This window comes from Danio rerio, chromosome 17 (assembly GCF_052040795.2).
Source record: "Danio rerio strain M-AB ecotype USA chromosome 17, GRCz13ab, whole genome shotgun sequence".
NCBI classification, from domain to species: Eukaryota; Metazoa; Chordata; class Actinopteri; order Cypriniformes; family Danionidae; genus Danio; species Danio rerio.
In genome coordinates, this window is record NC_141037.1 from 54,226,215 (window position 1) to 54,295,000 (window position 68,786).

At 37.9% G+C, this 68,786-nt stretch overlaps 1 protein-coding gene across 2 annotated transcripts; it reads left to right on the forward strand.

Annotated features, from left to right (window-relative positions):
* Positions 1-34,293: 34,293 nt before the first annotated feature.
* Positions 34,294-59,346, forward strand: slc2a1c (solute carrier family 2 member 1c). Of its 2 annotated transcripts, XR_015513889.1 has the most exons (12): positions 34,294-34,486; positions 37,828-37,864; positions 44,404-44,502; positions 45,099-45,259; positions 47,183-47,423; positions 48,678-48,840; positions 50,581-50,765; positions 52,567-52,671; positions 53,028-53,129; positions 53,219-53,422; positions 55,326-56,575; positions 56,907-59,346. XR_015513889.1 is itself a non-coding variant. In XM_087291158.1 (11 exons), the coding sequence occupies exons 2-11, from the start codon at positions 37,850-37,852 to the stop codon at positions 55,503-55,505; spliced, it is 1,455 nt and encodes a 484-aa protein (XP_087147284.1). In that variant the 5' UTR covers positions 34,294-34,486; positions 37,828-37,849; the 3' UTR covers positions 55,506-59,346. The 2 variants fall into 2 exon arrangements, 1 of the variants encoding a protein (XP_087147284.1); XM_087291158.1 differs by having other exon boundaries at positions 55,326-59,346.
* Positions 59,347-68,786: the final 9,440 nt, after the last annotated feature.

The window sequence follows — 68,786 nt, forward strand, 5'->3', positions numbered from 1 at the left end:
TCTGCTGAAGGCGCGCAGCTGTCGTGCAGTGAGGGGTTTGCGTCTTTAATAAACTACGGCAGTTTGCGTTTACTGAACAGTAAGAATTATTAATAAATCCATATGAAACAGTCCCTTAAAAGTCACGTCTCGCTTTCAGTTTCGGGCTTTGGCGCGTTTTGCACTCACACACAAGCGTACCGCGCCAAAGCCCAAGTGAACTGGGCTCAGGCACACCTCTTCCAACCGGGCCAGGGCCGGCCAAGTGAACCGTGCTTGAGCCCGATTAAGCGCACTCACACTTCTCAAACAATCCGGGAAACGGGCCTGGGCACGGTACGGATGGCATAGTGTGAGTAGGCCCTAAGTCTGGTGATTTTCAAGGCCATTTAATTGTGTTGAACTCTTTCTCATATTCAAGTGAAATGATCTGAGATGTGTGCATTATCCTGCTTTAAGGTTCCATCACACAACGGGCATACTGTAATGTGGTCATAGTGGGATGGACAAGGTCAGCAACAATACATAGGTAAGCCGTAGGCCAAGTGTGCCAAGTTCTTTCATGTTATTTATCCAAAACTTTGACACTACCATCTGAATCAGCTATCAACAAAAGCATTTTGGTCACCTCATTGCAACTTACGAGATGTTTCTTCTTTTTCTGACCATTCTCTGTAGGCCCAACAGATTATTGTGAATATAAATTACAGGCAGTGTACAAGCATGACACATTCAATATCACTTGAATCAGCTTTCTTAAGCCTGGTTTCAAGAGTTAACACTTAGCTGATGATTGATTATAAGAAAGTTTGGCATGCTGTCCCGGGAGAGAGCCCTGAGCCCGAAGGTTCTTGAGCCCTGGGCTCCCTCCCGTTTGGAGGAAGAGAGGGGAGCCTCGAGCTCAGGTAGATCTCGACAACTCCCCCTTGATAAGAGCTGATGACTAAAAATTAAATGCTGTTAAAAGATATGCTGCATTATGAGATTACCTGTATTGCAAATTTAGATTTATCAATTTAACTTGTTGTGCATGTTTTTGGAATGTGGGAGGAAACCGGATGTCCCGGGGAAAACCCACGCGAGCACGGGAAGAACATGCAAACTACACACAGAAACGACCGCCGGCCTGTTTAAGGGACTAGAACCGGTGACGTTCTTGCTGTGAGGCGACAGTGCTAGTCACTGGGCCACCGTGTTGCCCTATAAAGAGAAAGGTGAAAAGGTAGAGGTGGAAGGGGGGATTCTTCAAATCGAAGATGACTGTAGTGAAAAAACCCTGGCTCTTTATAGTGGGTTAGGACTGGTCTGATTGGTGGATCATGCATGCTAATGCAGAACCAGCCGTGTTCAATCATAATCACGTGCTCCTCTCGAAATTAGTTTATGAATAAACTTCACTTATGCTTCTGCGCCAAGTGATCAGCGTGACCCACGGGGCATGCAACGCACGTAGCTGTACATTTATACTTCTGCGCGCTTTTTCTGTTGGTCTGCATTAACACTTCCCAAATGCTAGTTGGCAGTGAAGTGTTAATGCTCCTCTGTGTCGAGGTTCTTTGTTGGTGTTTTGTTTTTTCTGAACGCTTCCTTAATGTACAAGTGACTCAAACTCGCTCATTTTGAGGCAGGAACCGGCGAAAGTGCAACAACTTTAATCATGAGGTAAACACAAAGCAAAACTTTCCATCCGGAGCTCCTTTATGGGACTCCACACTTGTAAACAATGGCTCCATCGGGCTCGTGCGACATTTTCACAGTACAGAGGATGGGTGGGAAGACTGTAACAAAAGTAGAGGGGAGGTGTTGAGTAACGCCTGTTTCACACCGCAAGCGTCAGCGGCGCGTGAGCAGAGCGTGCGCAGCGCGTATGTCGAGCAGTAGCAGCACGCAGGCGTTTGCCTTTCACACCAGCTGCGTCTGCAGCGCGCAGCTCTTCGGCAGCTGCTGCAGAGATCAACCTATCTCTGTCTATTCTATCTAGTTACCCATGTCTCTCTATATACAAATACACTTTTTAAACTTTTCATCTGCACCAAGGCCCCTCCTATGCTGTGTCTTTAACCTGCAAATGTTTATTTTACAAATTTTATAGATCAAATAGTACTGTATGCTTCTCAAGCTAACTTATATGAGAAGTGTCTACAGTCAGAAGACAATCGCCTGTGATATCGTGCCATTTGTTATTTGATTATCAGGTTGCTGTAGACCTAGTTATAATCATATTTATACAATATAGTTATAATGATATTTATACATGATCAAACTAGTGTTGCTTTCTCCGCTTCAGTGATGTCCAGCGGCAGAATAACAGCTCGTTAATTCATGCTCGTGCAGACTCAGAGGATGAGACGGACAAAAGTAACCAATGCATGCCATTCTTTTACTTATTTTCGTGTTGTCAGATTCACAGTGCAAACAGTTCACGGTAGGAATAACTCGAGTGAACAAAATCGATTAAAACTTTCTTAATCTGCTCAGCTGCACAGAACACAGCGAGCTCACATCATCCAGCATGCGTGTTGAACAACACTACCCACAATACACTTCGCTATGGACTACAAATCCCGTAAATATTCTATTTCCCCTTTCCTACAACACTAGTGTGCAACTAATGCAAAACTGTTACTAAAATTGTTTTACATTTGGTTTTGTAGTTCGGGCCTAAATAAATGTTTGTTGCCGGTTTTAATCGTTTTAAGTTAATTTGAATGACTATATATAAACCATTTGACATTATTAACGCATTTATTGGGTAAAATTGGTACTTTTTACTGACATTCAATGTGTTTTGGTCATTATCAATGCACTGTCGCTTTAATTGAGCGTGAACAGCGCGGCAAAAATAGACCCAGCGCCGAAACTATCGCTGCACTGCTGCTTCGGCGACGCTCACGCCTCGCTCTGACGCGCTGCTGTTGCGTGCGGTATGAAAGCTCTAATCTGTTAACATGGACGCCGAAAACACACGCGCTGCTCACGCTCTGCTCACGCGCCGCTGACGCTTGCGGTGTGAAACAGGCGTAAGATGGCGAGTCGACCAGGGGGTGGGGTGTGATATCTTACTAATTATGGGAGTTTTCCAGGAGAAATTAAAAAACAGGAGGGTGGTGGGCGATATGCGTAAAATATGGGCGACTCCCGGAAAAAAACAGTAGTGTAGGTAGGTTCTCCCCACACATCAGCAATGCTTCTCATCCACTCTCTCAGAAATAAAGGTACGCGAGCTGTCACTGGGGTGGTACATTTCAAAAAGTACACGTTTGTACGTAAGCTTTGCTGACTTTCGTTTTTTATTTCATGATTATATTGTAGGCAGCACTGTGACTCAGTGGCTAGCACTGTTGCCTCACTGCAAGAAGGTCACTGGTTCAAGTCCTGGCTGGGCCAGTTGGCATTTCTGCGTGGAGTTTGCATGTTCTCTCCGTGTGTAAAGGTTCACACATTTTACTACTAAAATTCCATGACTTCTCAATGACTTTTCTAAAACTTTAAGGTAAATATTCATGATATTGTTTAATGTAATGTCTATGTACACGTGGTAAATAAGAAAAAAATGCATGTTCAAATTTATAACAGCATATCAAACAATGTGAAAATCCATGTAGTTTATATTTATTTTCATATCTGTAAAATAGTTTTTAGAAAGTATCTTGCTGTCTGCATGACAATTTTATAAATGTTACAATCTTACGGCAAATAGTAACTTTTTGATTTAGTGGCTAATTCGTATGAATTCGTATGATCCATTTCGTACAATTTAGGCCCTGTTTACACTAATGCGTTTTAGTTTGAAAGCGCATAAGTTTTGCTACGGTTACGCCATCCGTCCACACTACACCGGAGTTTTCGAGCGCCAAAAACGGAGCGTTTCGGAAACGCTGAAGAGACCGTTTTCATTCTAAAATGCTACTGCTCCGTCTCAGTGTGGATGGGGGAAAATGGAGACATCTGAAAACGGAGGTGGGACTGCTGAGATTCGCTACCTGATTGGGGCTTTTGTGTCATTGCGTATCCTTCCCTTATTCGTCAAGCCCCAACACATGACTATAACACATGGCTTTAACGCTACAGGGAGACAGCAGACCAGCCTTCACTGTAAACAACAACATGGACACAGAAATGGGAGCGTTGTTTGCACTATTGACTGTTTTAGGCGCCAATGTGTAGTTATTTATTTTTTATGTTTAGTAACAACTCGACCTCGTCGTCTGTCCACAAAAATACCTCTCTTGCTTTCTTTCCCATCGCGTTCACTATTCAACCGGCGTTTGTTGACTAACAATAACCAAATGCCCAGCTAGACACATGCTTCCTGTTTATACTTGAACGCGCATGCCCAGAGTGCGCGAATAATCACGTGATATACGTTTTTGGTAGCGTAGTGTGGACAAAGATATGTTCAGAAACGCTAGGTGAAACGCTATTGTCGATTCGGATCGTTTTGATCTAAAACGCCGTTTTAAAACTAAAATGCACTAGTGTAAACGGGGCCTCAGTATGATTTGATTATCACCCAATGACGGTTGGGTTTAGGGGCAGGGTTGGGTGCCATGCCTCCTTTTTAAAATCCTACATTTTTGTAGGACTTAATTGTACAAATTTATACAAATTAGCCACTAAACTGGCAAAACATAAAATACTTGCGTTTCCTCGTGAGATTTCCAGAATACTTAAGATTAGTACAAATTAGCCTTTAGCACCCACAGTATCTTACCTCTGCAGTTAGACATTGTTTCTAGACACGACACTCAAAATGCATCTTGAATTAAGAGAGTGAAAGAGAAGCTAAAATTGCTTTTGAAGTTAATGCTTTTTTTTTACCCATTTTATTATTATTATTATTTTAAGTTTAACCTTCAAGTTCATCTCAAATATATTCAAGTACACAGATAATTGATAAACAAATTTGGAAACGCAAACGCCTGGAAAATGCCTTTTCGAAATGTCATGACTTTTCCAGGATTTCCAGGACTGTATGAACCCTGGTGTTTGCGTCCGTTTCCTCCGGGTGCTCCGATTTCCCCCACAGTTCAAAGACATGCGGTATAGGAGAACTGAACAAATGAAATTGGCCGTAGTGCATGAGTGCATGTGTGAATGTAAATGTGTATGAGTGTTTCCCAGCACTGGAAGGGTTCCGGCCGGAAGGGCATCTGCTGTGTAAAGCGGTTCATCCCGCTGATAAATCCGAGACTAAGCCGAAGAAAAATGAATGAATGAGGAATGATTATATTGTAGCCTATTTTGTTTCTAGCAAGAAAATAAACAACCTTATATTCTGACCTCAGACTTGGTTCACTTTGAGTAAAGATTCATGAGTCCTGAGACAACAGTATGTTTGAACACAACTTCAGAGAAGGAAACACACCCCTGTTGGCCAGCAGCTGTCGGCCATTTTCTCCTTAACGCCCACCTGAAACGCAGGTCTCCTAAAGTACTTCCAGACCTTGACTGAGGCCTCATCACGTTTTAAATGTTTCAGATTGTTCAAAAGCTGTAATCACAACCAATCAAACAAGAGAGCCAATCTGCAGGGAGACATGGATTACTGCACTGCAAAAAACTCCTTATCTGGTCAACAGTTACAATCTTACTTTGTGCCAAAGAATCTTGTTTTGAGAATACAGTGCTATGAAGATCAGATTGTGTGAGATTATTATGATTGTTTTAAGATTTTTTTTTCTTACTTGGTAAAGCTTGAAGTTGGGTGTTTGACCAGCAAATTTTTCTTAGTTACAATCAGCATAGGCAGTATAGGCAAATGCTAAGGGCGCTGTACATCCAGGGGGCGCCAGAAATGAGCGGGGGTAAGTTGGTTTTGTTTTCAATATTCCTGACACACATTCAGTAATAGATGACAATAACTTAAAAATCTCTTACCCTAAAAAGATCTAAAGTGTGTTTCCTACAAAAAGACAAAGCTGGTTATGTTTCACAGCTGTCTTTTTCTTTTTTTCGCTCGATATTACGAGCACTGCTCCGTTTAGCCTGGGATATGCGTTTAGCCGGGAGAACTGAGCTCGCGCTGAGTGGAGCTCTCCGTAAGGGACCGTCGGAAAAGTGCTTCTTTTTTTCTTTTTTCTTTTTTTTTTTTTTTTGCTCTATTTTGCTTGTTTTATTTTAAACACAACTAATTTTCTCTTAAATGAGCACAACAGTTACTAAAGTAGTCGAATGCTTCATTCATTCATTATAGATCTGTGCATTCTTACATTAACACCTCTGTTATCAAACAAAACACAATGAGAGATTCATTTACTGCTCTTCACTAAATAGCAAATACAATTTAAAATGTTAAATAATTTTATAGCTTTATTTAATTTCTGTATAAGCCATTGATTTTAATAGGTTAAACCTTTTACTTTATTGTCAATATTTTCTATTGTTTGCTATGTATTCTATCATTTAAAGCTATTTGTTGTCCCATATTTTAACATCCCAACGTTGATAGATATGACATAACATTGCTAATCATTAAATAGCTATAGTGCTATATGTTAGTTTTACGTCAGCTAATGTTATGGAAGGGCATAGATGTTTTGGAAAATAGTAATATTAATGTAACTACCCCATCATTCCTTCCTCAAGCAAATGTGTAAATGTTAGATCTATTCAGCAATAACGTTAATTGCATTGGCATCTTAATCTGACGTTTTCCCAGCTTGTAGTAGTCGATCAAAAAGCTGTTTAGTTTCTTATGACTTTACACTAGCAGTGGAATTTACTGCGATGTGACGGGGCGCCACCTGAAATCTTGCCTAGGGCGCCAAATTGGTTAGGGCCGGGCCTGACAATCAGAGACACAATCTATGACTTTGACTTGACTTTATTTTAGCTGTAACGTTACGTTTGCACATAAAAAAGCTCTATCACACTTAAATGTATGACAAAAAACATTCTGTTAGGTTTGGTTGCATGACACAGTGGCTCAGTTAGCTCAGTTAGTGGTTAGTAGTTAGCACTGTCACCTCGAAGCAAGAAGGTCGCTGGTTCGAGTCCCGGCTGGACCAGTTGGCATTTCAGTGTGAAGTTTGCATGATCTCCCTGTGTTCACCTGAGTTTCTTCTGGGTGCTCCGATTTCCCCAACAGTCCAAAGACATTCAGTTTAGGTGAATTGGATGAACTACAGTAGATTTGCTGTAGTGTATGCGTGAATACGAGAGCGTATGGGTGTTTCCCAGTATTGGGTTGCAGCTGAAAGGGCATCTGCTGTGTAAAACATATGACAGAATAGTTTGTGGTTCATTCCGCTGTAGTGACCCCTGATAAATAAGGGACTAAGCTGAAGGAAAATGAGTAAATGAATGTTGGGTTGTTGTTAGCTTCAGAATTTTAAGAGGCTACAAGCAATCATTGTGCACTGTAAGTCAGAATTTGAGTAACATTTGGAGCAATATGGATGCATGTGTGATTTAATTCAATAATCATTAAAAAAAAATAATAATCTTGTTTTAAGTTTAAATGCTTGGATTAGAAACTCTAGAACTTAAAACTTAAAGGGCACCAATGTATATACCTATAAATATCTACTTTTCAAGCTGTTTGGACAGACATGTGTGTCGGTCTAGTGTATAGACCGTCATATTGGCTTGATATAAACACACCCAGTCCTTTTTTTTAATTGAACAACATATAAACGGTGGACCAATTGGAGCGGTTTTAAGACCGACCACAACTTGACGTAGGAGTGTGGCCCCCCCACCTACCAATTTTGATTGACAGGCGTGCATTACCACACCCTCAGTTTGTTGTTTCACGTCCGTCATTTTCAGCGTGTGAGTCAAAGCGATGTCACCAAAGAAACACCCTTGCTCTAGTTTTGGATGTAGGGCTCATTGGGCTCAACACAAGAGCCTACATCGTCTTCCAACAGAGATTTTACATTTAGCAGCCACTAGCACAAAACACGCAGTGAATGCAACGGATCAAGATTCATGCCAGTAAAAACAGCTGATCCACCTCGTCTTTCAGCGCTCTCTCCGAAAACACTTGGTTGATCTCGGCTGGAGGACCAACATTCACCACATGATCGCTCTCATCGGCACCATTGTTTGTAACTTTAGGTGGGTTTGCAAACCTGTGTACTTTACATTGCGTCTTGCTTAAACTCCAGCCATTTGCATTTCCCGCGATCACAGAAGCTCCGTCATCTCAACTAGGTGCGGCTGTAAAGTGTGAGCGTGTTGCCTCGCATACGTGTCCCTCCATTGGAAATAAGGAACTTGCCTTAGTTATAGCCTCAGTCAAAGTTAATCCAGTGTTCTTAGTTATTAGTCTCCGTGTACAAGCCTGGAACTTTAAACAAGCACACAGTTGGCATAACTTTGTTTAGTTGCCGCAGTTTTGTTCCGTGCAGAAGCACGGTGTTGAGAAGCCTTTGTGATTAATTAACCGTGACGAATTAAAGCGCTGTTAATAGTGAAACCGGTTAATCGTTGCATCCCTATAAGGATGACACATGCATCATTACAAAGCGGCTGTAAAACCATACAAAGACACAAATGATTTTGTAACTACCACTCTGACATATTCTGGCACATTTGGAAGTATTGATTCCTCAACAGTAGTCTCTGCTTGATCTGTGTCAGAGTCCGAATCGTACATGTACAGCTGAATGCTGGTCCTCTCACTCATGTTGCTTCTCTCTGTCTGCCTGTCTGTTGCCCTACACAAACCGGGGGAGATCTTGGCTCCGCTCCCTTGTTAAGTTAAGAAGGGAAGTTGAAATGATTTTGCATTGCATGATTTTCAAAGTAGTGGTGTCACAGATGTTTTCACGCTGCATGACTATCTGGGCTAGCGTTTCGTCGCTGTTTACACTGCAAGATGGTTCGGCGACATGGACATTCACATTGCATGACTTTACTGTAGGGAGAATCGCCGACAACTTCGTCCAAACTACGTCTCACAGCCAAAAACATGTAGTTTATCTTTTGTTATTAACTACATAATGAGAAAGAAGCCTTAAATGGGGTAGAACATGTACATATTTGCTCACCTGGGTTTAAAGGGAATTAGCCATTTCTCCTCAACGTTAATAATAAACTAATTTCTTTCTGTATGAAACGTCAAACAGACACGGTTGCTCCCGAGTCCTGTCAAACCTCCACTAGTTTTTCCTCCATTTCGTGGGTCCAAATAAACCGAAAAAGAGCGCTTTTAACTTCTCCCCCAGCCTCCCGCTGGCCAGCAGCAGGTATACACACACACGCACACACAAGTGAAAGCTGCTCTTTCATTGGCTGTAGGCGATCGCTGATGTTATTTTCAGTCAAAACTCAATTCACACGGCATGATTTGAATCGCCGACAGCTCCAGTTATTTAGCACGCCAAATTTCTCACAGGCATTGGCGACTCATCGGCAATTCTCTCAGATCTCGTCTTTGATAGTTCATACTGTGTGATTGTCACTCACGTGCACGAGCAGCGATTTGCCTGTGATTTCAGGCATTTGTCGGCGATTTTGGGGCTAAAATCACGCAGTCTGAACTAGGCATAAAACAACGACCTGTGTACATGCCTCCAAAATGACACTTTTTAACACATTATAATAAAAAATCTGAACTGAACCTAATCTGGCACACTCAGAAGAACCATAATATTAATTTTAAATCTTAATAAAATTGTAAAATAGGTGTCTTTTAAACTTAAAAATTAGCGCTGTCAAAATTAACGCGTTAACGCATGCGATTCATTTTAAATAATTAACGCGTTAAAAAAATTAACGCAATTAACGCAGTTGCAGGTTTTTTTTACTTCCTGTTGTGGTGGACGTGTGTTCAACATGCAATAAATGTGGATAAGACCAAGGAAGCACTTTTTGAAGGCAAGTTTCAGTATAAAATAATTAGTTGCATCACAGGTTATCCAGAGTTTCATGCAATTTCAGGTGTTTCATTTTTAACTTTCGACATCTGTTGTAAGTTGATACCACATGGCGAACAGAAAGAAAATCCTCCGCATTTCGTGACTCAGTGTTCCTTTAAGGTAAGGTTATTTTTAAGGCTACACGGTAGAATTTTAATAAGCGTATGATCTTAATCATATTAAAATCGGAGTATTGGTGTCTTATGTGAATCTATTCAGAACGTCTGGTGAAGTCGCGAGCTGTCTAAGACAGGGCATTACTCTGCCTTTCTGCATGAGCCCTCCAAGTTTAGCGGGTTTCCTCATTAAGCGCAACGAAAGCGTATGCTTCGCGTTGTTGTGTCAGAATCAGTGGCGTAGCTCAAAATGCGGAGGCCCCTGATGATGGGGATGGGGGGGGGGCAACGTGGGGAAGGCAGGTGGGGTGGAGCGACAACACGGGGAAGCCTTCACAAACCGAGGAGTCATCACAAACCGAAAGTGGCGAGAGCGTCAAAGTAGCCAGAAGTCCTTCATTTTCAATGAGAACCGGCGGCGAGAAACAGCGCGGCGCGTCTTCTCCGGTGTGTGAGCGTCAAGGAGAGATCAAATCAAGTCAACTTTGAGCTTTGATATGACGCGGTTCGGCGGAAAGCAATCAGAATGAAGTAGTCCACCGCTTGAGAGGTGTTCAGAGAACACATACATGTGAACTTTGGTTCCGATCACAGTTGTTCCCAAGAGTTTGATTATTGCGGTTGCTGGATTTTCAATTATTGAAAATCGTGACGACGCGGGGCCCCCATAACGTGGGGCCCCCCCGCAGTGCGTGCCCTGCGGGCCCGTCCGCTACGCCACTGGTCAGAATCCTTGTGAAATACAGTAATACTTTAGGACGCTTAGTTTAAGCAAATTTGATGAACGTAATCATGCGTGTTGAATCTGAGGGGAGTCGCTCCAGTATGGAAGTGCGTTGGGGCCAAAACGTCTGCAGCACATTGTCTGTGTGTTTGTGTGTGTCTCTGTCAGTGGTGGAGTGAGCGACGTATCTGAGTAGGGGCGAGAGGGGTGTGCAATGTATTTAACGACCGGTTTGCAAGAAATTATCATTCCTTTGCGGGGATTTGGAAGTCTCTGTGCATTTGCGGCATACTCCTAGTCTTAGCAGCTGGATGAATGTAAAGGAGGATTAAGCAAAATTGTTTCTACTCTATAACTAATGTTCTCAACTCAAAGCAATAAAACTTTACAATGAGTGCAACAGTTTGTATTCTTTAGTTTATTATTATAATTTTTCATTTTCCATATCTGCAATTCCTGTATTTTGGCATTTTTTTGCAGTCCACTTAGGATCCAACATGGAAATCAATGTTTTCTTTATTGGCATTGATTGTTTTGAAATTTAAATGTCATTAACATGCCTGTGTTTTAATTTCTGTAATAAATATGCCAGGATCTTGATGATTTATTGTGGGTATGTTGTTTACATGAAGAAATCTGTGTTACAAGTTAAACAAAAATTCTATTAAACAATTATATTTTGAATTTAAATAGTTTTTGTCTTAAATTTTACATTTAAATAGCCAAAATTACAAGTTTCAGTATTTTAAATGCGATTAATCGCGATTAATTTTTTAAAGAGGTGTAATTAATTAGTTAATTAATCTAGTCTTACCAAGTATAATAGTCTTAATTGCCTCACAGCAAAGAAGGTCACCGGTTCGAGCCTCGGCTGGTTCAGTTGGCATTTCTGTATGGAGATTGCATGTTCTCCCCATGTTCATGTGGGTTTCATCCGGGTGCAGTGGTTTCCCCCACAAGTCCAAAAACATGTGGTACAGTAGGTGAATTGGGTAGGCTAAAAATTGTCCGTGGTGTATGTGTGTGAATGAGTGTGTATGGATGTTTCCCAGTGATGGGTTGCGGCTGTAAGGCCATCCGCTGCATAAAACATATGCTGGATAAGTTGGCGGTTCATTCCGCTGTGGCAACCCCAGATTAATAAAGGGACAAAGCCGAAAAGAAAATGAATGAATGTATATGAGCAATAGATGTTGATGAGATGTAAATTATATGTTAATGTCACAGATAGACATTTAAGCTGGGAACTGACCTAAACAACGCAGCCCCGGATTGACTATCAAGTCATCGTCATTCCAAAATGACCTTTCCAGCAGCAGTAAAGAAAAGGCCACATGTTAAAAATACCCGGAATGGCAATGAAACTAAGACGTTTTATAAAAGAGGCAACTCCCTGTTTCCAGGTGCACAACTGATCAGTTGTCCACTTATACATATCGAACAAGAGCCGGTCCAAAGAGGATGTGAGATCATTGTTGAAATGCAGCAGAGCATTGAGGTATCAGAGTTTTATCTTCCTTTAGAAGCAGACGCGCTGAGATAAGTTGTTGAAGACGAGGACGGTGTGAAGGGTTTGGGTTATGGGGGGAGTGGTGGAGAAATGAAATAAGGCTTGTAAAGCAGCTGGGATACATGTGTCTAACACTGACACATGTGGCGTTTGACTTTCAGTGTGAAGTTCAAAAGAATTTTATAATGACGCAGCTGCTTAAGGATGTGTACATGAAAGAGTGTGTGAGGGGGGTGCTTTGTAGAGGAGGATAATAGATTTCCATTGTTCTTAAAACATCTATTGAGTCTAAAAAAATTAAAGCCCTTGATTTATGTAAGAATGTCTCAAAACTTAGAATGCTGTGTTAATCAGTTTCAGCTCTGCTTTATTTATTGTTAATATCTAAGTCCTAATTAAGTGTGGTTATGTTTACTTGGTGAACGAACACAGAGCATGACTATTTAGATTAAGTTGTCATTAAGTGGACACAGAACAGTATATATATATATATATATCCTATTAGAGCTCCTATAATGGGTTTTTGAAAATAAGCTTCAATGCAGTGTGTATCACAGCTCTAAGTGAATGAACACATCCAGCTGAGGTTTAAATGAAAAGGTGCATCTTGTTTAAAACTATTGATTCTTTAGCAAAATGTCGACTCAGAGTCGAATAAAAAAATCGAGTTGGGTTCGGATTGTTTGTTTGATCGCATCAACATCGATATGGCAGACATCCCAAGTCTCCGTGAAGTTGCGGGAGTATCTAGACTCCCGGAGGCCCGCAAATGAATGGTAATCTCCTGGGCCCGGTTTTTCAAAAGTAATCCACTAGGATTTTGGATAAGGGATTGGATCAAATCTTGAAAATGGGTTTTTCAAAAGAAAAAGACGGATTACCTAATCGGATTAGATCACGTAATCTAATCTTGGTTTTGATCCGGATCAAACCTTTAGTTTGGGTTTTTCAGACCTTTTTTGTAGGATCTGGATCACTTTGATCCAAAAAACCTGGATTAAACTGATCCCATCAGAAGGGTGGATTTAGCGTGGATTTCATGCCCGAAATGTAATGAAAACTTAAAAAATGTATTAAATAATGCTATTTTTGGATTATGTTAAGAATTAAGTATGCTTCTACATGTGGTTTGTCAAGCCCACTCACCTGTGTGAAGCAGACTTCATGCACAATTTTTTTTTGTGTGTGTGTTTGTTTTTTTAGATATAGGGAGTGGTTGTAAGAAAGTGTCTGGTGCAAATGTGCAAAAATGGTGAATGTGATGAATGTGTCTAGCTATTGCATGTTCTGTGATGGTTGGTCTAATTTATGGTGTAGTGCCGATCATGTTACTTTGCTTTAAAGTGGTAATCTTTCTTTGAACAACTGAAGTGTTATCTGCTTTTTCAGTGTAAAGAAGGTACAGCATAGTTTACAAAAGAAGACTTATATTTTTGTAACTCATTTAATGGCAGGATACTATTTTTAAATGTTTTTTGTAATATATGAAAAGTAATTTGAAAAGTGTATTTTATGATGTTTTTGTAAGCCTATTTTTGTAAATCATTTATTGATTTTAATTTACTTCATACTTGTATTACTATTATTTTAATAGTATATTGTACATACAGTATTTTAACTTATTGTAATAAGTGAAGATACAGATAAAGACAATATTTGGATTTTGATAATCGTTTTATTGCTAAAAAATTTGTAAAACTGTAAAAAGGCTATTGAATAAACTCAATGAAACCGAAACTGTTTTTTTATTTGGTTAAACATAATAATATAAATTTTAGAATAATTGAACTTAAATAACTACATTGATTAAAGCTAAATTATAAATGTTACATTGATTGAACTAAACAACATTACATTACCTTTGTGTAACTAACTTAAGTTCACTAAAATAAATATTCTTTCTTAAAGGTAACTTAACTCAGTTACGTGGAACCAGTGGACAAAAAAAAAGTTAATTAACGCCAACATATCATTTTTTTGAGTGTACAGTATCTTACGAGATATACTTTTGATTCATAAGGTTTTAATTTCATTTGTTCATCTGTCAGGCTATAGTGATTATAGGCTTTAACATATTCAGCCTTTCAGTATAGGCCTACAGCAAAGTAGAACAAGTTTGGCCTCATAAAATAATCCCCCAAACAGCTGTCAAAACTGACCAAAAATAATCAATTTTATTCTTTCACTAACTGATATATCTATATATATATATATATATATATATATATATATATATATATATATATATATATATATATATATATATATATATATATATATATATATATTCATCACAATGAAAAATATTTTTCTTTTTAGAATATGTGATGCATGCAATGATTACAGAACAACAACAAAAAAATGCAAACAATGGCAATGACTGATTTCTTAAATCTCTTGCAACAATTGCAAAAAGAGACTTAAAGGGCAGAAGCACAGCTTCGTCTGGCAGAGAAACAAGCTGCTCTCTCCACATCAGATGAGGAAGTCTGAACTTATTGTGGAGTTTTTGACATTAAGTCTTTTTTTTATTTACATCTATATTTGAAACTTATTATAAATTTACATTTACATTTACATTTAGTCATTTAGCAGACGCTTTTATTCAAAGCGACTTACAAATGAAGACAAGGAAGCAATTTACACAACTAAGAGCAACAATGAATAAGTACTAAAGGCAAGTTTCAGGTCTGTAAAGTCTAAGAAGGGAAGTGTTAGTAGTTTTTTTTTTTTTTTTTTTTTTTGTACAATTAGTGTGATATTCAAAGAGGCAATTGCAGATTAGGAAGTGAAGTGGAGACTAAATAGTTGAGTTTTTAGTCGTTTCTTGAAAATAGCGAGTGACTGCTGTTCTGATGCAGTTAGGGAGTTCATTCCACCAACTGGGCAGATTGAGCGTGAGCGTTTGCGAAAGTGATTTTTTCCTTCTTTGGGATGGAACCACGAGGCGACGTTCATTCACAGAACGCAAGTTTCTGGAGGGCACATAGATCTGCAGAAGTGAGTGCAGATAAGAAGGTGCTAGGCCAGAAGTCACTTTGTAGGCAAACATCAGAGTTTTGAATTTGATGCGAGCAGCAACTGGCAGCCAGTGCAAACGGACTAGCAGCGGAGTGACATGTGCTCGTTTAGGTTCATTGAAGACAACTCGTGCTGCTGCATTCTGGAGCAGTTGAAGAGGCTTGATAGAGTTAGCTGGAAGCCCAGCTAGAAGAGAGTTGCAGTAATCCAGTTTGGAGAGAACAAGAGCTTGAACAAGGAGTTGAGCTGCATGTTCAGATAAGAAGGGTTGGATCTTTCTGATGTTATAGAGTGCAAATCTGCACGATCGAGCAGTTCTAGAAATGTGGTCAGAGAAGTTTAGTTGGTCATCAATCGTTACTCCAAGGCTTTTCACCATTTTGGATGCAGTAATGGTTGCCCCATCCATCTGGATTGAAAAGTTATGGTGTAGAGTCGGGTTGGCAGAAACTTCAAGCATTTCCGTTTTTGCGAGGTTCAGCTGAAGATGATGATCTCTCATCCAGTGTGAAATAAATGTCCTCAATGTACAGTGTTGTAGGTCTCAGATGAGTGGACTGCATAAAGAGGATGGGGTGTTGTTTTTCTTGTTTTTATTATTTATTATTATTATTATTTTAATAATTATTCAATTTTCTTAGTTTTCATTTCAAATAAAAATAAAGTTATATTGACCCCACGCTGGCTATTCTACTCTTTACATATTTATAGTTCTACATTGTGATGTCCTTTCCTGTTTGAGCACTGGTTATCCAGATTTAGTGATCCTGAAAAGTTCCTATCCGGATCAGATTGATCCAATCCGATGTTGCTTTGAAAAACTGGCTCAAAAAGTAAGCTGGATTACGTGATCACGGATCGCATAAACAGGATTACTAAATCCGGATCAATTTTATCCGGATTAAACCTTTTGAAAAACCGGGCCCTGGAAATCGCACGTCTCCCGCCCGGTCCTTAAATACGTTGCACACCCCTCTCCACCGCATCCCTCCTAGCTCTACAGGTTCGTCGCACTCAACTCACCCCCACCGCTCTTCAGGTATGTCGCACGCAACTCACCCCCACCGGTCTTCTGCTATGTCTCTTGCACATGCCCCTACTCAGATACGTCGTTCAATGTATTATATTGTTTTATAATATCATATTAAGGTTGTCACGATTTTGATTTTAAATCGAAATCGATCGAAATTTATGCTTAATTTCGATTATCGAATCAAAAAATAGAATCGTCAATGCTGCCACGCCCCCATGTCACGTCAGCTTGGCTTGCCAAGCGGGGAAAAAAGACGCTTGTTGAAGTGCTTGTTAAACTGTGCAGACGCAGGAGAGCCGTCGACAGAGCTTAAACCCTCTCCTATTTCAATGAATGAAGTCGCCGGTGTGGAAGCATTTGGGATTTTCAGTGAGTTACGTTGACAATGTTTGTGTTGTCGACAAAAAAAAACACAGTCTTGCAAGCTTGCCCTCCGCCCCGCCCCCGTTGCAAATCCGCTCGGCAAAAGTACACACTCAGGCCCTGTTTACACTAATATGTCTTTGTTTTTAAATTGCATTTTAGAACAACAACGTTTTGACATTCACAGTGGTGTATAGCATTTCTGAGCAGCCCTCCTTCCTCACTACTGCTGAAAACGCACATCACTTGACCACACACACTCAGACACAGACGCACACACAGCCATGCGCTCAAGACAGCAGGTCCAGGCAGAGGATCAGTAGACTGCTTCAAAAAATTTTCACTCATTTGTACTTAGTCATTTTAGCGAACACATCAGATACTGTTGGCTGGTTCCTGTTGGTTGTTAACCTTTTTTACCGACGCCATTATAACGACACAGATCACTGCCTATTCACGAGTCTGAGTGATTGACAGGTGGTAATTATATGTGTAACTTGCCTTTATTCATTTACTGTATGATTTGTTTATGGATAAAACAAAGACCATGCATGTCAGGTAGTTTAAACGGTAGGCTACAAATAATTAATTCGTTATTAATTAATTAATTATTCATAATCGAAAATCGAATAGAACCGTGACCTTAGAATCGAAAATGTAATCGAATCGAGGATTTGGAGGATCGTGACACCCTTATATTATATTATATTATATTATATTATATTATATTATATTATATTATATTATATTATATTATATTATATTATGGAACTGAAATGACATTAAGATTTTTTATTATTCTATCATAAACCAAACTGTATGAATTATGCTGATTAGCAGTTTTTTGCATTAATTGCTATGCTTTTGGATAAAGCATTATTAGGTAAGGTAGAAAATGTATCATGATTTAAACAAACACACACAGCAATGAAACATCAAGCACAGTTTTATCACCGTTAAATTAAATATTGGATTGTGTTGCAAAGAAGTCCATCAGATCTGAACATTTGTATTACAATATATGGAAACTGTCACGTGTTGTATGCATTATTTAGTAAGATTCAGTCCAAATGTTGTCCGCCCTCATGTGAAAAGCGGTGCAAACCTCTGTAAGCCATTATAAAGCACATTAGAGCTCGTGGAGGCCAGGCATTTAGACAATAATGTGCTTAATGGTTCAAGCAAAATAGCATGTGAAATTGTAAAGGGGCATGTTTGGTCTTTCAGCGTGAACCATTTGTGTCAAAACACACTCCTGTCTGTCTGTCTGGAGCAGCACCTGCCTAACAGGCCGTGATCTCCGGGTTCAGAGGTCAAAGGTCACATCTCAGACAGGCATGTGTGATTGAAAACACAGCTGGACAAATCAGGGCAGGTGTCTGTCCATTTATTTACCTTTCATCTTGAGCTACTTATCAGAATACTGAAGTACTGCACAGTATTTGCCTTTTCCTACACCTCATGATGCTTTGTGTGAATTACAAGAGTGACTTCTGTGCCAACACTCTCTCTGTGCATATATTTAATTACGATGCATGCATCGCTAATTATAAATGACCGTATGATATAATTTTGAAATAACTTTATGTATTTTGGCTGTTTAAAACAACATTATCCCACGTGGAAAAAAATAGTGCAAAGAGCTGTTAGTTACTTCAGTTAAAAAAAGTGATTAAATTCATCACCGAAAAATGGACAAGTTAACTTTACTAAAAAAATAATAATAATAATAACTTTTTTAACTTGGAACTGTGAAGTTGACATTGAAATGAATGTATTATAGTACTTACAACACATTTAATGAATGCTATAGCATAATATATCAATTCTAAAGAACTAATAAACTGTAACAGAACTGTATAAGGACTATTAGTCTGTACACTGTATGTATATATATATATATATATATATATATATATATATATATATATATTAGGGTTGGGCATCTAAGCTATAATGCCGATCCGATACGCATCTCGATACAAAGAATACGATCCGATATATTAGCGATACATTTGTGACATATTGCGATGCAACACGATACGATTCACACCCATATCACGATACGATGCGATATTTCAGCACTAACTAATTAGATCAAGTTTATGAGATGATGTGAAAGAGGATGCTGTGCCATTGAATGAGTTTGATTATTTATAAACCAAGCAAAACCAAGACTTTTTTTTACAAACTGCCTCTTCTCTCAGAGCCAGAGTGTCAGTTTACAGTAGAGGGCCATTTTAGAACATATAGCACATATTATTTAAGTATTTTCAAGATAAACAGAATGTATAAGTGCAATATATATTAAAAAAATATGTATATATTTGCACTCTTTCAACATAAATAAATTTAGCATTGCACAACAAGAATTGTGATTTAACTTTTCAACTATGAAAACAAGTTTTACAAAGATATATTTTGCCACTGATTATTCAAAACTTAAGGTTGTGAACTAGCAGTGTTATGCTGCTTTGAAACATCACTGTCACTGTAAACAACAGGCTAATAAAAATATAACAAACCAGCAATCTTGTTGCTGTGAGGTGGTCAAACTACCCACTGTGCCACCGTGACACCCAATTATTTTTATCATTATTATTATTAATATTATTATTATTATAATTAAATAAAAATTAACAGGAGGATGTGTTTAAAACCTTCGCTCTCCGTGACACTAGGCTGAATATCTTTGCAGATGAACAATGCAATAGCATTCGTTATTGGCGTAGAGCGAGCAGAACTGTTGCGCATGGAAAAAAAAACTTGCAATGCTTTTCTCACCACTTTTGGAGCTGGTTGAAGCAGTGCGAAAGCCGGGGATGCAGGAACACTGGAAGATGCTTTCACAACAACACCGTGGCGCCGCTTCAAGTGAGATTTCAGATTATTCATACTGCCCGCGTATTTTACAGATGCGCGGCACATTTTGCAAATTGCATCTGTCCTGTCATGTCGTCCATCCTTAAATCCATAATGTTGCTTGCCATACTTTAGATTTAAAACTCAGTGAGGACTAAAATGTTTGTTTTGCTTCTTGCGCTTTCTGAGGGCGCTCCACTAGCTTCATCCGCACACCTGATACACTGAGTTGTAGTGTGTGCACATCCGCAAATCCGTTGCTAAGGCTTACTTTATGTAGGTCGATTAAATTATGCGCCAAAAACAGGTTGACAACACTTGTTAATAAATAAAAAATACATTCTATATTAAAAATATAAGCTGTATCTCGGAAAAATCGATGCATCTCGCAAAAAACGATGCATCTCGATTTGCTTCCAAAATTTCATTCATCCTCTGCTGCTCAACCGATGCACTCGCATCGTGCACGCGCATGACCGCGTATCGATACATATCGGTTAATCTTCCCATCCCTAATATATATATATATATATATATATATATATATATATATATATATATATATATATATATATATATATATATATATATATATATACATATATGAGCAATATGAGCAACAGCCATATCGCACTGCTACGAGTGTGATATTGCGTTTATACAACAGTTTGATGGCATAATTGTGTATATAAAAACAAAATCAAACATGGAGAGTCTCAGAAACCCTTTTGTATTTGGAACTACTTTCTTCCACGTTGGATTCAAATCATAAGCTGACAGTTAAACAGTTGAGCAAGCATCTTTTAAACTTTAGATCTGCAGTGTCTGCTTTTTGCTGGCTGTATGTGGGCGGAGTAATACACTAAGGGTAAAGAGGCTGTACGGGTGCTGATATTACTTAAATAAGTCACGGCTATCAGCCAATCAGATTCGAGAACCAGACATAACTGTTGTGTTTGTATATGTATATATATATATATTAATGCTGTGTTAATGCGAGACTTTTGATTGCCTAACCTAACCCTAACCCATCAAAAAATAAATAAATAAAGGCATTAATCTATTCTCAAAGTTGGGTTGGGAGCTGGGTCTATTCTCATACCTGTTAACCCCTTCCATTTTTCCCGCGATTCTATCCCGCTGTGATCCCGTAAAGATATTTTCCCATATTTCTCCTGTATTTTCAGTCTTTCTCTGAAGGGTGGCAAATAAACATTGAGTTTTCTGTACTCAAATGGCCTCCACAAATACTGGCCAAATATGACCTCAGTATTAATACAGCATATAATATATTGATATTTTCCACTGCAATACTATATTAATGGATATATTTTTATCGTACTTTTTGGTTGAATAAAAAATTATTCGACCAAAAAATTTCTGAGCATTTCACTAGATGGTGGTGTCTTGGACTGTGTACCAACACTGGTCTCACAGTTAGGTTCGGTGACAATGTTCATGACATCAGTTCAGTTCAATTTGAGGTCTATGTGCATACTGGTCCATTGACAGTTTTCTGCTTTACTTCAGGTATACAATTTTGTCATTAAATAAAAGCAGTCGGATGTATGAATTGAATATTAAATTTGATCTGCTGATATGCTTTTATTGAGCAATTCATTCCTATTAAGCAGTAACGACATGTTCACTGCTGGTCGATTTATCTGTTTTGCTATCCCATTTTGCACAGCAGCAATAAAACTTTTTAGCTAAAACAGATGATGCTAAAGGTTTCCTTTGCGGACATAACTGGAAATTACACACCTAATTTTATTATAATTTTTTTAATTCACAGTCTCCTTGATCTTGCCCCACTCATGTTCTTATTTTTCCCTCATCTGACACTCAAAGTCACAGTTTTGTTAAATCTTTATTCTGCTTTTCTCTTTCATTTTTTCCCCTCACAACGTGATCTATACATTGAGTTAATTTCACCTACAATAATGACATTGCTAACAGCATCAAATTAAAAATGGTGAGATTACTTTAATCACACAAGGGGAAACAAACACTGTTGAGTAAACCTAGATCAAATGTGGAACATTTGCAGTGATCTCTACTATAACACTTAATCCAACCAGAGCCGATCTCTAAGCTCCCTGTTTTTATATAAATGTCTCAAATGCAATGCAGGTATGTGAGAAATTATCTGTTTGTGATGGAGATTTAGTACATGCTCTTTGGGATCTCATACTCCTTTGGATTCAGCTTTGGAGCATCTGTATTTTATTATATTTTGGATTGGAAGAAAGTGATTGACTGTAATTTCTCCATTTAGACAGACCATTTTACCAGCACTGCCAGTTTGGATATACTGGAAAAAATTCCTGCTTATGAATTTATTATTACTATTATTATTATTATTATTATTATTATTATTATTATTATTACTGTTGTTGTTGTTATTATTGTTGTTGTTGGTGTTGTTGTTATTACTGTTGTTGTTATTATTATTATTACTGTTGTTGTTGTTGTTATTGTTATTACTGTTGTTGTTGTTATTATTATTATTATTGTTGTTGTTGTTATTATTGTTGTTGTTGGTGTTGTTGTTATTACTGTTGTTGTTGTTATTATTATTATTACTGTTGTTGTTGTTGTTGTTGTTATTGTTATTACTGTTGTTGTTATTGTTATTTTTATTGTTATTATTATTATTATTTTTGTTGTTGTTGTTATTGTTATTATTATTGTTATTAGTATTGTTGTTGTTACAGCTGTTGTTATTGTTGTTTTCATTAGTAGTTGTGTTGTTGTTATTGTTATCATTCTTTTTGTTGTTGTTGTTATTATTATTACAGTTGTTGTTGTTGTGCTGTTGTTGTTGTTGTTGTTGTTATTGTTATTATTCTTTTTGTTATTGTTATTATTATTATTATTATTACAGTTGTTGTTGTTGTTATTCGTAGTTGTGTTGTTGTTATGGTTAGTATTGTTATCATTCTTTTTGTTGTTGTTATTATTATTATTATTATTACAGTTGTTGTTATTGTTGTTATTAGTAGTTGTGTTGTTGATGTTATTGTTATCATTATTATTGATGTTGTTGTTATTATTATTTTAATGGTTAAACAACAAACAACAAATAAATAAAAATAAATAAATATGTATGTATAATTCTCAGTAAACATATGCTGGATAAGTTGGCGGTTCATTCCACTGTGGTGACCCCTGATATAAAAGGGACTAAGCCGGAGGAAAATGAATGTATATCTATGTATGCGTGTATTCACATAAACCACTTTCTTTGACTAGCCTCATTGTGCAGTAAATGGTGCTACGAATTCTAAATTAAAGACGTGTTTATAAATATTTGTGGTTTAGTTATGCTGAAGATCATAAAATATATATAATAAATAATATAAAAATAAATAAAAGCAAACAAACGTCCATAATGGTCTATTAAAACTGAACAACAGAAGCTTTACTGTATATCTGTGGCAGTATTTATAGAAGGTCATGTAATTCTGTGTGAACGTGGGCCCCCTGTTGGGGGACAATTGGAAAAACATGAGTCTAATTTCACTGCTGGCAGTGAACTTTTGTGCTTATACAGTTGTAGTCAAAATTTTTTTTGCCCCCCCGAATTATTAGCTTCCCTGTTTTTTTCCCCCAATTTCTGTTTAACGGAGATATTTTTTTCAACACATTTCTAAACATAATATTTTTAATAACTCATCTCTAATACCTGATTTATTTTATCTTTGCCATGATGACAGTAAATAATATTTGACTAGATATTTTTTCAAGACACTTCTATACAGCTTAAAGTGACATTTAAAGCTTAACTAGGTTAATTAGGTTAACCAGGCAGGATAGGGTCATTAGGCAAGTTATTGTATAACGATGGTTTGTTCTGTAGAGTATTGAAAAAATAGCTTAAAGGGGCTAATAATTTTGACCTTAAAAAAAATAAAATAAATATCTATCTATATATATATATATATATATATATATATATATATATATATATATATATATGTGTGTATATATATATATATATATATATATATATTTATTTATTTTTTTTTAATATAGTTTCTAGTCGAAATAAAAAAAAAGACTTTCTCCAGAAAAAAAAAAATATTATCAGACATACTGTGAACATTTTCTTGCTCTGTTAAACATAATTTGGGAATTTTTGTTTTTTTTAAACCTAAGGTGGGGATAATAATTCTTGTTAATTATTCTGCATTTAGCAGAAGCTGTACTGTTATAATACGTGAGTAAGATGGATCTATATGCCATTTTTTTTTTTTTTTTTTTTGTAAATTTGGTAAATAGAAATCAATCTTGTATGCTAAAATATTTACTACCAAATTGCTTGAAAATTACAGTGGCACAACAACAATGTCTAAAAAAGCAAACATAAGATCACAACTCAACAAAAATAAGATACAGCACAATGGAAATAAACAAAACACACCTAAATTAAAAACAAGCATAAGTTCACAGCACAAAGAAAATAAGACAACTGAATGGGAAATTAACAAAACACAATGGAATCAAATAAAAATAGAATTTTAAAATCAATTAGAAAAAGGGATGTTCCTCTCTTCAAAGAGCTTAGAATCAGCAAGAGGCGACACTCAATAGAACGTTCCATTGCAAGAGCAGCGTTCAGCAACAGCTCCACGATTCTGCCATTTAGGAGTGAAAGTGATCGGATGTCCATGGGCTCTTATTGCTGTCAGGATGCAAGCAGCTGCTTTGTTTTTTATTTGTTTATTTAAAAAGCTGAGAAACAGCTAATAAACTGTTTATTTAAATCTGAGAAACAATCTGAAATATGACAATACAAGACTTACAATCAGAAGACTGGTGGTCATCAGCACTTTCAACAGTTAATTTTACAGACTTCATGTTTATTTTAAATGTTTGCTTTTTAAATTTGTGTTTTTAGTTTCTTGTCATTGTGATTTGACTTATTTTTGTCATTGTGTTGCGAACTTTTGTTTGCTTTTTCAATGTTGTTCTGTTTTGGCCAACCCAAGCTCATTCTGAAAACGTAGCCCCGCGGATGTTTCTGGAGACTGCGATTTACGTGGCTGGAGGTACGTAAGGCAGCATTTGTTTTTTTCTAGCAAACGCTACAGGGCGGTGTAACGCCGCTCCTCTTTTTTTACGCTTGCCGGCTGCGACGGCTCACTCACCTACGTGTGGAGGGCTTTCCAGCCGCAACCAGTTTGTCCGCTTAGCTCGTAGTGTTACGTCGGCAAGCGGAGGCCCGGAGGAGGAGGAACCGGCTGCGGCGATGACCGAGTTCGAGTATGAGGAAGAGCGGTTCCAGAAATCAGGTAAGATGAAAAACAGAATCCTAAAAATTTAAAGCAAACGAGTTCGTGACGAGCCGAGAATGCGGTAAAATTCGAAAACTTGGTGAAAATTAGACAAGGGCTTTTGCTTTTCTTTTCTGGACGGCTTTTGTAAATCGTCGCTTGGGTTTAGGGAAGGAGTAGGAGGGCGGTAGGGTCGGTCGATTGGCCGGCCACCTAGTCGATCGTTCAGTCATTCAGCCAGTCGGTCAGTCAAACCAACGGCTTTTCGCACGAGAGCAGTGCGGACGTGAACGGCGCGCACTCCCAAGAGGTGTTCGACACGTGACAAAGCGCCCCTCCCGGGATGTATTTCGCGGTCTCCAGAAACGTCCGCGGGGCTACAGTACGTTTCCAGAATGAGCCTGGTTTGGTTTTGGCTTGTTTCTGTTGTGCTGTGAACTTTGTTTGCTTTTTAAAATCTGTTGTTGTGATTTGTTTCTGTTGTGCTGTGAACTTGTTGTGTTTTTGTATTTAGTTGTGTTTGGCCTAATTCTGTTATGCTCTGAACTTTTGTTCATTTTTCATTTTTGTTCCATTGTTTTAGGGCTGTTTCTTTGTGTTGTTAACCAATGCTTTTATTTTGTAGTGTTTTAGTTTGATTCTGATGTGTCGTGGCTTGTTTTCATTGTGTTGTGCATGGTCGCTTTTAAATTTGTTTGTTTCCATTGCGCTTTGGCTTGGTTTTGTTGTGTTTTAACTTCTGTTTTTCATTGTGTTGTGAACTTTTTGTTGTGCTTTTGGCTTGATTCTGTTGGCGGTTTCTATTGTGTTGTGAACTTATTTCAATGTGTTCTGACTTGGTGCAGTTTTGCTGTGGCTTGTTTCCGTTGTGCTGTGAACTCATGCTTGCTTTTCGTGTTTTTGTGTTTTGATTTTGTTGTGTTTTGGCTTGTTTTTCATTGTGTTGTGAATTTATGTTTGTGTTTTTAAATTTAGTTGTGTTTGGCCTGAATCTTTTATGCTGGGAATTTTATTTTCATTTGTTGTTCCATTGATTTGGGGCCGTTTCTTTGCGTTGTTAATTTTTATTTATTTATTTTTTTAGCTGTGTTTTAGCTTGATTCTGTTGTGTTGTGTCTTGTTTTCATTGTGTTGTGAATGTTTGCTTTTAAATGTTGTTGTGTTAATTTTGTTTCTATTGTGCTTTAGCTTTTTGTTGTTGTTGTTGTTGTTGTTATGTTTAGGCTTTTTTTTTCAACGTGTTGTGAGATTTTGTTCTGCTTTTGGCTTGATTTTGTTGTGCTCTTGTGTTGTAAAATTATTTCATTGTGTTTTGACTTTGTCTGTTTTGTGTGGCTTGTTTCTGTTGTGCTGTGAACTCATGTTTGCTTTTTAAACTTTGTGTTATGATTGTATTTTGTTGTATGTTCGCTTGTTTTTTTTATTTTGTGATGGCTTATTTCTGTTCTGTTGTGGTTTGTTTGTTTCTGATGTGCTGTGAACTTAGATTTGCCTTTTTAATAATTGCTCTGTTTTGGTTTATTACTGATGTGACCGTATGTTTATTAACATGTTTTTTGTTTGTTTATTTGTTTATTCATTTATTTGTTTTATTTATCGTTGCTTGTTTCTGTTGTTGTGTTATGCACAACTTAATCACCACAGATAATTCTTAGGATGACTTGGTATTGCAACGCAATCTCTCGGCAATTCATAACTTTTGGATTTAGTGGCTAATTCGTATAAATTTGTACGATCTAATTTGTACAATTTAGTATGATTTTCTCATCCCCCAACGACCGTTGGGGTTAGGGGTGGGGTTGGGAGCCACGCCTCCTTTTTAAAATCGTACATTTTCATACAACTGAATTCGTACGAATTCGTATGAGTTAGCCACTAAACTGACAAAACGTAAAATACTTACTCCTTGTAAGATCAGGCTGGGTATTGGTATCGGTGCTTTTACTCCATTACTTTCCTTCAACCTGCAGTCACTACTTTATTTTTCTCGTCTATGGGCTGTCGAAAAATCCGGCCAGGGATTACTGTCCAATCAAATGTTTTATAAATGCAGCAAATCGTTTGGTAGCACCAAGTTTGCGTGGGTTTCCTCCGGTCCAAAGACATGCAGTATAAGTGAATTGGGAAAGCTAAAAATTGTCCGTAGTGTGTGAACGAGTGTGTGTGGATGTTTCCCAGTGATTGGTTGCAGCTGGAAGGGCCTCCGCTTTGTAAAACATATGCTTGATAAGTTGGCGGTTCATTCCGCTGTGGCGACCCTAGATTAATAAAGGGACTAAGCCGAAAAGAAATTGAATAAATGAATGCTTGGAAGCATTAAAAGTGTCCAAGAAGATGTCCAAAATCTTTGCACGCATTGAGCCAGAGAGTGTTTAGATGCATGTCACTGATGAGATTGACAGATGTTTACTGTATGATGACCGAAATGGCTTAAAACACCCAGCAGGTACAAGACATCAACATGATGTCAGATCAACGTTATACCCCAACGTCATGGGCACGTTGCATTTTGTTTGAAAAAGAAAATTGGGTTGACATCAGAACCTAATGTCAGGTCAATGTCTAACGTCCAACCTTAAATCAACCAAATATCAACGCCTAATGATGTTACAGCTTGACGTTGTGTGGAAGTTACCACTATGACGTCTAGCAGATTTTCGATTTTGCCATACATGACGAATAAATGTCAGTATCTGACGTTAATATGATTATGTTGGCTCGACATTGGATTTTGGTCGCTTTCTAACACAACCTAAAATCAACCAAATATCAACATCATTTGACGTCATTATTGAACATCAAAATAACGTTGTCCTTAGATGCTGGCTAGACATTGAATTTTGGTCACCTGGTGTCGCAACCTAAATCTAACCTAATATTAACATCTTATGATGTTGTGTGCCTGCTGGGCAATAACTTAATGCACTACAGAATGTTACGTTTACACACACATCCACAAATTGCATGTCATTTTTTTGCAATTCAACTTTTTACAGTGTAATACTCACTATTCACTACTCTTGAATACTTTTGAAAGGGCTACATTTTACTCATACTTTGAGTAATATTTACAACAGATACTTTTACTCACACTACATTTTTAGGCAAGTTATAGTACATTTTACTTAAGTATGATTTTTCTGTACTGATAATGAGTCCCATGATTGAGTGAGGTGGTCCGCAATACATGGTGGTTTACCTGGAACTCCACATGCCAGAGGGCAAACAAAGGGCACTTTAACTTTTATAGTGTTTTCACCCACTTTAATTGTCCCGCTGTTTCTGCCCACTTGTGATGTGGTGTGTGTGCAGGAATGCCTCTTCACCTCTGTTCATTATCCCACTGTGTTTGGCCTCCCCCTTTTTATTCCCTTGGATTGGCCGCACATATGAAGTGTCCTGGGGATTCTTTGCCTCCCAATTGGCTTCGTTTCCACAGTGCATATGAAGCGTAGAGTAAATCATGTTCTGAAGTCTTAATGAGTAGATAAATCTGGCTACGGTTGAGGCAGCCCACATGTTCACCTCCAATCGGTGTGTTTTACATAGCGCTTTACACACTCTGGCTCTGTGTCAGGATTACTTGTTTCAGAATTAGCACTTCACTAGGAAAAAATATTAAAAGTGTGATGTGTAAACATGTAGATTAAGATAAATTACTAGTGTGTTAGAGATCATTACAGCATATGGGGGATAGTTTAACACCTTTTAAACATGTTTGGAGTTATTTTATTGCATGTTTCATACTTGCATTAATACTTCTGATGTATTATTTAAATCGTTTTTAAAACGAATTACATGTAAACTTATTAATTAAAATTTTGGGGTGAAAAGAATATTAATAAGAAGTAATCCCACAGGATGTCAACATAACATCAGATTGACGTTGTACCCCGATGTCGTGGGATGTTCCATTTTGTTTGGAAATGAAAATAGAGTTGACTTCAGAACCCAACGTCAGGCTGACGTCATTGTCCAACGTTGGTGTCACACCCTCAGCTCATTCCTGCAGCCCCAATCACTGCTCTCCCTCACCATCCACCACATAAAGCTGCGGTCACACTGAGCTTTTCCTCCCATAGACTTCCGTTCATATGCACGCGAATGCATCAGACCGGAAATGCAAGGTCATGCGTCAAGTTTCGCAGGTTGCTGCGGTGCAAGTTCAAGCTTGGTGAACTCTGACCTGTGAAATCGCATCACTTGAATGCGTGAGACCAATCGAGGATCAAAACATCACATCTCTAAACAGAAATTTAAAACATGGAGCAATCGCTTGCTTTTTTAATGTCTAATAATCTTGTTTAAACCTGCTCCTTTTCGCAGCGGTGTACGACAGAATTTCGCACACACAAACTCTACTGTGACCGTAGCTTAATGCTGCGTTCACCCCAGACACGCTACGCGCGTCAAGCGCAAGTGATTTACATGTTAAGTCAATGCAAATGCGCAAATAGACATCCTGCGGCGCGATACACACAAATGGCGCAGTGCGAATGATGCGAATTGCGCAAATGGCGTGACACGATTTGAGCGTTTTACGTTTTTGATGCACTTAACGCGTGTTTCACGCGAAACGCTCTAGTTCAAAAATCTGAACTTCAGCGGACATTCGCGCCGTGTTAACCAATCAGGAGTGGGGGCGTGATTGTGACGTATTGCTTGTTGTGGGTGTCCCAGGGAAAATCCTCCAGCCGACACCGACAAGAAGTTCATCAAACTGGGCTGGGCTCAATCAGAAGCACCGCTGAAAGCCTCCGTCAGCCAGGTTCAGTTTCTGGAGGAGTTTATGAGTTCACAGAGCTGGATGCACCTCTGAAAGGATGTAGTGGACTCAGACACGGCCCTTAACGCATCAACGCTGTTTTTCAGCCTTCATAAAGCACATAAACACTGATTTTCTTCAAAAAATCCATGTTAGCCATTTAGCTACAAAGCTACAGTCACCGGGCAGACAGAAGCCCTGCCCATCACGTGAATCCGCGTCTGTTCTGAAGTGAATTTGACGAGCGAATTAATCGGATTTGACGCGCGAATGAAGCTAGGTTTGATGCGCGAATAGCGCTATTTATCCGTGCGTTCCGCGTCTGGTGTGATAGCAGCATCACACACTCATGAACTTCCACCTGATTACTGATCACCCGCACCTGCATCAATCACCCATGTGCTATAAAGACTCACCTCATTCATAGACTCACCTCATTCATTCACTCACTGACTGGAATCAAAGTCAGAGGAATCCTCTCATCTTCTCTCTCTCTCTATTCCTCCTGTGCTCTTCCGTGGATGTCCTCTTTCTCCTGTGGATGCAAACACTTCTGAATAAGTGACTAAAGTTATGTTGGTGTATTACTGATCTGAAACTTACCATTTGAACAGTGTGTAAGATCATGCTCCCTCTACTACACTACTAACCTTCTTCATCTCTCAGCTACTGTTGCATTGCATGAATAAATACCCTTAAAAATGTATCCATCTTTGTCTTCCTTGTGTGACAGTGACAGTTGGAGAGATGTTGCATTTGGTAACTTTCCAAAGCAACCAAAATACAACAAAATATCAACATCTAATCATATCACAGCTTGACGTTACCAATATATTGTCTATCAGATGTTGACTTTTGGTTGCCATACCTGACAACTAAATGTCAGTATTTGACGTCAATATGATGATGGTTTAGGATGTTGGCTTGATGTTGGATTTTGGTCACTTTCCAACATCGAAATAACATCGTCCTTAGCTGCTGGTGACCTAAATCTAACCTATTATTAATTTCTTATGATGTTGTGCATCTTCCGGGATGTTGTTAAAAAGAAGCACTACAAGTCAAAAGTGTGGAAATGGTCACATTTCAAACTTTGCCAAAAAAAAAAAAAAATTTTTGTTTGCATGAGATGGTTTAGGTGGTTCAAGAAAAAGCTTAATACAAATACTGGGACATGAAAACAAATTTGCCAAATAAAATCTGACATATAAAACATTACACCCATGTGACTCCATTTTGTTTGACCTGATTACTAGTTGCTACTAGAAGAGCTATACTACTGTAAGACACTCTAATAATTAGCAAATTGGGCATATCTATGAATAACCTTCCACTAAACTCCGGTAACAACCTGCTGATTGTTAAATAGTATGAAATATCATTAAATGTACAGTTATTTTTGGAATTAATAAAAAAAGTATTCTATTAAGTACATCTATTCCCAGAATTAAATATACAATTCCAGATTTTTCTGTGTGACACTTTTTATTCAAGGTGTTTTTTCTTCTGCTGCATAAATCTTGAATTATTATTTTTGATTTAGACCTTTTAGATCTTTAACTGGAAAATATATATATTTTTTAAGTTTAGAGTTTACCTTCGGTGGAGTTGTATTGCATTAGCATCCATAACATTTGGCACTGTTTGGCATATGGGAGTGCATTGGCAGTCACAAAAATGCCATGCCATGTTTATATTATATTATATTGAATTATATATATATATATATATATATATATATATATATATATATATATATATATATTAGTGCTGTCAAAATTAGTGTGTTAACGTATGCGATTCATTTGAAATATTTAACGAGTTAAAAAAAATGTATGCAATTAACTCAGGTGCAGTTTTTTTATTTCCTGTTGTGGTCGACGTGTATTCAACATGCAAAGAAATATGGATAAGCGAGCTGTCAGACAGCGCATTCCTCTGCCTTTCAGCATGAGCTCTCAAATGTTTCATTAAGTTTGACCTGTTTCCCCCTTACACGCAAGTGTCTGCTTCGTGTTGTTGTGTCAGAACCCTTGTGAAATACACCCATACTTTAGAGATCTTAGTTTAAGCAAATTTGATGAATGCGATCATGTTGAATCTGAAGGGAGTCGCTCCGCCTGCCCTGTGCGTTTGTGTCTGTCTGTCTGTGTGTGTGTGTGTGTGTGTGTGTGTGTGTGTGTGTGTGTGTGTGTGTCTGTGTGTGCGCGCGTTTCTTAGCAATAAACCAGCATAAACATCCGTAGCCACTAAATAAAAAAGTTACGAATTGCTGTGATATTGCGTTGCACTCTCAGCTCACATCATTTAAAAGAAAAAGTCCACATTGTCCCCCGATAATGTCAACAGACTGGACTGTCTTAACAACTGACTGAATGTAAAGGAGGACTGAGTAAAATTGTTTCTACTTTATAATGTTCTCAACTCACAGCAATACAACTTTACAACGAGTGCAATCGTTTGTATTCAATACTTTATTAATATTATTTTCCAATTTCCATATCTGTAATGCCTGTATTTCAGCATTTTTTTTGTTGTTTACATGAAGAAATCTGTGCTATAAGTTAAACAAAAAAATCTAATAAACAATTATATTTTGAATTTAAATAGTTTTTGTCTTGCCTTTACATTAATTTTACATTTGAATAGCCAAAATGACAAATTTCAGTCTTTTAAATCTGATTAATTGTGATTAATTTTCAAAAAAGGTGTGATTAATTTGTTTATTTAATCGATTGACAGCACTAATATATAGATGTAGATAGATAGATAGATAGATAGATAGATAGATAGATAGATAGATAGATAGATAGATAGATAGATAGATAGATAAATAGATTGATTGATTGATTGATTGATTGATTGATTGATTGATTGATTGATTTGCCTATTTTTGACAGCCCATTGGCTTTAGTTCTGCTGCAAAAACCTGGACAGAAACGCCAACTGACCCAGCTGACGTTTGTTTGGCTAGAATAAAAGCAGTTTAAAAAAAAAAAAAAAAACATTTAAAGGTCAATATTATTAGCCCTTTTAAGCTATTTTTTTTCGATAGTCTACAGAACAAACCATCGTTATACAATAACTTGCCTAATTACCCTAACCTGCCTAGTTAACCTAATTAACCTAGTTGAGCCTTTAAATGTCACTTTGAGCAGTATAGAAGTGTCTTGAACAATATCTAGTCAACTATTATTTACTGTCATCATGGCAAAGATAAAATAAATTAGTTATTAGATTCGAGTTATTAAAACTATTATGTTTAGAAATGTGTTGAAAAAAAAATCTTCTCTCCATAAATGGAAATTGAAGAAAAAAAATAAACAAGCAGTCTAATAATTCAGGGGGGGGGGGGGCTAATAATTCTGACTTCAAATTTATGTACAGTATATATGTGTGTGTGTGTGTGTGTGTGTGTGTGTGTGTGTGTGTGTGTGTGTGTGTGTGTGTGTGGGTGTGTGTGTTTGTGTGTACGTGTTTTTATGACATATCAGGACACAAATCTGTATAATGACATGGGTATGACAGAGGTATTACAAAAAGGAGGTGAAATATAAGGACATTCGTGACGTCCTCATTTCTCAAAATCCTTATAAATCACACAGGATGAGTTTAATCAGAAAGTAAAGCTGCACACTGTTTCCTGTGATGGTTGGGTTTAGGGATGGGGTGGGGTGAGGGCAATACAATATACGGTTTGGACAGTATAAAATGAATGGAAACCTATGTAATGTCCCCACTTTTCACAAAAACAAACATGTGCGTGTGTGTGTGTGTGTGTGTGTGTGTGTGCGTGTGTGTGTGTGTGTGTGTGTGTGTGTGTGTGTGTGTGTGTGTGTGTGTGTGTGTGTGCGTATTGAAAATTAATAGATGCTATAGACATAACCTGGAAAATTTGTGATCCCTCAATTACTTTATGCAACATAATTACTCAGCAAGGCAAGCGGAGCAGTTGAAACACTCACACATAAGCTGACCTAAACCTTAAAGGTTGTGAATTGTTGCATACTAATGTGAAAGGCATGAGACCTAGACTGACTCACACAATAATATCCATGCACTAATAATGCAGCGCTGCTTACCAGCTGTGCTGCAGAGTTGAGGAATTAAATCATGCTCAATCCTTTGCACTAAGCAATATAATAATTCACATTCAGAAATACAGAAAATATTTAAGTATTTCTGTTTAATTTTATTATTATTATTAGTTTTTTTTTTACTTTAGAACATTTTTGACACGCATTTATATGAATTTATCTAAAAAAATTATATAAATTCATATAAATACCTGTAAATTAAATTATAAATTATAAATATAGATAAAATAAAAATATATATATAAATAAAATATTTTATAAGAGAAGAGACAAATATGTTTTAAATAACTAATGTCAGAATATTTAGGTCTTGTATATTTTTTAAATATTTTTCTTGTTCTATATATATTTTTATTGAGCTTCAATGCCAAGTCAAGTATTCAGGTTTACTGTGTGTCCAATTAAACGGTCACTTTGAATGTAATATAAAGCTGACAAATCATTAAATCCAAAGTCTTCTAAAGGAAATTTTCCTTACACTGGCCTGATATAAGGCCCAGAGCTCCACAAGCATCGCTGCAATTCCATCAGACCCAGCTCAAATTCACCAGGCCGGTGTGACTTCAGGGGTCCCAGAGATGCAAGTGCGTGTGTGAGGGATGGCCCGTCGGAGGTGGAAGGGGGAGGAAAACGACCAGCCGTGGGGTTGGGTTGGGTGTGGGGGGCTTCAGAGACACATTTTGGGATAGATGGATGCCATTCTACAGAACTCCGGTGGCCGATGGTGCAAGTGAACAGTGAGGTGTCATTTTATGGAGGACGTCAAGGCATACACAAGAGGTGCCAGAGAACAGTGAGGACATTTTTGAGCCGCTGTCAACCATTTCTGAGCAGAGCTGTTGGCAAACACTGCGGACGGTTAGGCACGGTAAGTGAGATGTCGCTTTGTTTTTGAACAGAACTGTTCAGTATTGTCATGAATTTCAAAATAACTATAGGCACTTCATAAAATATATATTAAATTTTTAAATAGATGGTACAGAGTCCCTCCAGCATGCTTTCAATGCTCCTGTTATACTTAAAAAAATAAATAAAGCTAATTATTGGAGTATATTTTCTACAAGACACACTTAATGCAGATTGATTGTACTTTTATAAAGAATTTAATAGTCTTTCTGGCTGATTCTACACGGTTAGTCTTCATATGCACATGACTGGTGCATATGAACTTTAGCAAAAAACATTGGTCATCATTTTTTTTAAACTCAATTTTTCCAAACCTGATTAAACTTTGTTTCTTTTGCAAAAAATCAAGAAAGAAATCAAGATCTCAAATTTTTATTTTATTATTATTCTTTTTTTCATGGTTAAATTTAGTGGGGATCAGCAACTGCGTGGTTAACCAATTTTTTATTAATTTATTTTTTTAATCAGAAAAGTAATATTTAAATTCAAAGAAAAATATAATATTAAATAATTGAATGAACGAGCAAACTAAAAAAATAAATGTATTAAATTATACTATTCAAATATTAAAATAAAGGAAATCGTCATACATTAAATTAAAGATACAAAATGACATCTTAAAAAAATCCGATGTGTGTATTTAATGGAGGTTTTGCTACCTCATGAGGTCGCAAGGGAGGAAATGTCAGCAAAGCACTGAAACTGACACTGGTAGGTCACATGACACTGGCAACATGGCGAATGTACTGTAGTATATCCAGATTATTCACATCATGACAGCATGCTTGTTTTAATCTGCATCTTCTCTATTGATTATATGATTGCTTGTTTGAGTTTAGTTTAAGGCCCCGTTTACACTAGTGCGTTTTAGTTTGAAAACACATAAGTTTTGCTACGGTTACGCCATCCGTCCACACTACGCCGGAGTTCTCGAGCGCCGAAAACGGAGCTTTTTGAAAATGCTGGATTAGCCGTTTTCATTCTAAAACGCTGCTGCTCCGTCTCAGTGTGGATGGGGAAAGACGGAGACATCTGAAAACGGAGGCGGGGCTGCAAACGTTCGCCTCTCTGATTGGGGCTTTTCCTCAATATTAAGTAGCCTAACACACACAGTTCAGTCTCGCATCCTCTTCTTGTAAGTCAAGACTTCGCAAGTTTGATCAAGGCTGCAGTCTCCCCCTTCTCAGTTTGATATGGAAAACATACCGAGGACACGGGTAAATCTTCAAAGGGAACAGTGTACTTCATAACTTCATTCACATCACCTTGGCTACGTTGTTTCACTTTCTCAACAATAAAATGTAAACATGATTTAAGGAACTGCCTATTTTCTTTTTAATATTAGCAACTTAACAGACAGCAGAAATGTTGAGGCGTCGTGCTGCATATATGAGCGTCATCTTCACTGTGTGAATATTTATAACAAAACGGAGCCGATAACAACTGCATCCTTTCAATTTCAGTGAAAATACGAAACACACCCTCTCTTTTGCTGAATATCAGTTTTAATAATCGATAATTATAAAAGTATAACATACAATAAGTTTATACATTGTTGGAAATAAAGGCAAGCGTTCAGTCAATGTACTTGGATTAATCATTAACTTATCTTTGCGCTTAACCAAAACATGTTACCCGTGAACAAGTAACTTAATAGATTCCAATGACCAAAGTCAGGGAATATGTCGTTAGATAAAGACAACATGAATGAAATATCACATTTAGCAAATATAGTAATATTAGATCCAGCAGGAGATGCTTGATGAGCAGTCCGACAAGCAGAGCTTTCATCTGGGTAGAAATGCTGGAGCGCTTGCCCGAAAGTGTGTGTGTGGTCACGTGATGTGCGTTTTCAGCGTTTTGGTGTGGACGGAGAGCTGTTCAGAAACGCTGGGTAAAACGCGAGTGTGGACGCGGATCGTTTTCATTCTACAACGCCGTTTTAAAACTAAAACGCACTAGTGTAAACGGGGCCTAAGTCACTTTAGTTTGTCACAATGCATGCTATTAAGTTATAAAACATGCAACTTCTGCCTTATTACCTACTTATTGTTGCAATTATAACTGTTTAGTTCTAAATATGATTTTAATCTACACCCCAATAAAAACCTAGAATAATAGAATAAATTGTGACCTAAACCTAAAGTGTTATCTTTAAGATTTATCTTTAAGAGTTTCTTTTTAAGCACAAATAAAGATATTTTGAAGAATATTAGGAGCCAAAAAGTTGATGGTCTCCATTTGACTTTTCAGTACAACTATACAGATCAATGGAATCCCACAATGTTTTGGGCTTGTGAAAGAAACTCATAGAGGTCTAAGGTCTCATTTATAAATGTGTTGTACACAAAACAGGGGCTGAAATGTGAGTATGCCACTTCCCACACAAAAGTTGAGATCTACTGTATAAAAAACTAACTTGACAGGAAAATGTGTGCAGCTCTAAGAAAACATACTGTATTTAACTTATCTAAACCATGTTTAATGATCACATGAACCACAGTGATCAATACATAAATGAATTCTGCTGTCTGGTCACTTTTAGAAACCTTTAGACCCCTAGATGTTTTAAATGTGAACTATAATGAATTTGTGCCAGGCATGTGACATACAGTTGAAGTCAGAATTATTGGCCCCCCTGAATCATTCGCCCTCTGTTTATTTTTTTCCCCAATTTCTGTGTAATGGAGAGCAGATTTATTTCAACACATTTCTAAACATAATAGTTTTGATAACTCATTTCTAATAACTGATTTACTTCATCTTTACCATAATGACAGTCAATCATATTTTACCAGATATTTTACAAGACACTTCTATACAGCTTAAAGTGACATTTAAAGGCTTAACTAGGTTAATTAATTTAACCAGGCATGTTAGGGTAATTAGGCAAGTTATTGTATAATGATGGTTTGTTCTGTAGACTATCGAAAAAATATATAGCTTAAAGGGGCTAATAATTTTGACCTTAAAATAGATTTTAAAAAATTTAAAACTGCTTTTATTCTAGCCGAAATAAAACAAATAAGACTTTCTCCAGAAGAAAAAAATATTATCAGACATACTGTGAAAATTCTCTTGCTCTGTTTAACATCATTTGGGAAATATTTTAAATAGAAAAACAAATCAAAAGAGGCTTAATAATTCTGACTTCAACTGTATATGATGATAAATATACGATGAACAAACTGAGCAGTTTTACAGTATTTTGTACACACCAAGCTTTCCATTATATTTCAACATTATCCCAAACCTCAAGAGCAACCATTTATTATTTATTTTTTATCTTACCTTTGATTTTAGGTGGTGAAATTCATCAAGTCCAATGGCTTATAAGGAGGTTAGTGATTATCAATAGCTCTGTCATTCCTGATTTGATATTTTATCATTTGTGATATTTATTTATTTACTCTTATTGTTGTTGTTGTTGTGTACATACTTCACAAAATATGTGGGTACTTAAACTGTGCTGCAGCCACACCATTACAGTAGAAGGGCATGCGCACACTTCACAGGTTGGGTTTGATTGAAACAAAATGTGCTGCATCTGGGCGAGGCAGTGGCGCAGTAGGTAGTGCTGTCGCCTCACAGCAAGAAGGTCGCTGGGTTGCTTGTTGGAACCTCAGCTCAGTTGACGTTTCCGTGTGGAGTTTGCATGTTCTCCCTGCCTTCGCGTGGATTTCCTCCGGGTGCTCCGTTTTCCCCCACAGTCCAAAGACATGCAGTACAGGTGAATTGGGTAGGCTAAATTGTCCGTAGTGTATGAGTGTGTGTGTGGATGTTTCCCAGAGATGGGTTGCGGCTGGGAGGGCATCTGCTGCGTAAAAACTTGCTGGATAAGTTGGCGGTTCATTCCGCTGTGGTGACCCCGGATTAATAAAGGGACTAAGCCGACAAGAAAATGAATGAATGAATGTGCTGCATCTGCTCAGTTTCATACACGTTTCATTTGAAGCAGAGAAGGAGAGCTGAAAAAATTCTTCCAAACAAATTCTGTTTTGGTTCAGTAAAATTGCAACATTGACCAAAGACATCTAAACAAACCAAAACCGAAGAAGTTTGCATGGTTTTCACATTCTCAAACATATCTGTATTTAGTCATGATGTTAACAACTTCAGTTAAATGCAGGAATCAGAAACACAGACCTTTCTGTGTGTGTGTGACTCCACATTTATAAGCTCCTAAATTGTGTCAATGCTGCTTTACAAGCATAAACAGCCAAATAATAAAAGTCAGATAGTGAGCAGTGAGGTGTCATGGAGGATTTCAAGACACGCGAGAGGTGCCAGCTAGGAGAACAGCTAGGAGATTTTTGAGCCGCTGTCCGCCGTTTCTGAGCAGAGATGTTGGCACGTTAAGCGAGATGTCAGTTTTTGTTATTGAAGAAAACTTGTCAGTATTGTTATGAGTACAAAAACACTGGAGTTTGTCTTAGAACGAACTCTGCACTTCATTAAATACATATTGAACATCTGAGTAGTTTGAGATTGTACAGGCTCCCTCCAACAAGCTGTCAATGCTCATGTTGCACTTTTAAAAATGAAACAGAACAAAGATTACTGGAGTACGTTTTAAAAGACATTAATATTTCTGCGTTTATACTGGGAATTTCAGCTTCTTGAGTCGTTTAATGCATTACATTCAGATTCACTGTATATAATCCCAGGTAGCATAGAACTCTGGCCCAGATTTGGCATAAATCTAGCACAGCAGACATTCATCCGGCACTGGCTTACGGCCCTGGTTTGGCAGAGGTGGCACCGTCCTTAAGGCTGCACACAATATTTGGGCCAGATGTAAATTGTAGTATTTGGCCCAGATGTTAATAATTGATATGTGGACCATCTAAGTTTGTCCTGTCTTGACCCACATTTAAAATACATTCATTCATTCATTCATTTTCTTGTCGGCTTTGTCCCTTTATTAATCCGGGGTCGCCACAGCGGAACGAACCGCCAACTTATCCAGCAAGTTTTTACGCAGCGGATGCCCTTCCAGCCGCGACCCACCCTGGGAAACATTCACACACACATTCACACACACACTCATACACTACAGCAATTTAGCCTACCCAATTCACCTGTACCACATGTCTTTGGACTGTGGGGGAAACCAGAGCACCCGGAGGAAACCCACGCGAACGCAGGGAGAACATGCAAACTCCACACAGAAACTCCAACTGAGCCAAGGTTTAAACCAGCGACCCAGCGACCTTGCTGTGAGGCGACAGCACTACCTACTGCGCCACTGCCTCGCCCACTTAAAATACATTTTTATTATTAATAAATAAAGGGAAAAAAGTATACCAATCAGGAAAAGGCACACCCATAGTGTGCCTAAGCGAATGGTTTATCAATTTAATTGCAGTTGTGACACACCAACATACTTGGCCCAGTTCAGGCTCAGTTATGGGTTTATAACTTGGCTGAAACTTGGCCCAGATATGGTCTATGTTTGGCCCTTGTCTGGAAACCAGACTTGGTCCAGTCATGTACCGTAATTCACTGTGGCATGTGGGCCAAGCAAAAGCTGATTGTGTGGGCAAAAATATTTAGCTATGTGGGATGTGTTAAAATAGAACTCTTTACACAAGCCAACATTCTTAACGGGCAAATAATAAGAGTTAGATTAAAATTTCATCACAAGCAGGCAGCAGACAAGGGGTGAAATTCTGGTGTAGGTGTACACTACTCATTTCAAAAATGATTAGGTTCAGTTCAATAACGCCATGGTTGAATTATAATCTACTGAAATTTAAATAGGTCGACGCATTGGGGCAGTAGGTAGTGATGTCGCTTAACAGCAAGAAGGTCGCTGATTCAAGCCTCGGCTGGGTCAGTTGGCGTTTCTGTGTGGAGTTTGCATGTTCTCTCTGCCTTTGATTGGGTTTCCTCCAGGTGCTCTAGTTTCCCCTACAGTCCAAAGACATGCGGTACAGGTGAATTAGGTAGGCTAAACTGTCCACAGTGTATGTATGTGTGCGAATGAGTGTGTTTGGGTTTCCCAGTGATGGGTTGCCACTGGAAGGGCATCTGCTGTGTAAAACATGTGCTGGATAAGTTGGCGGTTCATTCCGCGGTGGCGACCCCAGATTAATATAGAGACTAAGCCGAAAAGAAAATGAATGAATGGATGAATGAATGAATGAAATTTAAATATGCACATTTCCTAAAAGTAAATGTTAGCACAATGTTATTTATAAAGATTTTTGGAGCATGTTTGTAATGCTGATATAAAAATGTACTCAGAACAACATGAATGATGTTCAGATGATGTAGAAAAACATTTCCTAAAACAATCACATAATGTGGATGGAAGATTCTTATAACATGATTACATGAGACTGAAACGTAATAAAAATCTTTTGGGTAATGTTATTAGAACCAAAAAATCACATTATAAACTGAATGTTTTGTTGTTCTAAGAACATGTTATATAAGAGAATGGGGGTGTTAAAAGAACAGTTTCAGAATACAAAATTGTTAGTTGAGTCGACCAACTTTGAGCGAGCACGGTGACAATGGCCAACCCAGGCTCATTCTGAAAACGTACCCCGTACCCCTATATACATTAAACTCTATACACTATATACATAAACTCTATCAAACCTCTTCAGATGCTTCAGAATGCAGCAGCATGAGTGGTCTTTAATAAACCTAAAAGAGCACATGTCACTCCGCTGCTCATCCGTTTGCACTGGCTGCCAGTTGCTGCTCGCATCAAATTCAAAGCTCTGATGTTTGCTTACAAAGCAATTTCTGGCTTTGCTCCTTCTTATCTGCTCTCACTTCTGCAGATTTATAGACCCTCCAGAAACATGCGTTCTGTGAATGAACGTCGCCTCGTGGTTCCATCCCAAAGAGGGAAGAAAACGCTTTCCCGAACGCTCACGCTCAATCTGCCCAGTTGGTGGAATGAACTCCCTAACTGCATCAGAATGGCAGAGTCACTTGCTGTTTTCAAAAAGCGACTAAAAGCTCAACTATTTAGTCTCCTTTTTCCTTACTAATATGTAACTCCCTCTCTGACTCCTCCTCTAACTACAAAAAAAAAAGTATATATATATATATATATATATATATATATATATATATATATATATATATATATATATATATATATATATACATTACTAATGCTATACTTCTTAGACTTTACACACCTGAAACGTTCCTACAGCACATTCATTGTTGCTCTTATAGTTGTGTAAATTGCTTCCTTGTCCTCATTTGTAAGTCGCTTTGGATAAAAGCGTCGGCTAAATGACTAAATGTAAATGTACATTTCTCAAATATGCTGTCACAAAATCTGGCGAAAAGTCCAAGATGACAGTAATAGTTTGATTATAGTGTCAACATGTCTGCCCTGCACTTCGATAAGGCAAGCAAAAACAAAATCTTCTGACACTGCCAGAACTTCATCAGAGGAAAGATCTGATCGCAACGGGCTGTCAGTGAACACGTCAAACCCACTATCAAAGATCACCGATTTTGGCCTAGGATTTCAGGAATCTTTTAGGATTGCCAAAATTGGTCTTAGATGACAAAATCGTGGATAAAATCTCACAGTGTAAGAAGTGCTTTATTGGATGCAAGTATAAAGTAAGGACTTTCGGAAGTGTGTTGTATAAATGGAGCTTGATACCTTACATCAAATGCCAAAAAAAAAAACCTTGGCGGGTGTCTGTGGTCCTTTACTGGCTCGGTAGGTGCAGAGAATAGTGTCAAACAGCCGTGTGTGTATGAAATATCCTGTAACAAAATAAGGTGAAAAGTCCTACATGACAGTAATAGTTTAGAGTCTGGTTCTCTCAAGGTTTTTTTTCTTCACTCCCATCAGGTGAAGTTTTTTTTCCCTCTCCGCTGTCGCCACTGCCTCGCATGGTTCAGGATTGGTAGAGCTATGCATCGATGAATTGGCTCTTCAGTGTTTGAACTCTCAGTAATGATTAAATCACACTGAACTGAGCTAAACTGAACTGAACTTAAACACTAAAACCTGGACCACACTGTCCCAGTTACTGAACCACACTGTTCCAGTTACTATGACCATTTATGTAAAGCTGCTTTGACACAATCTACATTGTAAAAGCGCTATACAAATAAAGCTGAATTGAATTGAATAGTTTGATTATTGTGTCTACCTGTCTGTACAGCACTTCAATAATGCAAGTAAAAAATGCATACACCACATGTCTCAATCTGATTTCTGTTCGATTTGATTATGACTTTAGTCAGATTATGGTCATCAAAAATCGTTTTTTACATGTAGGCTCTTAATCATAGTATTGTCTTAAGGCCAAGATTTTTTATAAACCTGAATGACTGTAGCATGTTAGGCCCCGTTTATACTAATGCGTTTTAGTTTGAAAGCACATAAGTTTTGCCACGGTTACGCCATCTGTCCACACTACGCCGGAGATGTCCAGCGCCGAAAACGGAGCGTTTTGGAAATGCTGGAGAGGCCGTTTTCATTCTGAAACGCTGCTGCTCGGTCTCAGTGTGGATGGGGGAAAACGGAGATATCTGAGACAACGGAGGCATGGCTGCTGAGATTCGCTACATGATTGGGGCTTTTGTGTCATTGCGTATCCTTCCCTTATTCGTCAAGCCACATGGCTTTAACGCTACTGGGAGACAGCAGACCAGCCTTCACTGTAAACAACAACATGGACACAGAAATAGGAGCGTTGTTTGCACAATTGTCTGTCTTGGGCACCATTGTGCAGTTATTCATTTGTTACGTTTAGTAACAACTCGACCTCGTCGTCTGTCCACAAAAATACCTCTCTTGCTTTCTTTGCCATCGCGTTCACTGTTCAACCAGTGTTTGTTGACAAACAATAACCAAATGCAGAGCAAGACACATGCTTCCTGTTTATACTTGAACGCGCATGCCCAGAGTGCGCCAATGGTCACGTGATATACGTTTCTGGTGGCGTAGTGTGGACGGAGATATGTTCAGAAACGCTACGTGAAACGCTAGTGTGGACGCGGATCGTTTTTGATCTAAGACGCTGTTTTAAAACTAAAACGCACTAGTGTAATCGGAGCCTTAGACTGCACGAGCATGGCTCCCATGTCACACTGTAAGATCTCAGCTGTCATAAAGTCAGACTGAACAATGAAGACGCACCAAACCCTAAAGGAAAACGCCCCTGGAGTTTGACATCTTCCACTCGTTACACTTCCACTATCACGAGTTCTGAAATTATTCCTCACACCAAACGTAAACAATCTGTAGTGGCAATTTTACACATGGTTTGTCTCAATAATAAAACCAGGAAGAAAAAAAGCGGTCATTAAAAATCTCTGTTTACATGGTAGGCTCTTAATCATGGTATTGTCTTAATCATATTAAAATCAGATTATTGGTGTCCATGCCTACTGAAAAAAACAGCTTAAACCAGCCTAGGCTGGTTGGTTGGTTTAAGCTGGTCGACCAGGCTGGTTTTAGAGGGGTTTTGCCCATTTCCAGGCTGGTTTCCAGCCTGGTCTTAGCTGGTCAGGCTGGGAGATGACCAGCTAAAACCAGCTTGACCAGCCTAGCCAGGCTGGGAGCCCAGCCAAAACCAGCTCTATCCTGCTTAAACCAGGCTGGTCAAGCTGGTTTTAGCTGGATTTAGTTGGTCATTTCCCAGCCTGACCAGCTAAGACCAGGCTGGAAATGGCTGGAAACCACCCTGGAAATGGCCAAAACCCCTCTAAAACCAGCATGGTCGATCAGCTAAAACCAGCCAACCAGCCTAGGCTGGTTTAAGCTGAATTTTTTAGCAGGGATGTAATCATGCTCATTGGTTTTGTGGTCATTCTATTACCCAGCATGCCTTTTATGATGTTCTATTAAGTCAATTAACCGCAACTCATCTTTGCACCCAGAATCAACTGACCCTTCCTCTGCTGACCTCCATCGTGGCGGCGGTGCTCGGGTCTCTCCAGATCGGATACCAAACAGGCAATATTAACCCCCCTGCCCGAGTGAGTAGAGTTGACTTTGGGGGGCCAGCCGCTGTTTAGCATGGTTTCTCAGTTTACATACAAAGTTCTCAGAGCCCTCGTAAAACACTGAATAAACTTTACCGAGTCACAGAATATTTCTCTTCAGCCAGCGTTGGATTTGGAACGCTTCGTGTTTGCGCACAGGTAGCTATGATGTCTAGCTTGTGTTGATTTATCGTCTGTGTGTGGATATAGTCCAGATCCCTCGGGTCGAGTTTTCATTAGGAAAACATTGGGACTCGTCTCAAGATATTAGTCATGTCTTTCAAGCAGGTGAAATGAACTTTCAGAGTCAAGTATTAAAATTACAGGCTGCTCTGAGTTTTTGTCCGCATTAGCATTACGTATGCTGTTTGTTTGTTGATTGGATTAAGTAGCGTCTGGAATGAAAATATTCAGACTGAGACTCATTTAATCATTACTCAGGCTCATTAAAATAGCTAAATTTAGCAGAACGGTTTTGGCGAAACAAGAACCACTCAACGATTTTACTTTTTTCATACATTCATTATCAGGAAACATGTGAATAAGGTATGCTATATATGATTAATATATATTTGACATTTTAAATTAAGGTGATTGAAGAGTTTTTCAACACGACATGGAGATCCAGACACAATCAGTCAATTCCAGACCACAGTCTGACGTTCCTGTGGTCCCTCTCTGTTAGTATTAAGGATTTTGGAGCACTGCTTGGTTCACTGGGGGTCAAAGGTCTCGCTGATACTTTTGGAAGGTGAGAAATGCATGTTTCACAAATTCCATTATTTAATTTAATTTACCCCTACTGCATGAATTCTATCTATCTATCTATCTATCTATCTATCTATCTATCTATCTATCTATCTATCTATCTCTCTCTCTCTCTCTCTCTCTCTCTCTCTCTCTCTCTCTCTCTATATATATATATATATATATATATATATATATATATATATATATATATATATATATATATATATATATATATATATTTGACTGTTTTTCTTTTCTTAAAATGGCTTAACTTGAAGCTTTAACACAGAACTTATAAATGACACCTTACACTGTACAAACTTTCCAACAACTGATATTTCCACAGCTTTCATTTATTCTAGTCGTTTTTGCAAAATATTATTAAAAACAAACATAATATTGTGGTTTTATCATGTATACAACATACAGTAGATAGTAATATTTTCTAGAGCAAATATTATAACAAACAAATAACAAGTCTAATATGTCCAGATGCATCAGGATAATGTAGCTACTAGCTAACAATGTTTATACATTTTACTATATACTATACTACATCTGTCTTACCTGCCTCTGAGCTAACTTACTTGAATCTCTTACTTGAACCTTCAAACTTATTTCTCCATCACTTAACAAATGTCCAGTCTGCATCATTCTCATAGTCACTGAAACCCATCTCATCCTCATCCCCATTTGGCAACACATAAATTTGATCCATTTACTAAAAACTAATTTGATAAAACGTTTTTGAGTTGTGAATATGTCATCATAACATACTGAAGGTGATGTTTCAGTTTTTTTTGTGGATCTGACAAAATTTGATGATGATCCTTTGTTTTTATTGACGTTTACATTTGCATTCAGTAACCACTCACAATAAACGCCAGTCTGTCAGAAATCGTGCTATTGAAAAACATTGCATGTCATGTGACCTAACCAAAGCACATTATTCAATGTTGATCTTAAAGAAACAGTGGCAGGGAAATGAACATAAATATCAGGTTGCCATATGGCAACACCATGCAGTAGAGGGTTAATTAAAACATAGCAATTAAGTAGAAATGTGCATTTAAAGAAAAGTGGCTTTATGTGTGTATTTGTAGTTATTAATGATCAGTTATTAATTTAGTATTGGTGTTGCAGCCCTCCAATATTAATATCAGTTGTTATATTTTACAATTTATAATGCATTTATTGTTATCTTTAGCCATAATCTTTCCATTAATTTTTTTTTTATTTGCAATATAACATTTTTGCAATATTAAAAAAGTAATGAATGAATGAATTAATTAATTAATTAATGGATGAATACAATCCAATTGGTCACACATTATTTTGATAGTTCGTTTGTTGAATTTAAGTTACATTGCAACTACATGCCAACTAATTCTCAATAGATTATAAGTAGACTGTTAGGTTGCGGTTGGGGTTAGGGTTAGTGTAAGTTGACATGTACTTGCAAAATTTCTTATAGTCAATTAAATGTCTGTTGAAAGAGCAGTATCAGCAGATATTAAGCAGACAGCCAACTAATACTCCATCAAAATAGAATAGACCATCAAAATAAAGTGTTCAATTCAATTCAAAGCTTCACAGGGTCAGTGTAACACTGCTACAGTTGATAGCAGTTACACTGACCTTGTGAAGCTTTGAATTGAATTGAACACTTTATTTTGATGGTCTATTTGAGTATAAGTAGACTATCTGCTTAATATCTTCTTGCCATTGACAATAACCATTGACATTCTAAAGAGCACATTTTAAATATAATTGAAGTTTTTCAAATATGATATTAGAAAGATCAAAGATGAATAACCAGAATATTGATCTTGAAAGTAGCACATTTTTATTAAAGTGGTCCACCCGAAGGGGTACAGTAAGGGAGTGCTATTTAGAAATAACCTAAAAATACATTTCCTTTCAGACGAAATGCAATTCTGATAGCGAATGCCTTATCTGTGGCGGGTGCCTCTCTGATGTTCATGAGTGAAGCCACAGCGTCATTTGAAGTGCTTATAGTGGGTCGGCTGATCTTTGGTTTGTTCTGTGGCCTGGTGATGAGCCTGAACCCGCTGTACATCCAGGGAGTTTCACCAACAAACCTCCGCGGTGCTTTTGCAACTCTAAACCAGGTCTTCTTTGCCTCGGGCATCCTGCTGGGCATGGTGAGAAACAACTGCTCCCGTTACATTTTCAGATTCACCATTGAAGGTGCCATAGAGTGCATTGATTCTTTATGTTAAATTGTTCTCTGATCTCTACATTTTGTAACAGCTTTATGGCTTAGGCCAGAAATAGTTCCTCATTTACTCATGAATTACTACTGGAATGAAAAGTTTGTTTTTGGCTATATTTGTAATGGTCATCATGAATATCACTGAGCCCTGCTCTCATGTTCTGCGGCCTGATGCACACACTGATGCCAGGGCCGGAGCAAGCTGAACTGCCGCTCTAGGCAGAGGACGATCACGCCGCCCTCAACCCCAATGTGAAAACGAGAGTGACCGGTTATGAAAATGAAGTGAGGTGTCGCGGACCTCTTTTCCAGCGCACTATGTGCGGATATAACTGAGGACGCGCGGGTGCTGAGGGAGGGAGGTGTCGCGGACACTGCACTCTCTACTCTGCCGCCCTATGCGCGGATATGACTGAGGAAGCGCGGGTGTCGCAGACCTAAATTTTGCCGCCCTATGCACGGATATATCTGAGGAAACGCAGGTGCTGATGGAGGTGTCGCTGACGCCGCCCTCTCTATTCTGTCGTCTATGCGCGAATATATTTGAGGATGAGGGGTGGAGAGGGAGGTGTCGCGGACATAACTGAGGACGCAGTTGGTAAGGGAGGTGTCGCGGATGCCGCCCTCTCTATACTGCCGCCTAGGTCGCCTCTATGGACGCGCCGGCCCTGACTGATACACAAACACACCCGTACTTATGTATGGTTTACAAGGACTCTCCAAAGACATAATATATGTTATACCTTAAAATAAACACTTAAAAGGTGTTGCCTTATATGGTTGCCAAGTACGATGCGATCCTGGATTAACATCTACTGTATGTTGATCCTGGAACATAATTTTTGTTATGTAATCCATACCAATTCCCTACCCTTAAACCCAACAATAACTGGGATATTATCCCCAAAATCAAAGGAGAATAATAGTTGGATAACAATCACGTAGTGCACAAATCTAACCATAAGCCTAAGCCTAATATAAACAGTAAATTATCCCTTAATTCTGATTGGCTGATTGGAAGATGTAGATGGAACATAGAAGTTAATTTAGAAACATGTCCTTCTTGGTGAAATCAGGTTGGCGTATCCAGATTTTCATTCTATGGCACCTTTAATAGTTAATATCAAATACCTGAGCTAAACAATCAACACAAACCTGAAGGGTTGTTTTGTATATTCCTCAGGTTGTGGGTTTGGAAACGGTATTAGGTACAGAGAAATATTGGTCCCTGATGTTGTCTCTGTCCCTTATTCCTGCAACGCTCCAGTATTTGACTCTTCCTTTTTGCCCTGAGAGCCCACGCTACCTCTTCATCAACAGAGGCAAAGAAGAAGAAGCAGAGGCAGGTGAGTTGATGACAGAATGTTCAATGTTTGGAAGAAATGCACCAATGTATCAGGCAGCAATCAGTATTTGCTGGCAAAAGTTTGATAGCGTGATTTCCAGTGTTGGAAAGCGTAATGAAAAATCATACTCAAGTACAAGTAGCATTACTTGCCCAAAAATGTAGAGTAATTACAACTACATCCCAAGATGCTTCTCCTTCATTCACCTTTGGTGAATGTAGCCTTGGCCAGGAAGAGTTGATGTCATCAGGCGGTATCCACCGATCATTGGGTGTTTCAAGGCTAAACCGCAACACTCTCAACATTGGTGGGTCAGCAGTGGTGGCCAAATCACTGCCCATCAATTCCCCCTGGCTTCCAGCTAAGCTCCTCTCTCTTGCTTCCAAACAAGCAAGAAGCTCTCTCTGCTGCCTCCCCCATCCTGCGAACTGTTAGCTTTCTCTCCCTCCCCATGACCCCAATGGCTGTAAGCATTCTTCATACTGACTGGGCAGGGAATCCTCTACAGCCGACCTCACTGAGAAGAGCCATGCCTGCCAACCTTTCTCCTTGCAGTCATGCAAGAGGTCCTATCTCTTAAAAGCTTACTCACAACTCTCTTCCCATGGGACTGTAAGTTCGATGAGAATGATCTTCTTTCCCTCTTCAGACCACAATACTGCATCTGGCCTCAGGGTTGTCTTGACAACCGGAGGGAATTGTAATCTTTTCCTCAGGTCTACCTTCATTTCCTATGATTGGGCCTTTTGCAGCAGACTAGTTCTTGTTGTTACTGTGGTTGGTGGATTTTGACCCGCTCTTACAAACTTGATTGATGGTATTGCTCTCCCGTGTGGTTGGTGTTTCCTGCATCTCTCTTGCTCTAGGGTGTTAGCGAGTGTCATGAGCATCTTGTCTTGGTGCCACCTGTCTCTACCTTGGGCTATTTTACACCCTCAAAGGATGTGTGCCATGGTACCCCTCTCCCCACAAAAGTTGCACAATGGGTCCTCTCCTAAGCCCCGCTTGTGCAAATTTGGTGGAGTTGGGAGTGTGTCATACGCCAATCTTAGCATGAATGGGATTTGGAAAGCTTCCAATCTCCACAGATCTCCCCATGTGATCTTCCTCTTGGGTAGGTCCCACTTGGTCCATGCTCACTGGGATGCTAACTCCACTGCCCTTGCCCTTCTTCCTTACTCCTCCAGGTTCTGTACCTCCTCCGATATCATAGCCCTTCATCTTGGATCCAGACTTGCCCCATTGCTGGAAATGGCATTTAGCGGCTTTTGCATCTAAACAATTCAGATATTTTTCAGTTAATGCTAACATGAACTTTGATCCTTCAGTAATGTAAAATGTTAAGAACAATTTTATTTATTTGTTTTGAGTTCTTTAAAAAATGTGCAATTAATTTGAATTATGTACCACCAAACTGTTGATATGTATGTTGATTTTGGCTGAACAATTCTATGGCAATAACACTATGACTGACTTAGACAAAAGTATCTGACTGCAGACTTGTATTTGCAATCTAAGGCATGCAATCTCAGACATGCAATCTCAGACACAATACACTCAATGGAGCTAGTGAGGTCACTGAGAGGGAGTGGGGGGAGGGGGTGAGGGGGGTTAAGTGTGTGCATTAAAAGCATTGCATGAAGCTTAGCTTGCATCTGCACCCGGTCTGCAGCTTAGGCAAGAAGTAAACCAGTACAAAGAGAATTTGAATCCACCATCATCCTTTCTTTCTGTTGCCAGCCCTGAGGAGACTTCGAGGAAATCCAGAGATGGTGATGAAGGAAATGGAGGAGATGAGAGAGGAAGCAGCGCACAGTGAAACAGGGGTGACCGTGAGGGAATTCCTCAGAAAGCGACGCTACAGGCAGCCAATAATACTAGTGCTTATCATAAACCTGGGCAGTCAGTTATCTGGATTCAATGCGGTTAGTGTTCCCATACCCGTGTTTTCATTCTCATAATGACAACTTGAAGAAATTAGTTTGAAATCTTTGCAAATGTATTCAAAACAAAAATAAAAATATAATATAATATAATATAATATAATATAATATAATATAATTTCAGCCTTTAATCGTCACCAAACATTCGAAATTGAGCTCAAGTGCATCTGAAGACTTGCGTGGAAATCATACTAAAACATTGCGTACGCACAAAGCTGTAAATGTGCGTACGCAGAAAAAAATTCAGATGTATGAAACATTGCGTACGCCGAATCCCACGCATATTCTTTTGTACATCAGAATGAACGTGAATCTGAGCGCAACATGCACGAGCACAAAACCCCTCCCTGCCTCCTCCCCCGTATGAATATGCTAATGACTCTACTTTGGCAAAACCAAACGAAAAAGCAACGGCAAAAGCAAGCAAGAAGAGAAACTTTGAACAGAATGTCAATTTAAGGTGCTGCTTTTGGAGGTAGACCGGAGAAAACTGTGTTATATGCAAATTTGTCCTCCGGAATTAACAACAAAAGAAAAAATAGAGTGGGGAGAGTTTAGCTGATGCGGTTAACACAGTTGAGTCTGAACATCGCACTTTGTGGATTTAATAAAGAAATAGTGTGATTTATAGTTGTAAATGTTGTAGTACTCTTAACAGTCTCAGTGGCGCAGCTCGTAAAACGAATGGTAACATTTTTTTGACACGTTCAAGCATGAACTCTGTTCGAATCCAGCGTCTGATGAACTCTTTCTTCTTTTTTCCCCCGCTACATATCAGATTTTGCCAACTATTTATCATGAGAAAGACCAGTAGGAATCATTAATAAGTTTGTGCATCATATTTTATTTGCACATTTATTGAATGGAAATGTTTCTGATTCACGCATGCAAATTCATCTTCAGATAGTGTCTTTATAGCAATGTGCGTGCAGTAGATCGTTCCCATTACATTGGGAAAACAGGCGACCGCTGCAAATTGTGCTTTAATGTTTGGCTGGTCAACTGTATGGTATGGAAACCTTATATACCTACTAGACGAACCCGTCTCATACAGCTGCCATTGCAAGGCTCAGACACTTTGTAGAGTGCAATTTAACACAACTGCCTCTAGGAGTCGCCAATGGAAATAAAACAGAAACACACAAAAAATGTGTGTACGCCAGTTATAAAGCTGCCGTGGAGCTGCGCACATTCCCACATTCAGTTCATCGTTAGTAAATCCAAACGTGAGCGATTCTGAGCGTGAAACCTGGCGTACACAAAGTTTTTGTGCATACGCAGCGTTGATAAATGAGGCCCCAGGTTTTCACTGCTCATTCTTGAGATGTTTCTACATCTTGATTGGACTGGATTTAGAAAGGCACACACATCTATACAAGGCTAATTTCTGCAGCATTGAAGATCGCAAAGAGCACAGTGAACTCCATCATCTGTAAATAGCAGACGTTTCAGACCACCAGGGGCCTCATGTATCAACGCTGCGTATGCAGGGGGCTAATAATTTTGACCTTAAAATGTTTTTTATAAAATTAAAAACTGTTTTTGTTCTAGCCAAAATAAAACAAATAAGACTTTATAATATTATCGGACATACTGTGAAAATTTCATTTGGGAAATATTTGAAAAAGAAAAAAACAAAAAACAACGGGGGGCTAATAATTCTGACTTCAACTGTACCGTGCCATAATGACAGTCAAACAGTCAACGTATTGTGTAGTCTGAACCTGGTTTACATTCTACCATGCAGAATTTGACCTAATAATGTTATTTACTTCTCTTCCAGATTATAAATTATTCCACAAAAATGTTTGCCCAGTCCAATTTTGATGAAGCCACATATCTAACACTAGGGGTGGGGGCCGTTAATGTGGCATTCACTATAGTAGCCGTGAGTATTCCTTTGTGTGATGTGAAACTTCTATGCTAATTAATGGTATTGCTGAATGTTTTTTTTTTTCTTTGTTTTGTTTTTGTCAGAGATTTCACATTCATTTCCCGTCAGTAGTTTTAAAATTAGTTCATTCAAATTAGATAATATAGTTGGCCATCCCAGCTTTGAAATGATTGAATGAATGAATGATATAAAGTGAATGGAGGGTTGACAGGAAGCCACAGAAATATTCATATTTATAAGCACAGAATTACACATTACAAACTTTAAAATAATGAATTTAAATGAATCACTTATGATGTACGAAGAAAAACATTTGAATCTTTTTTTTTTCCTCTTATTTCCTCTTAAAGTTCTTCCTGGTGGAGAGAGCAGGACGCAGGAAGTTGTTGCTTGCTGGATTTCTATCACTAGCAATTTGCAACCTGCTCATGACCATCACATATTCCATATTGGTGAGATTAAAAATCTTAATTGTTTTCAAAAAATAAATTAAAATCTATCAATTTGACTTCTCTATCACATCTCTCTTCTCTTTCATCAGACTATAGTTCCATTCATCCGTAATATTCAGGTGCTAGTGGTTTTCTTCCTGATCTCAGCTTATGAAGTGGGACCTGGGCCAATCTCTTGGTTCATAGCTGCTGAGCTTTTTGACCAATCAGCTCGTCCAATTGCTATGGCCTTCACAAGTATGCTGAACTGGGGAGGGAAGTTTGTACTGGCACTCCTCTTTCCACCTCTGCTGGTACGTGAAGCTTTTTGTATAAACAAGTTCGCAATAATTTACATTTAATTTAGCAGATGCTTTTGTCCAAAGCGACTTACATTTGAGGAGGCATACGGTGATTCAACAAGAAGAGGCAATTCACACAAAAAGTGGTAATTATGCAAATGAACCGTGTGTGTGGGGTTAGATGGAGGATTTTTAACTTATTTCTTTTTTAATAGAGAGAAGAGTGTTTCTACAGGTGGTTTGTCAAGCCAACTCAGCTGTGTGAAGCACACTTCATAAATGCACAATGTATATTTAGAGATATTGAGTGATTGTAATAAAGTCTCTGGAGAAAGTGTCAGAGAGATGAGAGTGTGTTTTCTGCAGGTGTCATAGTATAGTTCTCAAATAATGAGAAAGAACTAGTGCTTTTTAGTTTTAAAACGGCATTTTAGAATGAAAACGATCTTCGTCCACACTAGCGGTTTACCAAGCGTTTCTGAACAGCTCTCCGTCCACACCAAAACGCTGACAACGCACATCACGTGACCACACACACCTTCGGGCAAATGCTGCAGCCTATCTACCCAGATGAGAGCTTTGCTCGTTGGACTGCTCATCAAGCATCTCCCGCTGGATCTAATATCACTATATTTATTAAACGTGATCTTTCTTTCATCTTGTTGTCTTTGTCTAACGACATATTCCCTGACTTTGGTCATTGGAATCTATTACTTGTTCTCAGGCAACGTGTTTTGGCTATGCGCAAAGATAAGTTAATGATTATTGTAGCCACGTAGCCTACATTCTGTATATTGACTGATCACTTGCCTTTATTTCCTATAATGTATAAACTTATTGTATGTTTTACTTATATGGCCATTATTGATGATTAAAACTGATATTCAGCAAAAGAGAGGGTATGTTTCGTATTTTCACTGAAATTGAAAGGAGGCAGTTGTTATAGGCTCCGTTTTGTTATAAATATCCACACAGTGAAGATGACGCTCATATATGCAGCACGGCGCCTCAACATTTCTGCTGTTTGTTAAGTTGCTAATATTAAAATGAAAATAGGCAGTTCCTTAAATCATGTTTTCATTTTATTGTTGAGAAAGTGAAACAACGTAGCCAGGGTGATGTGAATGAAGTTATGAAGTACACTGTTACCTTTTAAGATTTACCCGTGTCCTCGGTAGTCTGTTTTCCATATCATACTGAGAAGAAGAGACTGCAGCCTTGATCAAACTTGCGAAGTCTGAACTTACAAGGAGAGGATGCAGGACTGAACTTTGTGTGTTAGGCTACCTAATATTGATGAAAAGCCCCAATCAAATAGGCGAATGTCTGCAGCCCCGCCTCCGTTTTCAGATGTTTCCGTTTTTCCCCATCCACACTGAGACGGAGCAGCAACGTTTTAGAATGAAAACGGCTAATCCAGCATTTTTAAAACGCTCCGTTTTCGGAGCTCGAAAACTCCGGCGTAGTGTGGACGGATGGCGTAACCGTAGCAAAACTTATGCGTTTTCAAATGAAAACGCATTAGTGTAAACAGGGCCTTAGATCTACCTAGCCTTACTGCCTAATGACTACAGCCCCGTTGACACCCTCTGCCAATGCGTTGACGAAATTAACGGTTGGATGTGCCAAAACGTTCTTCAGTTAAACAAAGAGAAAACTGAAGTGATTGCGCTTGGCGATCGTGCTACCCACTGCGCCACCGTTATGCCTCCATTTTCATTTTCTTTTTACTTTTCACTTTTCACCAGGGGAGGCTGATTAGGGGTATATAGAATTTCAGTTGGTTGATTGTTTTCTTTTGTGACAATGTCCGTGTTGAACATTTAAGTTTGTTTTTTAGAAATGTTATCACAAAAAAGCAATGAAAAACAATATGTTGGACAATCATGTACTAAAACAGCTACTTTGTTTGCAGAAAATCTGTGGCGCCTACGTATACCTCCTCTTCATGTGCATGGCCCTGCTCGCCTTCACCTACACCATGTTTCGTCTTCCTGAGACCAAGGGACGCACTTTTGATGACATTGCGGCTGAGTTCCGTGGAGCAGAGGGCATACCACTACATAACAAGACCACATTTAACACATTCACCTGACCGAGGCTAGTGAATAGAGACCATCTATAATGCCTCGGCTAGTGTTCATGAAATATATTGATAGTGAGAGTCACAAACTTTAAAGTCACAATTTTCTAGCCAGCGAATGTTAACTTTCACATGTGTTTTTTTAAACTGGACATCCTTAAGGCTGATTTATACTTCTGCGTCAAACGCCGGCGTATGCTACGGCGCTGAAGCATAGCCCTTCGCCGTTGCCGTCAGCGTCGTTGATGTGCACCTCTCAAAAAATGTAACTACACGTCGCAACGACGTGTAGCCCAAGCTCTGTGATTGGTCGGCTTGGTATCGCTGATGAGTCTGTGCGGGACCGAGAGCCACATGAATGGTGCGAGCCTGATGGAGCGATTGTTTACAAGTGTGGAATGCTGTGAAGGAGCTCCGGATGGAAAGTTTTGTTTTGTGTTTACCTCAAAGTTAAAGTTGTTACCTCATAGTTAAAGTTGTTGCACGTCCGCCGGTTCCTGCCGGTTCCTGCTTAAAATGAGCGAGTTTGAGCCACTTGTACATCCTGGAAGTGTTCAGGAAAAGCAAAAAAGCAGCGAAGAAACTCGACAAAGAGGAACATTTACACCTCAATGCCAACTAGCATTTCGGAAGTGTTAAGACAGACCAACAGAGCTTGCTTGCGCCGTGGGTCACGTCGGTCACTTGACGCAGAAGTATAAACCAGGCTTTAGAGACAATCCCAGAGAAAACACTTGCAAGATTGTGATGTGAAACTGATTTGTGTACTCTTGCCAGGAAAAAAAGTATTCAACATGTCATTATTTAATATTTTTTTGGGGGGAAAATATTTCTAAAGGAGCTGTTGATATGCAATGGACCCTTCGCTAAGCCCCGCCCTTCTTAGTTACTGTTGCTACGCCTGTCAAGCCTTCGTGCCTGGCACGGCTTTTTCAATGTGTGTGCACCGGTTTCAGACATTGCCAGGGATATTATGTAATTTTTGGCGAACAGGTGAGATATACGAGAAAGCCAGACAAAAAAGGACTGCAGTATGCATTACAGGGGTATATTCATGCTATAACAGGCAACCGATTAGAGCAGTGGTTCTCAAACTGTGGTACGTGTACCACTAGTGGTACGCAGGCTTCCTTCTAGTGGTACGCGGAGGAATGAAATGTGTCATTTACATGCTACACACATTTCAAAATTTATCAAAAATTATGTCTATAATATGCCACAATATGCTATATGACATATAGCCTATATTTCTGAGGTAATCTTCCACGTTTTTTAACTGTGCAGAGTTGTAGCTGCTTTACTTGGCCTACTACGCTACTGTATTTCAATACTGCTCATTTTGGTGGTACCTGGAGAGACCTTTTTTTTCTGAGGTGGTACTTGATAAAAAAAGTTTGAGAGCCACTGGATTAGAGAATAAATCAATCAAAATTGAAGCTAGCTTAGCCTCATACGCCGACCATTTAACAGGTAAGCTCATGCTCAGCAGGAGAGGTGAAATTTAAAAATAATCTATTTATAACAAATGAAACCGTGATTTCTCTATTTTTAGCCAAAAAGCCTGATAGATTAATTGTTGTGCAATGAAATATAGCGTTACTAACCAACGCGGAAACATGCATGTCACTTTTACATAGTTCATTCATAGATAGAACAGCCAGAAAGGGAAACAGATGGATTTGTGCCGAATATTAGCATCATTGACCCATAACAATGTAAAGTAAGTTACCTATTGCCTATTACTTACCTATATAAAGTATAATGATCGCAGCTGCTCAGTGATCATATCTCGGTTTTATTCTGTTGATTTGTCATTTTAAATATTCGTAGCTTGAAAAAGATGGAAATATAAAGTTCTGTAAAGTTAGCAAGAGATTCGCAGATTCGTATTTTCCGGATCAATAACTCTTGTCATTATGAAATATTCGCTATTAGTATGACTAAGTTACTAACGTTATGGCGAAGGCTTAAACGAAGCATTACTCACAATATCGAGCGAAAAAAAGCAACAAGACAGCTGTGAAACAGAACCTGCTTTGCGTTTTTGTAGGAAGCACAGTTTAGATCTGTTTGGGGAAAGAGGTGTGAGTTATTGTCTGTCTATCACTGAATGTGTCAGGAATATCAAAACAAAACCAACTTAGCTCCGCTCCTTTAGCGCCCCTCAAACAGCTTGATCCACGCTGGCATTTCTTCTCTTGGATTTTAGGTTTTGAAAAGGGAAAAAATTCCACCATCCCGTCCAAACTTTAAGGATAACGGGTATCACATTTGTACAATCCATATGCACTCACTCGAAAGATTGACAGAGCCCATGCGCATTGCTACAGTTGCTAAGCCACGATTGGTGGGTGGCGGTTTTTGGGCGTGGCTTAGCGAAGGGTCAATTAAAACAAATTTTTGTAAAAACCTAAACAATACAAGCAATAAGATGTAACAAAACAAGTAATTATGTGCAAAAACAATTAAATAACACAAGGAGAAAGTACTGAACTACTGAAATGTATTTAATACTATGTATTCAAATGTATTTTGGTGATGGCAGCTTAAAGATGCCTCTCATATGATCATTCACAGACTTCAGAGTGTAAAAATCTTGATGGTTCTGTGGGTTTCGTCTATCAAATCTGATCTTTATTTGGTATTTTCAATTGGATTCAAGTCAGGTGATTGGCTGGGCCATTCTACAGCTTGATTTTCTTTCTCTGAAAGCCTTTGAGAGTTTCCTTGGCTTTGTTTTGGATCATTGTGTCGCTGAAATGTCCACTCTGGTTTTCTCTTCATCATCCTGCTAATGTAAATGTTTGACTGAAGCAGCTGATATTAATTTACACTGACAAAGGGCAGAGGGTTGCTGAAGAACTACTGAGAGATTTCAGCTGCTGTCTGGGCTTTCACTGTCGTTCTACACCTCCCTTTCTTCATGTGTTCAATACTTTTTCACTGCGTCATTTCATTTTATTATGCATAACTTAATTTGTAAACTAATTAAGATTGTTTTCTTTGCATATATGTATGCATTTGGTTGTTAATAACATCTGGTGAACATTTTAAGTCAACAGCACCTTTAGAAATATGTTTTATAGAAAAATGGTGGCGTGTTGAACACTTATTTCCCCCCATTGTACATGTAAATAGCTGACTTTACTAGAAATCTGCATGGAAATCCATTGAATTAACATGAAGTACACACACACACACACACACACACAAAAAATATCTTTAATTCTAAACCAGTTGCTGAAAAAAAAAAGTTAAATAACAACTGTTAAATTAGAGGTTGAACTCCAGAAATTTGCCAAATTTAAATTCAAGGAAATTTCTGTACTTTACTGTCCATTATTTTACGGTAAATTTCTGTAATTTAGCAGCCTTATTTTATGGGTTTTTTTTTTTTAAACCCCAGCTGCCAGAAATAAATGGATTTTTGTATACAGTGTACATAGAAACTTGAGTTCTATGTTAAAAACAGTATTGTAAAATGTATAGTAACTTATTGGCGATTGTGGTTTAGTTAGTTGCAATTGGTTGTAATTATAAATGTAAATGTGCTTGTAAATTTACAGTGTTACTGGCAACCAAAATTAGCAGTAAGTTACCGTAAATTGTACAGAATTGGTTTGTTTGTTTTTAAGTGTAGGGCTGTTGAGTTTCCCCTTGTGTTGAAACATACATGGTTAAGGCAAGATGTTTACGCACAAATTTCTAGTATAGTCAGCTATTTAGGTTAAGAGTGCAGTTTTAACATTGACAGGATTAATTTAACTACCTGATATTAATTGAAAAAAAAACTTGTTGAAAACATCTTAATAAGATTGTTAACACTAAATAAAAGATTGAGCTACACAATGCACTGATTCGCCTCTTTTAGTTTTGTCTTTGTTTTTTTTTTCTCTTCTTTCTTAATGAAATTGGAAACATTCAGATCCACACAGAGAGAAGGTGAAATTCACACCAGCCTTTGTAAATTAGAATTTTAAGGACATGACATTGTGAACATCTTGTGAACTCCAAAGAAATTGTAACAAGCTAATTACAAGATTACAAGAACGGAGGGGATTTCTCATTAGTAGAACTCATTAAAAACAAATATCAGAACAAACAACCTTCAACTGAGAAAAAATGTAATACACTCAAAAAAGCCAAAGTTTTACAGCTCAATTAAGCAGAGCTGTAAAATGCAGCAGCATTTCTAAGTCCAATAATGAGAAACCTTTAATTCTGTAAGTCGATCCTGTCGCTTAGTCTTGTGAAATCAAGAGCTTGTTTTATAAATTCATTCATTTGTTTATTTTCCTTCGGCTTAGTCCCTTGTTTCAGGGGTCACCACTGCGGAATGAACCGCCAACTGTTCCAGCATTTGATTTTAAAGTGTTGGTTGTTAATTAATGAAACATGTTTTATGCTTTAAGTAACCCTCATACTGTCCTGATTTGTTCTGGCCCAAAATGTGCAGAGTGATCGATAAGCTGTAGACTAGCCCACAACTGCACCACAATTTTTGTGACGACAAAATTCCTATAAAATGTATAAACTGTCCATATTAAATGAATGTTTATTTAGAAGAAAAATGGCTTCTAATTGCCATCTAAAATGCACAGGTGAATTGGGTAAGCTAAATTGGCCGTAGTGTATGTGTGTGAATGTGAGAGTGTATGGGTGTTTCCCAGTGATGGATTGCAGCTGGAAGGGCATCCGCTGCGTTAAAACATATGCTGGATAAGTTGGCGTTTTTTTTCCGCTGTGGCGAGCCCTGATGAATAAAAGGACTAAGCCGAAAATAAAATAGCATGTACTGTAACCAAAAAAAGATTAGTTATTAGACGTTATATATAATGTGTCTAAATAATGATACATTTTTATTTTAAGTTTACATAAATAGTCAGACCTGTGTAAAATTAAATAAATAACTTTTTATTCACTGAAAATTTTTATTTTCAGCAGCATTTATAAACAATTCAGTGTTGGGGAAAAAAGTAATATATTACAATCTGTAGTCACTTAAAAAAATAAAATTTAACTAAATGTGTTAGTTACTTTTTAAGGAAGCAATGTGAATATAAATGTGCTGTTATTTCATTGTAATTTGCATTATTTACTTTTTTTTTAAAAGAGATAAGGAAGATTAAAATTGTACTATATTACTTTTTACCCAACATTCATGTATATACAACATGCAAAAATGGTAAACAGTGTGTGTTGTGCTATCGTGTCTGCCCCCATTACAAGCCATGCCATTTTTTACAAACCGAGAAAAAGAATTTTAAATCAAGCCAATAGGGGGAGCTCATGATCTATCAGGTGCTCTCGTTGGATTGAACATTAAAATATTGCAAGCTATTCAGCAACAGCATCTATTTCCTCATGCTGTAAACTACTTTATCAGGTAAAATTTAAGTTGATAATTTGTGTAGATTGTATCAACACATACTATTTTTGTACCCTCATTGAGTTGGCAAAAAAAAAAAAAAACACTAATAATTTTAAGTGACTTAAACACTTAATAATTTAAGGACAAAACTGGATGGAACTTAAATTAAAAGAATGGGTCTTTAATCAGTAAAAATCTTTCAACGGTGACACTACTAACTAACTCACTATTGCCACACCCAGTTCACAATTTTACTGTACTCATTTATATTTTCTAAATTATAGATTTTTATATTATATATATATATATATATATATATATATATATATATATATATATATATATATATATATATATATATATATATTAGTGCTGTCAATCGATCAAAAAAATGAATTGCGATTAATTAATTAATTTCTTGCAAACCGGTCGTTAAATACATTGCACACCCCTCTCGCCCCTACTCAGATACGTCGCTCACTCCACCCCTGACACCCCTCAACAGGCCTGACACAGACACACACACAAACACACACACAACGCGCTGCAGACGTTTTGGCCCCAACGGCCTTCCATACTGGAGCGACTCCCCTCAGATTCAACACGCATGATCACGTTCATCAAATTTGCTTAAACTAAGCGTCCTAAAGTATTACTGTATTTCAGAAGGATTTTGACACAACAACGCGAAGTATACACTTTCGTTGCGTTTAATGAGGAAACGCGCTAAACTTGGAGGGCGCATGCTGAAAGGCAGAGTAATGACCTGTCTTTGACAGCTCGCGTCTTCACCGGAGACTTTCTGAGTACATTTACATAAGACACCAGTACTCCGATTTTAATATGATTAAGATTATACTCTTATTAAAAGTCTACAGTGTAGCCTAAAAAGGAACCTTACCTTAAAGGAACACCGAGTCACGAAATGCGGAGGATTTTCTTTCTGTTCGCCATGTGGTATCAACTTACAAAAGATGTCGAAAGTTTAAAATGAAACACCCGAAATTGCTTGAAACTCTGGATAACCTGTGATGCAACTAATTGTTTTATACTGAAACTTGCCTTCAAAAAGTGCTTCCTTGGTCTTATCCACATTTATTGCATGCTGAACACACGTTCACCACAACAGGAAGTAAAAAAACCTGAACTGCGTTAATTGCGTTAATTTTTTTTTACGCGTTAATTATTTATAATTAATCGCATGCGTTAACGCGTTAATTTTGACAGCGCTAATATATATATATATATATATATATATATATATATATATATATATATATATATATATATATTATTATTATTATTATTATTATTATTATTATTATTGGAATGTTTAACAAGACTACAAAAATGTACAGAAAAGGTATAAATCCTAATCGCAACAAAAATAGAAAACTGAACAAAACAAAAGAGAAACAAAAGATTAAGCCAGGGGTGATATGAATTACAAAGATCACTTTAAATCTATCCTAAAGCAGAGTCACAGTGTTGTATAAAAGGTCACACAAAATACAGTCCGCTGGGTATTATAGAAAAGAGACAATACTGTAAGATTCAGATAGTGTTATTGATTTTAAAGCTTTAACATTGCAGGAGGTCATCATTTATATATCATAATATACATAAAGGAACAGGTGATGTCACATCTCGCCCCTCCCTACCAAATGATTTGTGAATTTCTTTGGGGTTCATGACATTTCTTACATACTGAGGCCAGAAAACGAGCATGATTGTACTAATAATACTTAAACTGACAATTCTGACACACATTTCAGGTAGATATCTTTATGACTATAATTTACTTGAACATCACTAAAAATAAACAAGTAAGAAAGTAAGCTAAAACTTTTATTTTTAATGATTATTTTGCAGAAGCCAAAGATGTTACACAGACTCCGGTATTGTGGGCTCCGATGGGTGTAAATGCAACAATGAACTGTAATCACAGTTATCCTTCAACTTATTTCTACATGTACTGGTTTCGACAACGGCAGGGAGAGACGATGAAACTCATTGCGTTCACAATGTTAAACAATAAGCCAGACTTTGGTGAATTTTCTGAAGATAAATACTCAGCCACAAAGACTGAAGCTCAACGTGGATCTTTCACAGTGAAAAAGCTGCAGGCTGATGACAGCGGTGTGTATTTGTGTGCAGTGAGTGAGCACAGTGACACAGACTGACTGTACCGCTGTACAAAAACCAGCTGAAATAAGATGACGAACAGAGAATCAGTGTAACGTCCTGAGATGTATCTTTTGGTGTGCACAATGTGCTTTGTGATCTCTCTCTCTCTCTTTCTCTCTCTCACATTCACATTTAGGTGCTTTATTGGCATGACAAATAACTGTACATTCGTATTGCCAAAGCAGTGCAGCGTCGCTGCGTACAGACAAGACAGTGCAAAAAGGGCAGTTGTGCAAACAAATATGAACATAAAATATAATATAGAAATAAAGAAAAGAAATGTAAAAAATAAAAATAGATTAATAAAAATAACAATATATCAGTAAAACTGAAAATATGAATAAAAATAAAAATAGATTAATAAAAATAACAATATATCATTAAAACTGAAAATATTAATAAAAATAAAAATAGATTAATAAAAATAACAATATATCAGTAAAACTGAAAATATTAATAAAAATAAAAATAGATTAATAAAAATAACAATATATCAGTAAAACTGAAAATATTAATAAAAATAAAAATAGATTAATAAAAATAACAATATATCAGTAAAAATGAAAATATTAATAAAAATAAAAATAGATTAATAAAAATAACAATATATCAGTAAAACTGAAAATATTATTAAAAATAAAAATAGATTAATGGTAATTTGTGAAACAGGATAAAATCGATGACAATAATATCAACAGTAAGTCCTCAAGTAAAGAGTTCCAGTTGTGTGTTGGAGACAGTGGAGCAGATCATTGTGGGTTCCTCAGACGGTGGCAGGAGTGCTCAAACTGAGCTGCTAACACACAGCAGCACACACACTCCCCCAGTAGGATGGGCAGTTTCTCATTGTTTGACAGGGACTCAAAGTTTTTGTGTGTGTGTGTGAGTTTCGGGTAGAACTTCTCCCGGATCTCTGAGTATTTTGTGCACTCCGTAAGGAAGTGCAGTTCTGTTTCAATCGGCCGCTGAGGGCAGTGTGGGCACAGCCGCTCCTTCACCGGCAGCCATGTTTGTCTGTGCCGGCCCGTCTCTATAGCCAGCTGGTGTCCGCTGAGTCTGTATCTGCTTAGGGTGTTCCTCAGACCTTTAGCTGTCACTGTGTGAAGATAGTCTGCCAGAGTATATTGTCTCTTCAGGGCCAGATAACACTGCATTTTGCTTTGCAGTTGTGTTTGAGTGTCCCAGTGGTGTGTGTAGCTGTTCTTGATCTGGTGTGTGATCACTGTTTCTCAATTCCAAGAACGCAGAGAACGGACTTGTGTTCTTGTGGAGACCGGTCTTGCCAGGCGTCCTCGGTAGAACGAACTCAGGAGACCGCGAGGGCAGAGAACGCGTCCTTTGAGAATTGAGATGCTGCGTTCTTCCTGATGGTCACATGACCTTCACGTGTTTTAAATGGTAAATTATTTAAACATTACAGCCTTCATACAACCATTTATTGTTTTTCCCCTTTTCAAAGTATATACTTTGTATAAAAACATTATAAATCTATGTTGCTCAATATAAATAAAACTGATTTTAATACGAATTTCAGCAAACAAACACCCTTAATGTGTTTATTCCTTTATTAAGATGTTCATGTTAATGTTTACTTTCTCCGTTTCATTTAGGGAAACTCCTGAGGTAAATAATTCATATCTCTGAACTTTAATAATAAATCTAGATAAAATGCAGTGTTTTCCACCTCCAGCCGCAATAACTTCTGGGACTTCCAGAGCGAGTTCGCTGCTCAAGTCTGCATCGGTGCGTCCTCGATATCAAGATCACATCCGGGAAGTTTCACGCGTCCTCCGTACTTGCGGTCTTGAGTATTGGAACTGAACTTAGGCAGCTGATGATGACGTTTCAGGAGAACACGAGGACGCAAGACCGCTGAAGAACGCATATTGAGAAACAGCGTCTCTCTCTCTCTCTCTCTCTCTCTCTCTCTCTCTCTCTCTCTCTCTCTCTCTCTCTCTCCCTCTCCCTGCAGGTAATTGGTAACTGTGTCCACCTGGTAGCAATCATTGGATCTCTCTAGTGATTGGCTGTTGGGAGAGGAGAGAGAGTATTTAATCTGAGCTGCACTTCAAACTAGTGTTGGGGGGGGGGGGGGGGGTAGGTTTACAAGGGCATACTAATTCACATATCACTAAGCAGAATTACAGGATAGTTGGGAAAATGGGAAAAGTCAAAAAGAGAGTTTTGGTCGGTGTGGAAACATGGTGGCAAAAGAATTAAGAGTGTTTAATTTGAAAATAAGTTCTGCTCTCATCTATCCAGAAATTGCTCCACGGAGGCTAGTGTGGCCTGGGGTAGACTGCTTTATTTTAGAGGAAAATAATGAGGCAAGAGATGGCATAAATCTGGAAAAATTATTTAAGCAAAGGGTCAAAGAAAAATACAGGGATTACACAGATTTTTATTGATGGAGTAAAGAACCAGTTAAAGAGACTGGATTAGGGGTAATTATACCGGGAACGCTTTGAAATAAATAAATACATGGACATCTGATCATGTGGGAGTGTACACAGTGGAGATGCTAGCTATGTTAGCAGCATTAAGATGGGTACAATTGACAGGGCAGGACAAAATCTTGGTATGTTCAGATTCCGCATCAACTCTTGAAAGCCTAAGGTCATTTTCTTCAAGTAGAAAAGATATTTTATATGGAGTACTCCAGTGTATAACAAACATAAGTCAGGAAAAGGAGGTGAAGTTTTATATGGGTTCCAGGTCATGAAGGGATAAAGGGAAATGAAACGGCTGAATTAGCCAAAAGGGCGTTAACAAAAGAACATGTAGAAATGCAAATAAGGATTAGTAAAGCAGAAGTGTAAAGTCTAATATGGGTAAAAAATAAATCATAGGTGGAAAGAGAAGTGAGACAGAGAAAAGAAAGGAAGGCATTTGAATGCAATTCAACAGCTTGTTAAACACACAAAAAAAAGTTAGTAGAGGTAACAAGCGAGAAGAAATAGTGATAGCAAGATTAAGACTGGGTCATTCTTTATTAAATAAAACACTTAAATTGATAGGAAAGCACGAAACTGGATTATGTGAGGGCTGTAGTGAAGAGGAGTCAGTAGAATATGTGATACTAAAATGCAAAAGGTATGAAAAGCAGAGGGAGGAAATGAGAAGTGTTCTAAGGGAAATAGGGATTCAGGAAATGGCATTAAAAGGTTTACTAAGTACAAAGGACAGGATTCATAACAGAATACTCAAAGTTTCTGAGAGAAAAAGGTGTTTATGATAGGATATAAGATAGATAAATAATTTGAATTATAATAGAAGGTAAAGGGAATAGAGTTAAATACAAACATTATTTTTATTATGGTATTAGTGTACATTGTAGAATTAGAGTATTATGGTTAATGTAACATAGGAGTAGGGGAGAGGTGCGTGCGTGCGTGTGTGTGTGTGTGTGTGTGAGAGAGAGAGAGAGAGAGAGAAGGGGTGGGAAAGAGATTTTGGGGAAGGAGGGGGGGGGATTAGTCTGTAATCCTAACCTCTGGTCCACACTCCGGAGCTGAAGGTAGTGGTAATGCACCAAAATGCTGGATGCCAACTGCTGTACAATTATAATAATAATAATAAGATAATAAGAAGAAGAAACTAGTGTTGGTCGTGCAGTGGCTGAGCTCTTCTCCACACACAGACCTGTTGTTTGTTAGAATGTTAAAGATGTGATTTGACTTAAATAGCTCCTGTGTGGTGAAGTCATTAGAGTCACACTTCTACTTTCAATGATCTTCTTGTTAACATCTAATAATTCACCCAAACAGAAGTGAGTCTGGTGTGTATGTATATGTATATGTATATATATATATATATATAAATTTTTTTTTTTTTTTTTTTTTTGAGGGTTAAGTATAAAGGTGGGTGCCATTTTGTTTTGAAATGAGTTTTCTCCTGTATCTCTTTAGTAAAGGGAGTTAGTTTATGTATTTTTTTTTTTGTGTTTCTTTTTTTCAGATTAGCAAGAGATTATATTAGGAGTTTGGTTGTTTTTGTTTGTTTTGGCCTTGCCCATTTCTGAATTAATACCCTGTTTTCTTTGTTATATTTTGATGTATGTAAACTTCTCTTTCTTGATTTGGTCTTGTGTTTAAGTTTCTAGCCGTTCTGTTTGAGGAGATGAGTTCTCTCTCTTATTTTCCAGCCATTGCACACCATCCACCATCAATCATTTATTTTCTGTTGCGGTCACATCACTAGACCCGAAAAGATCGTAACAGTCAGTCTTTAAATTTACTCCTTGTGATGTTCAGAGTTTCCAATTCTAAAATACAAATCATGTCAATATTTTCTGACAAAAAAAAAAAGAGAAAAATAAATAAATACAATGAGAAGGTTTGCCTGCTGCCCTGCGGTAATAATGTCATGTACATATAGAATACTCACTATCCTTCAGCTCATCCATTCATTATTTTTCCTTCGTCTAGTCCCTTATTTTTCAGGGGTCGCCACTGGAATAAACCACCATCCTTCAGCTTAATCCCTGATTTATCAGGGGTCACCACAGTGCAATGAACCACCAAAATTCCACTTCAAAAAACATTGCAAAACGTATTTTTTCTTTGTAATTGTTTGTGAATTTTAAGACTATTGTTGAGTGAAAATGTTTTTAACAGCAAACTGTAAGTCTTTCCATGGAATTGCGCAAACAAAAGGTGCAAAGATAATACTGTGCAACTCATTTGAGACGCAGTAAGACATGAATCCAGCAGATGGCGCTAACATATAAGTTTACTAGTGTTAGAGGAACGGAAGCAGCTAACAGACCTATACGATCTCATTTATCATAAGAGTAAACATGGTGTTACGTGACTTTTTTTTTTTTTTGTAAACTCATGCTTCAGATGCTTTACATCCAATTCTATTTAGTCTAAAACATTGATTTGTTTACAAGTTTTTATTCCTTATGTATATATATTGTTAGACTACACTTTAAGTATATTTTTAGACCACATTTTATGTACAATTGTATATATTGTAAATTTTCTTTTCCTTAAAAGCTCTACTTTTTATATTAATATTATATGTTAGGCACATAGGGTCTGAGAGTAACGTAATTTTGATTCTCTGTATGTCCTGTACATGTGTCTGAATTGACAATAAAGCTGACTTTGACTTAGATTTAGGGTATTATTAAAACTATGACCTTTTAAAGCAGGGGTGTCCAAACTCGCTCCTGGAGGGCCGGTGTCCTGCAGATTTTAGCTCCAACTTGCCTCAACACACCTGAAAGGATGTTTCTAGAAAGCCTAGCAAGAGCTTGATTAGCTAGCCCAGTTGTGTCTGATTGGGGTTGGAACTAAACTTTGCAGGACACCGGCTCTCCAGGACCGAGTTTGGACATCCCTGTTTTAAACTATTATTGTAAACCATTTATGATTATTGCTTTTGTGCACCTGAGACAACAGCATGTCTTTGTTATTGAGCTGTTCTGACATTTAAGTAAAAGGATGTCAACACCCACCATAGAGCTTCTGCTGAGAACAGTAGGTGTAAAGTTGATGTTTCCGTCAGATGTTTGTCATGCGAAGTTGGAAAAGATAGTTGCAGATAATTGTTCATGCAGTGTTGGCAACCTTAGTTAAACAGAGTTCACCTCAAAATGAAAATTCTGTCATTATTTACTGACCGTTTCTTTCTCCTGTTGAACACAAAAGAAGATAATTTTAGGAAAGCTGGAAACCTGTAACCACTGAGTTACGTAGTATTTGTTTGTCCTACTATGGAAGTCAATG

Excerpts from the sequence above, each read along its gene's own strand:
- slc2a1c (XM_087291158.1), top strand. Across the intron at positions 48,841-50,580 it reads AGAAGAAGAAGCAGAGGCAG|CCCTGAGGAGACTTCGAGGA; the intron begins GTGAGTTGATGA and ends TTCTGTTGCCAG. Across the intron at positions 50,766-52,566 it reads AGTTATCTGGATTCAATGCG|ATTATAAATTATTCCACAAA; the intron begins GTTAGTGTTCCC and ends CTTCTCTTCCAG.